The sequence below is a fragment of the Manacus candei genome, unplaced genomic scaffold (genome assembly GCF_025592945.1).
Source record: "Manacus candei isolate 608988 ecotype Guabito, Panama unplaced genomic scaffold, ASM2559294v1 h1tg000061l, whole genome shotgun sequence".
NCBI lineage: Eukaryota > Metazoa > Chordata > Aves > Passeriformes > Pipridae > Manacus > Manacus candei.
The window spans coordinates 4,144,267-4,198,654 of record NW_026138109.1 but is presented as its reverse complement, the minus strand read 5'-3'; the positions used below and the strand labels follow the sequence as shown (position 1 = coordinate 4,198,654).

Below are 54,388 nucleotides of genomic sequence, written 5' to 3'. Positions count from 1 at the left end.
TAAAAGACATCTCACGAATCTCCACTTTTCAGACAGACAACTGCTATAGAGTGAGCCTTTCTAGATTTTCCTGCCAGCATTCCCCAGTGGTGAGCGCTCTAAAACCCAGCTAGGAAAAAGAGGATGCTCTTTCCCTCCCTGTCCACATTTTACCAGCTGTCACTAGCACTGAAAACGATATCAAATGTGCTAAAGATTTTCCCTGTACTCATTCATTCAGTAGAGACATTGCAAAACTCTTGACTTCATACACTTTGCCAAAACTAGTTCAGAGGTCACTAAAGAGCATGACATATAAACTTGAGGGACAAGATTTATCAAGAGATACAAATGCCTCCAGAACACAAAGTAAGACATTCAGGCTATTCCATCCAAGCAGATTTTGCTAGAAATTCATAATCTTAGTAGCAAATATCTGCATATGTATAGTTATTATTAGGAATTGTTAGCTTTTCCTTCCTTTGAAAATTACTATTGCATGAATACATAATATCATCCAGCTCTGCATACCTTACGTATATAAATTAATCCCTAGGGTCTGTTAGAAATAAATAAATAACATTTATCTAGGGAAAAAAAAATAATGATATCTAGTTTCATATGGATTTGGGTCAAATCCCTACACCCCTCTTCAGGTCACAATAATCCCAGGTCCCATCCATCCATGGTTTATTTCTCCTCCTTCCCAGAATATGCTGCAGCTTGTTCAGAAGCAGGAATGCAGCACTCAGCCCCACAAGCATCACAGAAAATACTCTGAAACTTTTTCCTCAAAGAATGCCTTTCTCTGATTTCTGTCACTCAGCAACTCTCAATTTTCATTAAGGAGTTAAATTGTCTTAGAGCTTTCTAGCTCCTGTCCAACTTTTCTGAAACTGAACTATGTGCTCAATGTCGGTCTGACACATGCTTACATCTTGCTTTCTTAGGAAAGCAGGCTAGAGATTCTGCAGCATGGAAGGAACTGTCTGTAGGAAGCTCTAATTGGGCTGTAAATAAGACTACCAGTTACATGGAAATTAAAGCAGTAAGAAAATTGTTTATTTGTCAGGTATAGAAATTGCTCCAGCTGTCACGAAGTGACAAATTTACATTTTTAAAACCAAGTTAATATATTACATAATAGCACACCTTCAGTTTTGAGAAACAATGAATTTTAGTGCAGTGAGACTAAAGAGAATAAATTATTAGGATGTCTAGAGCAAAAATTTGTTCTCTATTAGCACAGTATCCAATCTTTTAAAAATAGTTAAACATCTCTTCCTTCTCATCTTTTAGGAGATGTAGCTTTGTGTTTGAGTGTGTGTGCACATGAGCGTGTGTGTTTGCATGTATGGTTGTGTATATATGGAATGATCTTGGGAAGAGGCAGATCTAAAGAGAGTTTATTTGTAAGTCTTGTTCCTTACCCTGCGGGAGCATATTACAAAGTTTAAGTCCCATGTCTGCAGAAGTTCTATTATGCCTGCCTTGGGCCTCTCCTTCATTTGCCAAGGATTTTACAGCTGTAGTAGAACTTGGATATCATAACATTCACATGCTTAAATCCTGTTTCACAGGCGGCTTTGATTATCAGGACAGACTTTGAAATCAAACTCTGCATTCTGTGCACAGCCAGCTGAACTCCAGGGCAAAGTTATCACTGTGACCTGTTGCTAAATACATAGGACTGCAGTGTTTTACAACTGCATGAGTTTTTATAACACAGAGCTTTGTTCCTGAGGATGAGTTGCAGCAATGAAATATGAAGGTCAGTGATGTAAATATTGTCATGGTGTGGAGTGAGGCTGATAAAAAAGGACACAATGTACAGCTAGTTATGGAAAAAACCGGTTTTGTTATTGGCAGACTGAGCTTCACTATTAGGCACAGTGCTCTGTTGTGAAGCACTCCCCTGTTCCTGAAGGCAAAAATCAAGTTCCATTTAAGTTTACTGTCATCCAGATGCTAAATCAATGTCAAACAAGTGCTAATTTTGGCAGGCCATTTAGGATTCGGTGTAATCCAGATGCTAGTTCGGTTTCATCTGGATGCCAATCTTGACAGGGCACTGAGAATTCAGGAAGAAATTAGTATTGTTCCAACTTCATACATTCATATGTTCAGATGAGAAGACTAAATTGTAATTTGACTCTTCAAGTGTGATGAAGCTTTTTAGATGTAGAAATCCTTGCAATTACCTTAATTAAAAGGACTTGAGATACTTTAGAGCATTGTTTTAGCTCTGAGGATGACAAACGATACAAAAGGCATCAGGGAGCTGCAGCAGAGACATTATAGACATATTTTCTTTATCTTTTAACAGAATGAAAACACAGAGCGTAAGTGTTGTCTCTTACTGTGCACAGGCTTATGAATGATCCTGTAAACCTTAATTCACAGATGACATTAGGGGGAACTGTTTTTATCTAATTCCTCATGTGAATGGTTAGGTAGAAGGCAGTAGTTTGTGGAATCACTTTTACAGAGCAACTGTGTATTGAGCACTGTTGGGATAATTGCACACATTAGGATGTGTAACATACTCATCTGTATCAATGAATGATGATGTTTAGGGATAGCTACAGCTAAGGCAGAAGTAATCTCACATAATCTTACTCGTTTAAGGTAATTTTTTTTTTTTGCAGATACTCAGTTGTACTGTGCATGAATTTATTTGTGTATATCAAATTCACAATTGATAGTGCAAGTGCTTGTTTTGTGCAACTAGAAAGGTGTTCATGAGTGCAAGCACATACACTTACATTTTAAAGTTCACATGCCCCCTAGAACTGGCTTGCAGTTCTTCATGGTGAATTCTTCTGGTGCTTATGGCTGTAAAGGCAGATCTTGGTTTTTGCCCTTAGACAAAATTCTACAGCCAATATATAATTCCAGATATCTTCAAAACACACATTGAAAAAAACCTCTTATATGAAGACTGGTTTCTATAGGCCTTGGTCATGCTAAACTGCCACTCCCAGTTTTGCTTGTATGTGCTTACAAATGGGATACTGAATGCTACCATACAATTTTAAATAAATGTTTTCAGTGAAGCCCAATTTAAAGGTTTCCAAATGTATCTTTTAAATAGCAGATGAAAAGTAACAAGCAGTTCACATCCATCAATATGATGAATAAACATTTATTCCCTATAAAATTCCTTACTCTAATAATGCATCTAAATATATTTAATTCTAAAATCAGAAGTATTTATAACTGTTCTTGACTACTGGAAGCCATTCACATCCCAGTGCAAAGCAGGCTGTTTATAATCCCCAATAGTGCATCTCAAGTTCCTTCTTAATATGTTAACTTAAGCTGTGCCTAAAATTAATCCTTACTTAAAAGCCATAAAGTAGAACACGTCTGAGTTCCTCCCTCCAGGGGCTGATGAGTCAGCTTAGACATCATGGGAAGATGAATTCCCAACTGAGCTGTTGTAACCTCTGGGAGATGTCATGAGCAGACAACGGGCTGCCTGCGGTTCCATCTAGAATGATCTGAAAAAGAATTAAAAAAAAAAATCTTGCTTATTTGAGCATATTCATGTTTTGAAACAATCCAGCATTTCATAATACCAAAGCAGTAGGTTAAAGTTTGGATATGATCAGTTCCTGGTTTAGGTAAACAGCTAACTAGATAACACAGGATTATTCACAAATATTTGACCATGTGAATAGTGAATGAAACCTGTGACCCTCCACGTCAATAAAGACAAGCACATAAGGACTAAGAAATCTGATGTCTAGGTAGGGCAATGTGCCTGGCATGCAAATCATCTCGCTCTGTACAGGGAACACTGTCTTAAGACTTCATTACAGATGCTCAGAAAACTGTGAGAAATACAATATATCTTAAAATAACTCATGGGTTATGACCAAGTGGTATTGGTGCCTAATCTCTATGATTTATCACCAAACTTGTTTTGCATCTGCAGATAGTAGATAGAGCTGACTAATGCAGACACTTAACATCACTATCCCAGTATCTTTTTAAAAATTGCTGCTGCCATCTGGCCACCCCTAAATATTTACTAAGAGTTTTAAACCTCTTACAGGTGAAATGAAAGCCTATGTTTGTCAGAACATTGCATCTGATTTCCTCCCTTCTCTCTCCTGATATGGCAGTATTTAAAACCAATCACAGAGTTGTCTTTTCTTCTCTGCTTTAGGTGTTACTGATACCTGCTGAAAATAAAATAGAAACTCCAACAAAGAAGTTAATTCTTAACTTTTCCTCAGTTTTAATCACTATCAGGTGTGTGTGTGTTAGATTTATGATCTGGAAACCTTAGCAATCAATAAGAATTTAAATTAAATTGACAAGAAATGTCAAAGATAGCAGTTTTCCAGGAGTTACTTAAGAACTCTACAAGTATTTTATTCAAAAATAAAAAGAAAGATCTTGTAACATTTTAAATCTTGTTAAACCCCAGCAGATGACCCAGCAGAGTCCTAATGAAGCTGAGATGGGAAGTGCATGTATAGTGGACTAGAAAATGTCTCTTAAAAAACATTTTGCATTTCTGCAAATGCATTTGCATTTCTATGGTACGATACTGTCTGGCTCTCAGACCAAGACACTACTGGTGTTGAGAGACTACTGGCTCTCAACACTAGTCTCCAAAATCCATGCAGTTCTTTGTGGATGCACTTGGGACATGTTCTATGTCTTTGCACAAGTGAGATTTTCTCTCAAGGTCTCTGGCTACATATGGAGGGACATCTTGGGACTTACCTAGTCCTAGATTCCACAGTCTTTGAATTCAGTCTAATAGTTTCTAAGAGAGGATCCCTCAATCAGGATGAATTTAGGATCCCTCAATCAGAATTAAGTTAGGAGAAGATTTAGGATTGGTGAGGTACAGTATAAGGAGTAATGCATAAAACTTTTGTTTGCCTAGTGACACTGTCATCCTTGTGCCTCACGTGTACTTTCCCTATTTCTTTGTTCCCACTCTGGGATACAATCAAATTTGTACATAATCAGAAAATAAAAAGGACAGAAAACATAGGAACCACTCCTACCTATAGCCCCACGCTATTCTACTGCTGTGAGTGACATTTCATACTCCCCTACAAAAGAAATGCCTTATGTCTCTCAAGTAGTAATTTTTCTTTCTAAATACTAATGTAGTTAGACTTTAAGGGCCTTCTGCTAATTTTGATGAACACCACGGACCTGTTTCTAAATGTAAACAAAGTGCATTCCTTTGTAGCAAGGACAGAATCTCCTCATGTTTGTGAAGAGAACATGGAAAAAATGTGTCAGAGTGTCAGAAGCAATGAGTAAGAGTTTCAGAGACATCTTAGTCACTTATGGATCTAAGTAGTGACTTCTGATCCCTGCTACTTAGGTGTAGCTTCTGATCTCTGGCAAGCTTAGGTGTTGTGGCCCTAACAGATCCTGTTCTGACAGGATGATTTTCGGAGCCTGACATAGGTTCTTTGTTTTTTTGTGCTGCCAGTGGAAAGAGATGAGCACCCTGTGAGGGTTGTGCAGTGTCTGCATTGCAGAGCTGTCTATCCAGTAACTGTATAAGGAATTTACACATGTTAACAGTGCAACTCAGTGGTCCTACAGACTGAATGTGTAGCTAGCTGCCTGAAGTCATGGTGCTTAGAAAACAGGAGTCAGAAGATTTTGTACAGCTCACTGACAGGGGTCTGCCAACGTACAAAGAAGACCCACATTGATGGTTCAGATACAGTAACAAAGCTGGCAGAAGCAGTGACAAGTGTGACATTATGCTCCTCGTTGCAGAACACACCCGGGACACAGAGCTGGTAGGTCCTCTTTATCCACAGGTGTAAGTACCACTGCTTGCCTACGAGGAGAACATGCTCCCTTACTAGGTTATTCCATATGTCTGGCTAAGGGTATTTCTCTATTTTGTTTGTTGAAGTGGATCTTCCAGACAGCAAAGAGTGTCCAAAACCAGGAAAAACTAAAGGGGAGATTTCCTTTCTTGCATTTTCCTCAGAAGGGAAGGAACCACTCTTGGTCCAGTCATTCACACATTGTCATGTCAGCATTTTTCATAGTTTTATTTATTAAATTAAATAGTGAAAAAAAATTCAAACGTGGAATAAAGAATTCTGCTGATTTCTCCTCAGCTAGATATTATGAAGACTACTGGAGGCAAACATAGTTACACTAACTAGCAAAGAAATTAGTTAACAATGAAAGAAATAGAACAAGAAGAGATTTACTTGACTTTGGTCAGCCTAGAAGTTTACTGTCTAGTCTAAATTCATTTCCACACCTCACTTTGTAGTCAGAGGGAAAAGACAAATACTTTCCAGAGTTATTGATCCCATCCACTCTAAAAATCTATTTAAAGATTAATTGTTCTTTTTCTCTCCACTTAGATTTACAGAGCAATTTGTTTGCAAAAACATTCAAGCTGCAACTGAATGTATAAAAATATCAGGCACGGCAACTTATTCTTTATGGACTTCATGAAATTAGTATCTCTACTTGAAAGTAAAGCAATTCAACTAAGAATTTAAAAAATACTGGAATAAATATCTATACTGAATTTGTTAAATCATAGAAATATCTCTACTATCTTACATATTGCCCTAACATTAACATGTTGTAGATGTTAAAGAATTCTGTGTAAAAAAATCTTACAGCAAAGTCTTGCAAACATACAAAATCACTTCAACGTCTACAGTGCTTCACTTATTATGTACATCATATTTGCTTTCTTCTTCACTCTCAAGCGCTAATTATTATAAAGATAATATAATTATCTAATTTTTCATGTCTTTTATAGTGTCTTGAAATACACAGCATCATCTAGGGTACTCTATGAGTTCAGTTTAATAAAAAAGAAATTGCTATATTAAGAAAACTATCATTGGGGATTTTGAGACAAAGATAGAATGGAATGAAATAAAATGCTGACATTCTTTCTAAATTCTTGTATTTGTAAGAAATATGCAAAGAAACAGTCACTGAGGACTTATGCTTCTTACGACTTATATACTGTTAAGGAGAAGTAATCTCTGAAACTGAGTTATATCAATAAAAAAATTACTTATTCGTAACACCCTTCAATGAAAATCAAAGCATGAAAACTAAAGATTTAAGGAAGTGCTCTTAAATATACAGGATCTGATCTCTTGCACATAAATGGACATTTCTATGCTGATATTTAAAACTGACCTCATCCTGTCCAAAACCCATGAGGCTTATTTTCCTTTTTATGTTTCTTTTGGAAATCAGGGACAGGCATATGTAAGATGTGAGTGTCTGAAGGTAAAGTGTCTTGGGTACTAGTAACTGAAATGTATGCAAAATTAAAACCTTGTGGCTCTGAAAATAATAGAAGAGATTAAGATAAGCAGGAAATGCTAGAAGCCATTAAAAAAAGCACTTGAAAGGGATTGCTAGAACTTCTGTCAGTAACAGAACATAAATGAAAGACAGATGCTTAAACTAAAAGGTCAAGATAAACAGTACCCCACACATTTCAGAACCTGTTTGCTGGCTGTGATCTGAATATTCCTATCAGAAGTCTCTGCAAATCAAAATAAATATTTAACTTGTAAATCTGTGTTCCTACACTGCTTTGACATTCCCTTTCCCCTCTTTTTTTTTTTCCCCTAAAAGAACAAAGAGTTCTTATCATCAATAATCCTGGAAAGGAATCAAGCTCACTCCAGAGTTTCCAAGTTACCAGAAACTCTTTGTAAAAAGGCGGTACAGGCTATTTAGAAATTACAGAGGGAATGCTTGATTATCTGGGAGCAATCTAAGGAGTTCTCTAAGCCAACAATTTTCCCATTTCCTAAACAGAGAAAAGGTATTTTTGAGAGAATGGTGTGTGTAAGAGCATCATGCTTTGTTTAGAGCACTGAATGCTACTGAAATGTAGTTAGACAACAATCAATAATGGGAATAAGCACTGTAAGCTGCAGTCTATTTGACGAAATAGATTGCAGAAAGGGACCCAGGGGTCCTGATCGATGGCAAGTTGAATATGAGTGAGCAGTGCCCTGGCAGCCAGGAGGGCCAACCATGTCCAGGGGGGCATCAGGCAAAGCATCACCAGCTGGGCGAGGGAGGGGATTGTCCTGCTCCTGCATCTGGGGACGCCTCATCTGGAATATTGTGTGCAGTTTGGGGCACCACAATATAAAAAACATAAAAATATTAGAGAGTGTATCAGGAGGAGGCCAACCAAGGTGAAGAATGGTCTTGAGGAAAAGCCTTATGAGAAGCAGCTGAGGCCACTTGGTCTGTTCAGCCTGGAGAAGAGGATGCTGAGGGGAGACCTCATTACAGTTACGACTTCCTGGTGAGGGGAAGAGGAGGGGCAGGCACTGATCTCTTCTCTCTGGTGACCAGTGACAGGACCTGAGGGAATGGTGTGAAGTTGTGTCAGGGGAGGTTTAGGTTGGATATCAGGAAAAGGTTCTCCCCCCAGAGGGTGTCTGGGCACTGGAACAGGCTCCCCAGGGCAGTGGTCACAGCACCAAGCGTGACAGAGTTCAAGAAGCGTTTGGACAATGCTCACATGCACATGGTGGGACTCTTTGGTTGTTCTATGCAGGGACAGCAGTTGGACTCAATAATATTTAGGGGGTCCCTTCCAACTCAGGACATTCCATGATTCTATGATAAAGGAAAAAAAATTAATTTCCTTGTGGAAAACAGTACTTATAGCCATTACTGTCCATGACCTGATTGTTGTTGAATAGCTGATGAAAGGAAGGTTTTAAATATAAGGACAATATGTTACCTAGGTGCAGAGGGAAACTAAGCTGTGACCTACAGATGAAACATGCCTGATGTAGCCCATCTGTTAGAAGATAAAACATAATTGGCAACTTCCTGTATCCACTGTAGCAATTTGACACAAGCAAGTGAATTTGCTCCAGAAACGTGACCTGTCTTTTGCTAAAATAGAAGAGCTTTTAAGTCTAACAGCTGTTTCTGCCTTGCTTTCTGCAAGTGTGACCCCAGCTCTGTTGTGAGCTGTATTAACAGAAGGATTAAGTCATTAATATCTTATATCTTATCTTTTATATCTTGTTTTATTGTCATTTTTCCTTTTGAGGAACCTACATTTTTGTCATGTTGAAGAAAGTCAGCAAAACTAGTGTGTAAATCCTGCAAATTTCCTAGGGAGGTGGTTGTTTCAGCTGATCAAGAATCAGTGTTTTAAATGAAGTTAATCACTGCATAATAAATACCTTAAGAAACATATTGTGCTTCAGGTTATTAGTAACAATCTAAGCACTGATGTGAATGGACTCACCCTTCACTTACTCAAGGCAAAACTGATACTCAATATCTCTAGTCATTTCTACTGAAATATACTGAAGAAACATTTTGGTAAAATTTGATAATACTAAATTTCTTGAACTTCAGCCTTTTGTTAAAAGAGTATTCCACTGCTATAAATATGTGGATACTTGAGCTGTCATTTTAATAACAGTAAGTCAAAATACCAAAAGGAATTATCCCATTCTAACTGAAAAAGGGTTATCTGTAACAGATGAAAGTTATAGTCAGCATGAAAAACAAAAGGCCTGATTTTCATTCTTTTAAGGAAATACCCTGAAAGGATTACAGCATCTCCAGGAAAACTTCTGCTTACCAGATCCACTGCTGCTCACTGGATTTATTTTTTCATCATCTTCATCATCACTATCACAATTTAATGGCTGAAAAGCTATTTCTGACTCTGCATCTGCTTGATTAGCATCTGGCTCTTGCTCAGCAAAGCTTCTCAATGCCACAAGGCGATGATGTATTGCTGCATACAGGTCTTCAGTATCTTTTGAGCCTGCCTGCAGAATATAAAACGCATACAGTCCAAACTAACTGAGAAAAATCTCTATTTTCCACAGAAGATCTGACTGAGAAGTTTAAAAAAATAATGAAAGAGTTGTATTTTGTCCTTTTTAATCAAACCATCCATTTCAGATTCACACTAATAATTAATATCCAAATATAAATTTCAATACAGATAATGTCAAGTTTCTGTAAGTAGTCTGAGTTTTATAATATGTAGCTGTTGATTATTTTCTCTACAGTTACAAGAAAAATAAGTTTAAAAATTATTTTCCCTGAAAAATGGCTCAGTTTGCATGGAGTACTTGGTATTCCAAATGATTCCTGAGTATGATTCTAGAAGTAAGAAAGCACTGAAATGTTAATATATGCAGTCACTAGATGGATACTACAGGGGTGGATACCAGCCACTTCAGTGAATGGAGAAGCAGCTTACTGCAACCCCAGCCACCCCAGCTGTCATACATCTTCATCATGTCTATTTTTACTGCCCAGAAGTGCCAGGACAGAATTTGTGGAACATCTCTATAGACTAGAAAAACTGCAGCACCTCTGGAAATCAGGCCATTTACATGCAGACGAGCAGTCCAGCATAGCCGTATTTAAGTCAGTCCTTGTCTGGAAGTGACAGACTTACAGTGCTTTCCATTTACAGTGCATGGTGCTTTGCTTGTGTATGACATGTGACGCTTCCTGGAAATGATGATTTATTTTTCTTGCCTGGGAGGCTGAATCCTTCCTAGAAAGGTCTACTAGGGAAACTGTAAACATCCTCAAAATCTTGTGGATGTTCTCACTTTCCAATCTAGGACATATATGCTATTTATTTGTAAATAAGTCCACCACATTTCCATCCCCAACTTAGCCCTTGCTGAACAAAACCAGGGTTCCCAAGACTATTGTCTTACATAAGGTGACTTGGAAACTCTGTGTTCTTCTCAGTTAAGAAATGGAGGTCCTACACCAGATGGATTATTGCAAGCACTGTGCTGAGAACCATGGCAGAAAACTGTTGCCTTTTACCAGAGTAACTTAGAAACAAGTAACTGCTTGTGTAGAAATTCTTTCAGTATTGCTTTCGTATAAAAGAGTAATTGATGCATATTACTGGAATGACATCCATTACATCAGTTGCTATGTGAGCTAGAGTCTGGACATGTCTGTCCTAAGGCCATATCCCATCAGCACACCTAGTTTTTCGAAATACCAAAGGAGAGCACTTCTAACACATTCCGTAATAAAAGCCATGTAATAGCTAACCTAAGCACAGCATGAAGGCCATTTGTTAAAACCAACCTTCAGCAAGTCTTCAGAATCCTAGATGAACAGTGGATTTGGGTGGAGTTTTTATGTCCTACTTACCTGAGTTAGAAACACTTGAACAGAGTGGTCCTCTTGGTCTGTTGCAGTGAAGCACAGGCTTTTTCTGTTTGCTCTTTTTATAACCATTTGTTCCCAGAGTCGGGTGTTGAGAATCAGCCTCAAGCTGCCTTGATTTCGCATAACTGAAATAAGAAGGTTTATATGATAAGATATTGGAACCATCTTAATTTTTACTGCAGCACTTTTTTCTAACACTTGTATACAAGTAATATTTTCATCAATTATTCTTTTTAATTTGGTCTAAAACCCTGGTGAGATTTATTTTTTTTGTTATTTTTTTAAATACCCAGATATATCAGTTTCTTTCAATACACTGCCACACAAAGGAAACTGTGTAATGACAGCGCAGTAAAAGCAACATTCCAGAAGTGTCTTGAAAAGTGTTCCTGGAAAAGCAGAATCAACAAAGAGCAAACTGTCAGACTGGTGACTGAGCTGAAGACACACTGCAGCAGAAATGCACACAACCTAACAACATATGCGAGTGTGGTTGTGTAAACCAAGTGAAAAATGCCCAGTGCCTCAGTCCGTAACACAGCAAACATTATCAGGTAAAAAGATTCTCAGCAACTTGACTTAAATAAAACTAGCTTCTCGGTTTTAAATGATCTGAAATAAGCATATTCTGGCCAACATTAGTACAAGTTACTTGGTGTTTTGTGTACAGGGTACTTGTTATTTCATTCTTACTTAGCCTTGACTGCAACATTCCATGTTTGCTGCTTGAAGTGTCATTAAGCCTCAGGGATCCCCTGCCTCTTTCAGTCCAGGTTAAAGAAAGCTTATTAAATACAAAGAGTTTGCAGTTGATCTGAAAGAGAAATACTTGATGAAAATTGCCAGCCAATACTGGTTTTATTGGTTCCAAAACTTTATGGTTTTAAACTTTTGATATGGCTTTTGATACATCCATATGCATGTATACAAAGATAAACAAATAGATATATCACGATTGTTACCTAAAATGAAATGGCTCCTAAATCTGTGCTAAATACTTTACTCACCATGGAAAGCAATCAGCATGAATTCCAGTTTACTTTTTCAATTATTTCATCTTCATTAATTTTTCATCTGTAATATCCACCAACACAGCTGAATTTGGTGCAAGTGTTCTACAGTCTGATTCCCTCAATCAATACAAACATTATGCAACCTGGAATACCAGTACCACTACTAGAAGCGTACTGTTCCAAAGAGAGTAAAACTTTCATATTCTGGCAAGACAGAAGAATTATCCAAAGATAAAATGATGCTAAGATTTTTTAAATCATATGCACCATTGCTCTTTTCTGAGAAAATAGCATTTGGAAGAATAGGGAGATATGTCCTGCCAGGTTGGAAAAATAATTGATATTTTAGATGAACTATAAAACAAATTAGTTTAAAAATACATAGCTTTTTTCCCAAAAAAAGTTTTGTTATAAAACTCATCTTTACTCAAATCACTTCCAATTTTGAAGCTTTAGTTACTGTTGGTGTACTCTGTGGATGCTTGTAAAATACCACTATAGAATGAAATTCTGAAGAAGTCACTTACTGAAAGGGACTATAAAATGAAGAAATATAATATGAAAATGAAAATACCAGCCTACAGAAAAATGGATAACCTGAGGCATACCTCAAAAAAGATGAAAAATTAAAATATAAGATGAAGTTATTTTCAGATTGTTTCAATCTGTAATAGATCTAGATGTTCTTTTGAACAACAAAACTGCTCACCATCAAGGCTTTATGTAATACACACCTGCAATACATTGTGTTCTGCTTCTTCTCCAGTTATAACTTCAACTTTATCTAACAGGATTTTCTCCATTGGCTTGGAAATAAAAGCAGCTGCTGATTCAATTAGTGTTGCATTTCTCAACAAAGCTCTTTCTGTAGGGAAAAAAAAAAAGGAAATCCTTTCTGTACAGGGAATATTTTAGGATAACAAAACTAGCACACAGGATGCCCTGTGACCTCCATAATACCTGGGTTGTCAGACATTATTTAGTGTTACTAATAAGTTTTTGGCCAAAGCAATAAACAGAAGAGAAAAAGAAAAAGGCTGGAATACAAAATGCCTCACAAAACAGGCTCATTCTCAATTGAACAGGGCTGTCTGCAATTGCAGAAGTTTGTCCATAGGGAAACAAGCAGAAACAAGACCTAAATAACGAGAAGATGATTTTCCAAAATATTGGAAATATTGTATCTGTTATATTGCTTTGCAGATTAATACAGAAGGAAAGACACGTCCCAATATTCAGAATAGTAACATGTATGCAACAAATATTTGACAGGAACACAGAAGGACAAGATTTGACAGGAACAACACTGTTGAAAAATTTTGTCTGTTTGCATAATCTATACACATTTTCCACAGGATTTTTTTTAACTTGTAAGAATACATGAAACCAGAGGATCCAATGCAACCATTAGTAAAGACGGGTACAAAAATTTGCAAGAGGGCTCAAGATGGGGTATCCTTGGGATTCCCTCACAGCCTAGATTTACATGGCTTCCCTAGTAGAAAATCTCACATCGGAGTCACAAACAACCCCTGAAATCTGTCTGTACAGGACTTTCAGTCCTAAAAGTAGAATCCAACATAATGAGGTAATTTATGTGAGCAGTTGCAAAATACAAGCAGGAGACAGCTTAAAACTGAAGTTCAAAAAGGTGGTCCATAAGGTATTCTTAAAGTTCACTGCATTTTTTTTCAAAAAATAAATAATAATCTGTACTAAATAATGATAATCTGTAAAACTCTATAATTTTCTGCGTAACTTAGATCATGCATTCTGAACTTAGGCCAGTTTGCATGACATAAAATATAGCTGCTTTCTGAACACAGATTTTGGCACATACTGCAAGCTGGAGAATAGATGAACATTATTGACCACCACTCATTTGACATCCTCTAAAATACAGTGAAACATGAGAATAAGAATAACTGTACTTGTTTGCTGAGTATGCTTACTTGTTTGTGGACTAACATAAGAAGATCCTATGTACATGGATGTTATTTCTCCTTTGTATAAATCAGCTTCATTACACAGCTTGGGGTGCTTCCCAGGACTCTGGAAAAACATGGTGGAAATAAGAATTCCTATTTAAATAAAATGGGTATGTTACTTTACACCAAATAGAACATTGAATCATTTAATGCATCCTAAACTGCAATTTTAATATCATCAGAGTAAAAACTGATGGAGATGATACAATTTCAGTCTCTAGAGGAAGTAATTTTATTATCATAAAATCAGTACCTCATTCTTCTACCAAGAAGAATGGCCTTTATCTATGAATCCTGGACTAGGATTTAAATTCACTGAAGAACTAGAATGTTGAAGTACCACCTAATTTCCAGTTCAAGCACTTAAGTCCCAAAAGAGTAGTTTAAAACTCCCAGACAAACTTAACTTTTCCATCACTTTCAGGTTTTGCAGATAAAGGTTCTTAGGCATGTCTAAATAAATACTTCTGTCTCCTGACAATGCTCAGTGGTTCGATTCCTACTATTCCTATCCTTTCAGAAGTCCTGACCCAGACCTATGGTTGCCAACATTTTGCACTGGCAGATATGCATACTGTTTTCATTCTACTTCTATTGGAAACTGAATTTCAATTCCATTTTCAATGGTGCAGTCCTCAGCTTGGGAACCACCTTTTAGTCCTAGTGCCCTTCAGGACTCGATCCATTAAGCTGTCTCACAAGTGTGCCCAATATGCTTTAGCAATGACACTGTCTAGGATGGGCCCAATTTTTCACTCATACTTATTTATCACAGGATCATAGAATGGCCTGAGTTGGAAGGGACCTTAAAGATCATTTCATTCCAACCCCCTGCCATGGACAGGGGCACCTTTTACAAGAACAGGTTGCTCAAAGCCCCATCCAACCTGGCCTTGAACACTTCCAGGGATGGGGAAGCCACAGCTTCTCTGGGCAACCTGTGCCACGGCCTGACCATCCTCAGAGTAAAGAATTTTTTCCTAATATCTAATATAAACCATCCCCCCTTGTCCTGTCACTACAAGCCCTTGTAAATAGTCTCTCTCCATCTCTCTTGCAGGTTCCCTTCAGGTATCCTATCTCTTCAGAGTTATGATGCAAATTAATTATAACAGTGGTAGGGATCACATTCCTTTATTTCATGTTGTGTGTGTTTTACATGGAATATCTAAAAACCTAAATATCTATAAAAATCCTTTTCAGGTCAAAAAACGAGCAAAATAGAAGTGCATATTGGTCCATCTTTAAAAGAACAGGAGCAGCTAAAAATAATCAATATCTGAAAAATTTATCCTCTTAATTACATTAAGCTTGATAAAAAGTCTGCTGGCATTTACAGATCTTACCAAAACTCTTTCGACCATGTTTTCCCCAAACACAAAATCAGAACTGCTGCTGGTTTTTACACTTCTTTCTTCAAGCAACTGACTTCTGTGGGAACAAAATAGCATAAGAATGCTATTTAGGATAATTTAAAGCTTTTTAAAGATTTCCCACACCTAACATTAAAGACAAAAAATGACTGTGTAAGCAATGAGATTCGTTAAGAGAATCTGAGAATATTCTCTATGTAACACTTCACAAAAGGAACAGAGAGTATCCGCTGCATTTCATGAAGATTATTGAGGATGTTCCTTAAAAGCAAAGAACAAAAAGCAAAACAACATGCCTTTTCCTCCTCAGGGAAGTGTCTTACCCCAGAAACTTTAATGAGTTACTTTTGTTTCCAGCTTTCCCTTTGTGGGAAGATTTGGGAAGGTTTGGGAAGGGAAGGTTTGGGAAGGTTAGGGAAGGGAAGGTTTGGGAAGGTTTGGGAAGGTTAGGGAAGGGAAGGTTTGGGAAGGGGAGGGGAGGGTAGGGCAGGGCAGGGCAGGGAAGGGAAGGGAAGGAAAGGGAAGGGAATACTTCCAATCCTTTGGTACTGGACAACTGTAGTTTTGGGATTAAATTCAAGAATATTCTAATATAAATGGAGATGTGATTTGACCTGCTAATTACAAACCCACTTTAACATTAACATGGTCCATTTTTTGTAAAAGTCACTAGAAAAGTCCTTGTAAACTTCTTTAAGTAGAATTTGTCTCTGATGCTGGTTTGCTTTTGCTTTTGCTTTTTTTTTTTTTGGTCACATTCTGTTCCCAGAAGGATGACTTGGCAGGAAGACAATCTGATATTGCGTCACAAACCGCATACTTCAGCACCACTTACTTCTCTTTCACACTGTTTATAATTCTTGGGAGGGTTTAACAGCACATATGTCATTCAGAGGATATTCCTGTTAATAAGCTGGGCTTTGTTGACAGAACTTTGATAATTACCTCTAAAACAGTTTCTGTGTTCACGATTGCAGCGTGCTTAAAATCTCTTCAAGTATAAAGGGCTTACCAAACACTACCTATCTCCATTTTACACTTAATGAAAAAAATGTTCCTTAATACTCTCATGCTTGATGTGTTGCTAAGACTAAGAGCAAAAATTAAAGAGAGAAATCAGAAAATACATCTCTTTTCCTCCTTGAAGTGTCCTATACATGTTTTGGGCCATGAAGAGGGAATCTGAAGTGTACTTAAATTAATGAGTTTCTTATCCTTAAACACACCCCTCTCTAAAATTCAGTGAATTTTGATTGGTTTCCATCCTGAAGTTTCATCTGCTACTTCTGTGCTGCTCCGGTAGCAACTTCTTAAGGACAGCACACCAGAGGAGCCAAAAAACAGGAACTAGAGGCTTGTTTCAAAGAAATAATGTGGGAAATGGATTTTGATTATTTTCAGAAATGTAAGAAAAAATTAATCAGTGCAGAATCTTTATTTTTTTAGACAGTTAACTGGAAGGACCAGCCTTAAAATGTTATTAAAAGCTCAATACCCTTATGCTGCTGAATAGCAAGAACTAAGTGTACCAGGGATGACATTACCATGGAGATGCAAAATAAAGTCACTGAATTCAAGGCATGATCACTAACAAGGAACAATGTACAGTGCTAGCCTTGAACCCTCTCATTTTCCAAGCAAATCCTTGTGCAAAGCTGAATACATGACCAGAAGGCTGTTTTCCCAGCACTGTATTTCTGTCACTTGTGACACAAGATTTCCAAACTTTTAATCAGAATCAAGCAACTGCAAATTTCTCTTTTTCAGCTCATTACTACAGCCAATAAAACTGGTGGTGGTTTCCTGGGACAGGGACAGCTGCAGCAACTGCAGAGGGCTTACAAGCCATTTCTGTCTCTCCACAGAACCATATCATATAGAGAACAAGTGGAAGAGGAGGGAAAGTGAGAAATGTCTGCAGGCAGCAGCAATCCCTGCTGTTATATGTCTCTGCATTTAATTTTGTAAACAAATGTCAGTAGTTATGCCTTGATTGAAAATCAAAAACAAACCTAAAAAGATATTTTCTTAGCAATGATCTGCTTGCAGTGTTCACTACTGTTTAGTGTGTGAAGTGGAGTTTAGCATGTGGAGTTTAATAAAATTGTTTGTTATTTATGAGAAAACAGCTCTGCTAGAAAGATTTTACTTAAGAATTTTAAAGCATCAGTCACTTAATACATATCAGAAGAATGGCACTTACACCCTCCTGCAATCTCAGAAGAGCAGTAAGCACTGGTTGTAATTAAATTAGCTTTCAACTGTCAAATAAACTGACATTTACCCCAATGGCGATATACAGAATTAATGAGGCTCAAACACCACAGATTAGCAATTTCTCTTTTAAAAAAGAGAAAAGCACCTTTAACTTGTCAACACTGAAACACTGCATTGCATTTCTCTATCTACTTCAGAAGAGAAAGTTACTCACCTATCTTTACCTAGGTACTGTGCAGGTGACAGAAGGTAAGTAGATCAAAAGTATCAATACAAACTGATTTAGCTTTTCCAATATGTGCATTAGCATCATTCTGAATCTGCTAAAAATCCAGTGTACTCTGTGGCTCCATGTTGTCCTCACAGGGCATCATCACAGCGTTAATTATAATAAAAAGGAACAGGCTGGCTCTTCCAAAATCACAGTGAGCATCCACCCTCTAATGATGTTCTTTTCATGGATAAGCATTAAGAATGAAAGTTGTTTGTACATCTAAAAATCCCTTTTCTCCTCAGAACCCTGGCATTGTGCATCCCAACCTTTTATCTGTGGCCCATCCAGCCCTGTAGAAGACTGGTAGAGCCTCCTTTGCAATTAACATATTTTCCCCCTTCTTTAGGTGGGAAGGGCAATTAGGCAACATCACAAATCTGTTATCTGTGGCCCTAGGAATTTTAAAAAGTCATTCTGTCATCACAACTGATATGAGAGGGATTCCTGATGCTCACAGCTTCCATGTAACCCTCATCAACCATCAGCAAGCAGTATTAATACCCACAAGATCACCTGCTGACACTAAACTGGCTAACCACAGACCTAATATTCTCACAAGCCAGTCTTCAGAAGGAGGCAATAGCCCACTTTTGCAACAGTATGAGCTTTTTCGTTCCCATACAGTGTCAAGAGGGTAACATCCTAGTCCAAGGAAGTCATCTTCCCCACACAGAAATTATAGTCTGTGCTTCACAGAAACACCAGCCTATCACAGTCATCACAACTTGCTATTTGTGCCAGAAGCACAATATTCTGTGAACAGAAGTAGAGCGTCAATTGAATTTGGTCTTCCAAATCAATCTTATATGTTTTTCTCTATGCCTCTTGGGTCCAATATGCTGACATGTTTTAGTAGTTTCTCAAAAGACTGAAACTTCCTGAGTTTCTTTACACCTTTTTATGAGGTGTAGCAGATATGCAATCAGAAGAGAGATGGCAAACCGAATAGTCTCTGGCTTGGTGGTTGCTAGTGAGAAGCAAACTGTCCCACAGAGATTAATTCCAGTCTGGAGTCCATTTTTATGGCATGTGAAGTTCACGTTAGCACATGCAAACATTGGCACCACACACAAACACCACTGAACTCTGTGTGTGTGTGGATAACATTGGTTTAGTACTATGTTAGACATGAAGGATGAAAGGGCATGCCATCAGCCAAGTGATAAAATTATGTAGAATTATAATAAATAAAAACTTACTGTGCTGTTTGAGAGTTAGAAAGATTTCTGGTAGTAGATGACCTCGCTGCTGTTTTGGAACTTGCTGAATACTCAGCTGAGGAATAAGAGCTGTCTTCAGATAGCTAGGAATAATAAAACCAGATGGAGTAATTAGACCTTGTGTATTTTCTGCTTAAACAGATTTTCTAGAATCCAGGCACTGATATATAGATAGACAGATAAGTATAGATACAGGTAGTTACAGGTAGATATGTGGTAGTTGGCAGAGCTTCCTCCAGCCAGTGCCCTGAATTAAAACGTTAAAATCTCACTTTCTAAACAAACAAAATCCAGAAGACCCAAAGCTTATTTGCCCACTGAACCCTCACATCAGAAAGGTGGGACAGCCTGCAGAGAAGACATGTTTTTTCAAAGACATTCATCATGTCTTTGGGAAGGGCTCTACCCACGTTTGTTACAAGCGCACTGGTGGCTAAAAAGCCCAATACGAGATAGACACGTCTGGTTGCAAAAGGCACAGCAGAAAGACTCCTTAGGTGGTATATTCTGCAATACACGATTCTTTCTGCGTTGTCTGTTCACCTCAAAAGTGATCCTGCGTGCGTTCTCAAAAGCATCCGCAGCGTTATAGATGGTGTGTCTCCAGACCTCCCAACTGGAGGCCAGAGTAGACCAGTTATGTTGATCAATATGGCCAAGGCTGAGATGTTGTTTCAGGGAGTCCTTGTATCTTTTCTTTGGGGCTCCTCTCTTGCGGTAGCCAGTGGCAAGTTCACCATAGAGCAGTATCTTAGGGAGGCGGTGGTCCTTCATCCTTGAGACGTGCCCTGCTCAACACAGCTGTGTTCTCATCAACATGGCCTCAATACTTGTGACAGCTGCTTGTTCTAGAACAGATGTATTGGTCACATAATCTGACCAGTGGATGTTTAGGATTGTACGGAGGCAGCGTTGATGGAAGCGTTCTAGGAGACGCAGGTGGTGGCGGTAGATGACCCATGATTCGGATCCATATAAGAGAGTAGACAGCACTATGGCTTCGTAAACATTGATCTTTGTACTTTTTTTCAGGTGTTTATTTCGCCAAACTCTTTTATGAAGCTTTCTGAAGGCACTGTATGCCTTTGCTAACCTGTTGTCTGTCTCTCCATCAATCTTACCGTCCGAGGAGATGAGGCTGCCTAGGTAATTAAACTGCTGGACTGACTTGAGCTCTGATTGGCCAATGGTGATATGGGGATCAAAGACATTCAGCATGAGCTTAACACCATATCAAGTCAGTAATCCAACAATTCCACTGAGACTTGTATGGGAACTTTCTTGAAAATCATAAAGTGAAATAACTTGTTTTAAAACAGCACTGTTTTGTTTGGTGGGAGTTTTTTATTTGTTTGGTGTGTGTGTGTGTGTGTGTGTGTTTATAATTTGAGCTCCAAACATACATTAGCCAGGAAAATTATTTTTCTTTTTACCTGAACACATGCTTCTTTCTTAGTCACTAGAGATACTACAGGATTTTCAGGACAGGTCATGGCTTGTGGGGGTTGTAAAATGGCAGGTCTAATGACATTCCGCAATTGACTTGGTGACAAGGATCCTTGCAAAATACAAACACAAAATATTTAAACAGAAACTTTTTCTTCACACCTAATCCATACCTGTATGCCTTGCCTCTTTAACTGAAAGTTTCAAAACATTTCAAAATAATATTTATTGTTGTTTACTTGCTACATATTGTGAAAAATTGTAATGCTTTCTGAAAATATGACTCTGCAGTGAAACCAACCCCTGTTACCCTATCAGGATAAAAAAGTAATGTGTTATATACATAAACATACATATTTGTGTTTATAAAATATATTTCTATTTATATATTTAAATATATATTTATATTCATACTTGTATTTACTGCTTTGTTTTAGATCTGTCTTCTGGCATTTCAGATTTAATCCCTCCTCTGCAGATGCCAGTAGGGTTTTTCATTGCCTTCTCTGGGAGTAGAAGTACTCAGAAACATGGAATTTCACTATTCAAGGCTATATTCAGTTCTATTCAGTTCTATTCAGTCCACTCAGGAAATAAGTAGTCAGAGCGATACTCAGACCAGAGTTCATAGGACATTTGCACTGTCAAATGAATAACCTATAAATTGCATAAAGACACTTAGCCTATCACTCATTATGGAAAATAGCTGATATTTTTATGTCTTCTAGATCTGTTAAGAATGTCTTTGTGCAACTACAAGGAGAAACTCTTACAATGACAGTTACCTTCTTTTGTACTTTTTATGAAGTCAGGGTTTCTTCGAAGAAGAGCTGCAGTCATGAATATGTTATTCTTCTTTACTACAGAAAAGGAAATTAAACTTCAATAATTAATAATAACAAATTTTAATCATTAATTCATGTTTCTGTAACCCCTCCCTATTTTGGAGGTATCTGAACAATATTCTAACCTATCCATCTAATGAAGTTTTCCGAGATAGCTGTTTACTATCTCAGTTTTACAAGTGGGTAGACTTAGGCACAGAAAGCACCAGAGCTTTCCTGGCTATGTCAGAGACAGAAGTGTTTTGGATATTATTGAATGTTTTAAACTCAAAATTTTTTTTCAGCTTTGGAGACTGGGTGCTGCTGTTTTGTATAAGTCGTTGAAATGGCAATGCCATCTAGTTGAGTTTGGGGCATTATTAAGATGAATAAACAAGGCCCAAGCATATGGGCATAAATAAATGTACCCTGTCCTATTCTGCTAAAAAGAGCTTTAGAATTACTGTAATAATGGTGGCAATGCACTATTGATGCTTTCACTGTTTTAATAAAGATATCAAATGCCAGTAAAAAAGTGATGACAACTATGTTGTCAAAGCCTAGAAGATGAGCAGGTTATTGTGTCTGCCACCAACATGTGGATAGCTGTGGAGCCAGCCAAGGATTGTTGGTAATAACATGCTGTGTGAAAGTACAGGATATGGCTGGAGAAGGGGCCATATGGAGGTAGGGCAGCATTTTTGGGGGACGAAAGTCCTTGTTATGGCTCCTGGAGATAAGCACAAGACAGCACAGTGCAATCACAGGAATGAGGCTGAGAAGTGGGGATGGACTGTAGGGGGGATCAAGACCACCCAAGACACCCAAAGCCTCCAACTCATTTCCAGAAAGACTTGAAGAACAGACTGCTAATGGTAAATGATTTGCATAGAAAGTGAGAAACTTATAACAGGGTGGGAAAAACTTCTCTATAAAAAGGTACCCTCATGAACCCCAGGTGCATGTGCACACCAGGGCCCTGGACACCCCATCAGCTGAAGCTAGGACTAGTGATCTCTTTTTCTCTCTTTCTTTATCTCTCTCTCTCACTGTCTAGTTCATCTCTCTCTTTCCTTTCACCCTACCCCTTTATCCAAAACCCACTGCTCATACTAGGAGATCACGGACTAACTTGTACCAATTTCCATGCCAAGTACGTTATTTACTAATAAAACTTGTAACCTTTTTTGGACCGTCTTTCTTTTCCACCACAAGCATCTCTGAATCTTAGGTACTCCCTTCCCCTTAAGGACATCATACTTGTCCTCAAATGGCACAACTGATGCACTACATACAATCACTACTTTTTCACTGCAGAAACAGTGTGGTTTGTTGCTTTTGCAGTGCTGTGTCCTTTTATAATTGTTTAGAAATCCTTTATGCCACTGTCTGTCAAGGACCTGACTCTGGTAAGAGACATAAACTAGGATTCAAGACCACTTGTTCCTGTTAGTGCTAAGTGGGAGAATACTCCATGGGTCACTGGTTAGATGGAAGACTGGACAGAAAATTATATTCGTATATTCCTATATTCCATCACCATTAAATTGCAAGCAAACTATTGATGTAATTACTGTAAGTACATTCTAGTTTTTTTCAAATATAATTTGTACCACAGTCTGAAATTGCCTATTTGCAAATTATTCAAAGATTCCACCCCAACCCTGCAGGATGCAAAAAACATGTCTTCTATTGAAGTACCAGTCCTCCTCCTAAAACATTCCTTTTTTCTGTCTAAATACCAGACTAGTCCAATGCACTTCAGCTATGTCCTGCTGAAAAAGCATTTCTGTACACCTCTTTATTGTAGCTAATACCTGCTTTTCTACATAAATGTTTATTTTTAATTACCTGTCTGGGAGGGAGGGAAGGCAGGAGGGATGGTAAAGGAAGATGATCTCCCTCTTTTCTGTGTGAGAGCTGTATCTGAAAGAATAAGAGACTGAAATTATCATCTGTTTGGAGAATAGGAAAGATCAGAAAGATCAATTTTAGGGTTAGCCAGGTTGATGTCATGCCTTCAGTGGCAGTAGAGTAAATTATTATCTGCTATCTACAAGCTTCATGAAGTAAAACTGTTAGGTAATGTCTATACTGCTTATTCGGGGAGGTCTCTGAGGCTGAGGGCACAGCCTGGCTCAAGCACAGAGCTAATCCCCTCTGTAACTGGAATTCTGTCCTGGAGACCTCCAGCTGGAGAGATCCAAAACAGAACCAAGGAGTGAGCTATCACTTTAACAGTGTGGGCAATCAAGAGGTCAAATACTCAAGTTTCCTTCTGCACCCCATGTTATCGTAGGTATACCCTACAATTTCTACCATATATATGAATTTTTTTTTGTATTATCTTGGTATAATTTTCAGAGTAAACCAAGCTTAGCATATCTTAAATCCTCTGAGCTACATTCGGGTGTGTCACAGAACTATATAAAACAAAAAATAGTGTACACTATAATGTATTAATACATATAGTGTACACTATGTGTATTAATGAATTATTAATTTATATTAATAATTAGAATATATTAATGCCTAAATTCAGAAGTACCTTTTTGGTCCTATCAATATGTTACACAAACATTGTAAAAAACAGATCAGTCCTTCTGCACTCAGTGATTTGTTTGCATTTCCCATGGAAGCAACATACAGTCCTTAAAGGGCCTTGCCAGTTAGCTGTTTGCTGGACAGAAGGAGGAGCCCTTTTGGAAATTGCTTTACATTTTTAAGGATTGCCCAGGGAAAAAATGCTGATCTCTTCCAGAAGCCAAGGAATATCGCTCCTTTCCAGCTTTCCTCCTCCCTTGACTGTGTGAGCAACTCTAGAAAATTATATGAATATATAGATTTTTCAACTTTGTGTAATATTATATAAGTATGGAAAAAGATTATATTTTTACTTAAAAAGGTATTTATTGGAAATTACCAATGAGTATACCAGTGTTTAATTTTCATGACTTTCAGTATGCCTATAGTGCAAAAACATTTCTTAGACAGGAAAATTTATTCTCTTCTTCATCAGCTAAGAATACGGAACTTACAGGAATTAGAACATGACAGGAGCTAAATGTCATACCAATGTTAGGCTGAGTGCCAGACTTTTGGAAAGTAAAAGATGATGATCTTGCACGTTTTCTGGAACAACTAGTGAAATCTAGAGAACAGGAAATATAATGTTATGCAGAGACAGGTTGGCAGGAGATTTCAGCACAATCTTATGATATAGAATTAAAACGTGAACACAATAAATTCTAGGACTGACTTACAGAACAGCTTTAAGGCAATACCTAAGAGCAAGAGGTCTTTGGAATCACAGTCAACACCTGCCACAAAGCCCTAGGGAGTCTTCTTTATTTCTACTAAGTTCAGGGAACTCAAAGCAAGCCCTCAGAATCAGTTCATAGCCCAGAAGACATTAAGAATGAGAAGTTATACTAAAATGCTGCCTAAACAAATAGAAAAGGCAGTGAGAAGCTCATGAATATGTTTGGTCAATTTCCAGGGCTTCTGGAGTTGGTCTTTCTGGTAAATATGAGAGTTAGGATGGAAGAATTCTTGAGGTAAGACAGGGACATGTATATAAGGACATAGTAGGTTGCTTTACAACCCACAAGGTCTTGGTCTACTGATAGGCATTTGCCCCTGCTCCTACAAAGTAAGGGTGCAAACACTGTTTTCCCAGGCAACAGTCAGACCTATGAATAACCCATTGTGTATTATACATGAAGTGCATAAAGAGGTTATTACCATTTTCAGCTTTGCAAACTGGGTCTTCTGCAGGACGCTGGGGGAAAAAAAAGGCATGGAAAGGTCAAGGAAAAAAGAACAGTCATTTTCTAGACCAAGACACAAAGTATACCAATTCAGCATATATGCATTAAAAGCAGCCTTGTTTGTACTTTCTACTCTTCCCTGTTCTATTTTGAGATCACTTATTACAAGTCTTAGCCTGGGCTAAAATCTTTTACTACTACTAGGATAATTTCTATAGAAACCCCATTTCTCAGCAATTTTTATCAATAAAGTAAAAAAAAAGCTTTTCACCTTCAAAAGACGATCCTTCTTTTCAAAAACAAATGTTGGCTGGGCAAGCACTGATTTCTCTGGAAAAGAGATCATTTTTAATAATAGTTCTGTAATAGTACTTCTCAACCACAGTTTTGAAAATGCTGTGCAATAACAAACAGCAGTTTATCCTTTTGAGACAAAGGAAGAAAATACAGAGCTGCAGTGATGTACAGCACAGTACATCAATTTTTTTAAAAAAGCTATAGTCCTCAAATCTGAGTGTGAGTTTTGCCTAACCAGATGCCATGGGATTTGACCTCATATAATTTAACAATTCTTTTAATGAAAAAGAAAAAAAATGTGCTTGTAGCCTTTACAAACAACATCTGCCATCCTTTAAGAACTAGAGTGAACTGCATCTTTGGGTGTCAGAAAAGTGCAAAGATGTGACATGTAAAATATCCCTAAAGGAAAGAAAACAAGGAAATGTGTTACACTTGGCCTCTCAGCTATATTCACACATCCCACTCTTTAGGCTTCAGGGAGGTGAATGCTTGGTGTTAGTTTTAATGTGTGAGTATGATATATAAACACAGGAAGCTCTGTAAAGCAAATTCTACTCTCAGCATACCTCTGCATTTCTTAGTCATGACTGAAAAAAACTTTGGACCCATGTTCTTTTTTCCTATGAAACATTTTTCACCACACATTTGCCTCACATCAGATTTTTGGTTGATTCAGGGTTCACCTGAATCTTACATCTTATACAACTTCTTGAGGCTACTTACTTTTCTAAGCTTGTGATCTGCACAGCCTGTGCAACCCTAATGGACTAAATTTGGTTGTCAGGTTAAAAGAAGAAGGGGTTTTCACCAGCACCACTGATTAGTGGCACATTTATTATTCAAATAAATTGAATAATTAATGAGCAAAGAAGCAGACACAAATAGATTTTTTAGACTACCACATTGAGGATTTATCTCATGCTAGCCTGAGGTATCTGTAATGTGCAGTCAATAGCATGTTTTAGCTGTGTACTTCAGATGTTTAATTGGAACCTAAGTGCGTGCATTTCTCTCCATGGCTGATAAAGACAGACTTGTATGACCAACGGAACTATTTGACTGACTTCTGGCCAGAGAAATTCCACACTTGTTACCTTTTTAAGTGATATTTGACAGAATATTTATCATGTACAACACATATTTATAACACTAGCTTCCTCTGTTACCTCTTCATCAAAAATGTCCAAGTGAAAACATATTTTTATCTTGGCTTGCACACCCATCTGTGACAAAACCACTCTAGCATTGATATCAATTACTTAAGGGTTTAATAAAGCAAACACCAACCTATCATGGAGGAGTTAATATTACTACATAAAAATATTTTCAATAATCAAGAAAAAAGTAAACATTGTTAAAACAAATGCTTCATTTATGTAAACAGGGGCAAGAAGCATGAAACTATTACTCTAAACCAAAGATATACAGACACAGGAGTAATAACTAATAAAGTTTTGCTGTTGTTAAAGTTCATTTTATATTTACTGGGGCATTATGTGTGTGTAAAAGACAGATTTTAGCAAACTTGACATGCTTAGCAATGCAGGTCTAGTTGGTCCTTAAAGAAAAAGCAAGAAAAAAGTTCACATTGTTCCTCTGAAAAAAAGATAACTCTCTGTCACTCAAAGTTGAAGAAAAATTCCATAATCCAGTTGTATCTGGGGTCCGCGGCACGGCATGAGATGGAGCAATTCCACTTTTATTCACTAGAGGGGAGTGGCATACATAAACAACAGTATTTCACTGAAATATGATTTTTTTAAAAGAAAATAGGCTTTTTCCTCTCCCCTTAAAAAAGAAACAAGCAAACAAACAAGCAACACTGGTATTCTTACTGAATTAAGGAAAAATACAAAAATTAAAGCTTGACTATAGAAACTTTCATATTCTCCACTTTACTTCTCAAAGCTCAAAAGCTTGCAATATTTTTAAAGGTACATTTTCTACTCCAAATAACAGAGTTAGCAAAGAGTGAATTACTGTGAAAAAGGAATTGACTTTCTATCACAGAGTGAACTTTTGATGGAGCTAAAAGGCTGTAGGGAGTTTGAAGGAATTAGGAAAGTTCATTACGTTTTAAACAACAACATTCCAATAGTAGTTTAAAACCCAGAAGTTCCTGAAGAGAAAATTATAACTGGTTGATTACCAACAAAATCACGTGAAGCTACCAAATAATGGTATCTCATAAGATAAATAGACATATTTTAATATTGAAGTAAATATAAAGGATATGTCCCATCAACTGCTCTTGAGCCAAAGGGTTGCCTGTAGATTTAGTCAGAGGATGCTGGGGTTGCCACAGTTATTTATAGTTGTTACAGTTCTATATTGCTTCTACACAAATCAAGAAAACCTTTTCATAATTCCTGAAGAGTACTCCACAAGAAGAGTACTCTACTGATTTTACTCATCAGTAAGACCTTCACTCTTCAATCAGGCTATTCATAACAGGGTTTTAAACATACATTTGTGTTAACCATGTATGCCTACAAAGCATAAATTTCCAATTACATTTTCAACTTCTTAGATATTCAAGCATGAAATATTTGCAGCTGAGCCCCACAGAAAAAGAGAGGCAGAATTTCTTGTGGATGTAACACGAGGGCATCAAGGAGTTACCAGAATTGTGTCCACGTGATAATTTTAACACTGGTGAGTACATCTGCACTTCTCCCCTTCATTTTCTGCACTAAGTCTGATGCTGCCAAGGTGGATGGCTGTGCCAGGAGGAAGAAAAGTCTTTCTGCACCCTCTGCTCTTGGCAGCACTGGGGGCACCCAGCCAGACAGTGCCAGACTCTGCCCCAGGGAATAGGCAGCAGCAGCCAAGGCTGGGTACAAGCAGATGCAGAGGAACAGTGATGGTGTGGGCTGGAGCCATCCCACTCATCATCACCAACAAGACACAGACAGACACAGGCTGGCTAGTGCCATGTTAGGACTGGGCCACTCTGGTCCTCAGCAGCTCGGCACTTGCGCATAGAAGAGCCTGATGGAAAAGTTACCAGAAGAACATGCCAAATGAGCTGCCTCTGGCTGCAGGGACTGGAATAATCCACCAGCCTCAGCCAACAGTCCAGACACAGAACCTATCTGTTTGCCCATGCATAATCACCACAGACTGGGCTCTCTTTCCCTTGCTACAGGTCCCCTGAAACTGTTGAATTAGAAAGGTCTTGGCCTAACGTTTCCTGTATTCAAAGTTCAACATAGGCCCTTGCCTGTAAGATGCATTAAAGTGTCCAATCCCTCTGCTTAAAATCTCACCTGGATGGCCTCCTGGCTCAAGCCTCCTGTCCTGCACAGAAGCACTGTCAAGTGTGCTCCAACCTGAGCTACTGGTGACATGGAAGTCACCCAGGCCACAGGATGGAGCCTGCATTTACAAAGTTCCATTTGAAAGAGTCATTTTGGGAAAAGTTGTTGGCTGCTGCCTAAGAAGCACTGCCAGAATGACATACAAGATATAATGTAAAATTGCTTTTACCAGCTTTGCTTGTATCCCAAAAGCCAGCATTGTCCATGAGATGTAAGGGTCTCTCCGTTTTAGCTGTGACATTCCACTCTTCACTTCCACTGCTATTGCTTTTTCTAAAGCTCTTGAGACTTCACAAAATATATACATTAAAGTAGGTAGGACACTGATGGGTTTAAAATTTTTAGAGTTATTATTATTGTTCCATCGTACCCTAAACACAGATAAATGATCCTTAATTTTTGAGGGCTAAGGACATAGTGGAGAGAATATAAGGCCATATCTGTTTAATTTTCAGACAGTCCTATGCCTGAAATCATATGTGAAAAGTGGTGAGAATTCTATTCCTCCCAAAGAAATGCAAAAAAACCCTAAAATCTTTAAGAAGGTAAGATGGCAATTGTGATCTCAATAAAGGTTTTTAATTTCTGACTTTGAAACCATTAATTTTTATGTTTTTACATTTTCAGATTAAAGGAAAAAATTTTTAAAAATCAGTTGCATCTTCACCATTACCAAACTTGACAGAAGTCAGAAAATATTTTAATTCATATTCATACCACATACTTTCACATTTTTATGTCTAAAGATGGACCTGCTGCTGGCCAAGGCTAAGCCCACCAGCCAACAGCGACAGCGCCTCTGGAATAATGGATTTAAGAAGGGGGAAAAATTACTACACAAGAGCAAATGCAGCTGAGACAGAGGAGTGGGAATGCACGAGAGGAGCAGACACAAGGTCAGTGAAGGAGGAAGGCAAGGAAGTGCTCCAGGCACTGGAGCAGAGATTCCCCTGCAGGCCACGGTGCAGAGCATGGTGAGGCAGCTGTGCCCCTGCAGCCCATAGGGATCCATGGGGGAGCAGAGATCCACCTGCAGCCCATGGAGGACCTCACACAGGGGCAGGTGGATGTCCAGAGGAGGTTGTGACCACATGGGAAGCCCATGCTTGAGCAGCCTCCTGCCAGAACACATGGTCCCATGGAGAGAGGAGCCTACTGGAGCAGGTTGCTGACAGGACCCCCAGGAGCCCATGGGGGAGTCACACTGGAACAGCCTGTTCCTAAGGACTGCACCCTGTGGGAGGGACACACACACACTGGAGCAGTTAGTGAAGAACCACAACCTTTTGGAGGGACTCCTGTTGGAGAAGTTCTTGGAAGACTGTCTCCTTTGGGCAGGGCCCCACGCTGGAACAGGGGAAGAGTGTGAGAAGCCCTCCTCATGATGAAGAAGGAGAGGCAGAGACGACATGTGATGAACTGAACGAAACCCCCATTCCCCATCCCCCTGCTCCACTCAGTGAGAGCAGATAGAGAAATCAGGAGTGAAGTTAGTGCTGTGAAGAAGGGAAGAGTGTGTGGGAATGTTTGGGTTTTTTAAGATTCGGGTTTATTTCTCATTACCCTACTCTGATTTGATTGGTAATAAACTAAATTAATTTCCCAAAGTCTAGTCTGTTTCACCCGTGACAGTAAATGCTGAGTGATCTCTCCTATCTTGACCCACAAACCTTCTGTTATGTTCTTCCCCCTGTCCAGCTGAGAAGGGGAGTGACAGAGTGGCTTTGGCGAGGATCTGGCATCCAGCCAGCATCAACATACCACAACAGTAAATAACAAAACAAATCAAAACAAAAAATCCACCCCTCTTGATGAAAAATCATTTTTCTCAAATGGAATATGACACTGGAAAATTGTAAAATCTTTAAATAATGGCACTGACCTACAAAACCTTTACCTGCATTCAGCTTTCCTTCACAACATCCTAGTAAGCATTACACAACACGCAAAAACTACGAACGAAAATTTATAATCAGATTATAATTTTATCCTATCAAATGATGACTCTGACGTAGTATTAACAAGTTTCTGTGCTCTGATATGCTATTTCATGAATTTCAATAGCTTTGCACATTACTGCGATAATTCGCAAAATTAAAAGCAGAAACACTACTGTGTTTTGATGTTATAGCTTAGGCTGCTGGTACCCAAGTCACAGAACTCAAACCAAGAAAAGTTAATCAATAATAACAAATTCTTGCACATAACATTGCCACTTTCCTGGTTGCACATATAAATTAGATCACTGGGATCATGTAATTTGGGAAGATGTTGGGAAGACAAGTCGATTTACTGTGACTTTAGTTTCTACAACCCCAGAGATAGTTTTGTATTACTAAAATACTAAAAAAAACAACAAGGAAAAGCTCTGACTCTGTCACTTATGAATATATGTTGTTTAAAACTGTTAGTTGAAAAAACAGACAAAATTTGTGGTATTTTGTGGCAATATACATGAAGAAAAAGCAACAATCTACTAGCATTTAAGGGGGAGACATGGATCCAGAAATTTATATAGTTCCACTCAAAAAAAGAAATTATTTTATCTATTCTAGACAATCATCTGTCCATTAACACTTGGCCTCAAGAGTATCAGAGTTAAACTGTGTACTTATACAACTAATTTTTGTTCAATATGCTGCAAAAATATAGAAAACTACACCTATATTTTGGGCAATAAAACTGCAATGACAAGGAGGAGAGAAATACATATAGTGAAAATAAGCAATAGGATAAACTAACAAAATACTTTGCCCTCTAAGCTCAGACTCATGTTTAAATACTGTTTCTGGCTTTTGATACAAAAAGATATCTGTTGGTATTTCCAGAGACGGATCATTTTCGTTTGAAAAGAGGTGAAAAATAGGAACAACCTTCTGGCTGAGGACTTCCCAAACCTGCAATAAAACCATGGTTTCTCTTTTGAAAATACTCACTGGAATTGGTAACTTAAAGTAAGAGTCAGTTCACAGCCAAACAAAAGTGCCACAACGCTGCCAGCCAACATCTCAGGTCCCTCAGTGACCTCACTACATAAGCCAGGCTTTCCTCTGCCAAAACTTAGGAAAGGAAGATTACATGAGGCAAAATTGGGGTGTCCTAGAACAGTATTTTATGCATCCAACTTAATAAAAGTTAAAGAAGTATAGAAAAAGGTTTATAAAATTTCACATTGCTGATCCCAAGGAACAGGTGTGTTTCTGGAAGCACTGGAGAGTTGTGCGCTCTGGTGGAACTCACATGCGCAGCTGGCTGGTCAGTACCTTTGAAAAACCAGGTCAGTAATTTAAGACCCTAAATATGGACCTATAAAGCTTCTTTCAGATTCTCGTTTATTACCCTTCACGCTTTTAGTTTTTGCTTATGGAGTATATTCAGTACTTTCTAAGACAACTCTCTTGAAAATTAAGATCAGTTTTAATGCCAAGACTGCAAGACTTTCCAAGCAAATTTACTTTTTTTTTTTTACTAAGACATCATAAGATTGATTATGTCTTTTGCATCTATCTATTATATTTATCCATTCCATGTATATAATGGGCTTTATTTAATCTGTAAACACTAAAACCAAAATGGGAAAATAAAATCAAATGAAATTCTAATCTGGTCAAATCTCCAATGCTAACCAGAAGAATTTTCCATACACAAAGGTACCAGAGATTGCATGTTGCTATAGAGTAACATCCAGGTTCAGTATCTTACTCATAATTCCAGACTTGTATGCTAATGGAATTTTTTTCTTCTATAATACCCTTCTGAGTGTCAGTGAAGTAATAAATTTGGAACAATTTCTCATGAATCCCGATTTTCCAAAAATATTCAATAGAAATAGTTCTAACTAATCGGTCCAAAACCATGTTGAAATGTTTTATGTGAAAAAGTAGTCTCAGTATTGTTAAAATAAAGTACTTCAAACATATTGGGATGAAATTTTGGACAAAGTCTTTTACTATTTCAAAAAGAACGTTGCTGAGAATTTTATTTCTAGAGAACTTAAACATATACCAGAGATAATTGGCCTTGCTACAGAAGTGACTGTACTGCAGTGGCCCACAAAGAGACTGTTGAATACAGCACTGCGTGCTGTTCACTCAGTGTTAAATATGAAGTGCACATTGCTTATCTTGGGTTCAGACATCATCCTCAAAATACAGTTTGGGGAACTGATAAATAACTTCACACATCCCTGTTTGGATCAACAGAGGGTACATCATCAAAGAAGTCAGTTTCTGTTTCCACCACTCAGAAAGAAGAAAGGGAAAGTTCATCCAACTGACTATTGCAAAATAAAATTTCTGAAAGAATTTTTCCTGGGACAACTTTACTGCATTGTTAGGACTCCAATCTTGCACACTCTTTGTTGTAGAAATAGTTCATAACCCACATAAATAATTTCCCTGTCATCAGTGACACCAGTTATGAGAGCAAGGATTCTTCACACAGGCACAGCTGTGCATAGTCAGACTCAACTTTTTAGGACATATTAATCCTCTCTTAAGTCACTCTTCTCAATGCTACAGATTCTAAACATAGATATGGATCAGGGTGGAAAGGGTTCTTTTATTCAAACAATTCCACCTAATACTCCTAGCTCCCAATGTGTTTTATAACATACCATATGAGATTTAAAATTAACATAGTTCTCTTCAGCCATGAAAACTCAGATGACAGCTTGCAAAAGTGTTTATAAATACAGCATATGTCACACCCACTCATCTCTGTAGAGCACAGTCCTCATCTTTATATGGGCAAAACATAAACAGGCATTAAAAAACCAATAAAATTCACCCTATTTCAGCAATACTTTAATGTAATTTCTGAGAGAAATGAAATCCAGTTGGCTTTATTTCAAAACATTAGAGTGAAGAAAACATTTTTGGGAGTCTCACCACTACGGAGAAATTCTAGCAGTGACGCAATGCCAGAAGTAACTGTGTCACTAGACCAGCGAGACTGAGCCAAAGCATGTAACCAAAAATTGTTTTAGAAACACTGAAATTTCTCACATAAAGCACTCAGCATTTTTAATCTATCATAAAAGCCTGTAAAATACTCAATGCAAGGGCAATAAAATTCATAGGCATATAAAGTGTTACCAATTTCAGGGTATTGTACCAACATTAAATTTTGTAAATCCCTACGAAGTAGCATAGAAGTAACACTCAGGGGTTTAGTGCAGAAATTGAACTATACAGGTAATAAGGCCATGACTGAACAACACTCACACATCCTTAAATTTCAGTTAGTAAATTGGACCGTGTGCTCAACATTAAGCAAAAACTGAAAGGCTGATCAACTGATAAATTAGCTCAAGCGCTCTAAACTATGTCAGTTGTAGCACCAGGTTTAGACTTTGAAAGTGTCCACTTCCTCTTGCTAATTTGGGTTCATTCATCAACCTGTATGGTAAAAAATGTTTGGTGGCATCATCTGCAAAAAATCCTTAATATTAGCGCCTGTTTCTTTATGCATCCTCTTAAAAACTGATACTATTAAAATTTCAGGTAAACCATTCTCAATTCATGGCCTTCCTCACTACCTCAATGACAAAAGATTTTGCTGCCTACCTCTGTAGTCAGACATCTGTCTGAGGAACTAGAACAGGAGAGTTTTGTTCTCGCTGTGCATGGCAGGTCAGGGCAGGAATGGCCAGGAAAACAAGCACTGCTCTCAGGTATGGTCGGGAATGCAAGTGCTGTTCCCACCCATTGCCAGGCCCAGTATTTTGGAAAGCTGCAGAAAGCTTAAATGGCAGGGGAGCCAACACTGTCAGAAGCATGGAAAGGCCACACACACTATCTAGTAGTGTCCTTTCCTCAATTAAAATACAAATTGGAGATTTCTGACAGATTAGGACTAGAAACTTGCAATAAAGAAAGCACAGCCAGCCAAGCTCTTGTTTTCCGTTATGCACAACACTGTTACCAACCAGGCACATTCTTTGTGTTTATCCCATTCCCCAGAAAACTCTGGAGGAAAACGAGAGACGTGCAAACGACGTTAGTTGACAAAACCTACCTGTACAACATTCCTCCTGGGGATCCAACGTGCTGCTGCAGGAGCCACGGCAGGGCCTGGGGACGGTCTCTTCTTTCAAGTGAGCAGCTTGGTGCAGAGCCCGGGGACCACCGGGCCGGTCTGTTCTTTCGGGTGGGTCAGGCTTAGCCTTCTCACTCTGCCCAGGTCTGACCGAGAAGTCACAGCTAGCACAGGAATGTCGCTTGCCTTTGCAAGCAGGAACGGGCTCATTTCTCATTGTGAGGTCAGCATAAATATCCTTTTACGGATACACGTAATCATGTATGTTTTATATATATATCTGTATATAAGCCGTAGTTGGGTCTAGAAATCTGTATTTGCCCTCATCAGCTGTTCCCCAGGCCCGCCACCCTTCAAACTAGTCAGCGAAGCCCCGGACGCGCATTCCGGGCAAGCACTTCCCGGGAGGGAAGGAGGGATGGAAGGAGCGGCGGCGGCGGCCGGCGGGGACTGCGGGCGCTGCGGCCGGAGAGCGGTGACAGCTCGGGCTCGGGGCCGGCTCCTCGCCCACGGGGCGGGCCCTGGGAGGGGACATGTAAAGCCAGGCACATGGACGCGGGGAGGGAGAGAGGGCGGGATGGGGAGCGGCGCGAACGGCGTTTCCCGGGAGCTGCTGAGAGCGCCGGGGTTCAGCCGCGGAGCGGGGCGTGAGGAGGCTCCCAACGGGTGCCTGGTATTGATTTTACTGGGCTCTTTGTTTTCCAAAAGGAGATGAAATATCAAGCAAGGCAGCCGAGCGCTGTGATTGTTCCCGTGCTGACGTGAACCAAGTGCAGCGTCAGCAGAAATAGGTGTTGCGGTCCCCTCCTTCCAGATGTCCTGCGAGTTCAAAGCCTCGCCCGTGCCTCCTGCTGCTCTCTTAAATGACAACAGCCCCAAATTCTTCATGTGGGAGCAATTTCAGGCCATTTTATTTTGCAGGCCTGGCGTCAAACTTTCTGTAATCATAACAGTTAAAGAAAAAAAGGTAGGCATTTGCTAAAAGTTCATCAGAATCATATGTACAGTCAAATCTAGGTTCTCCACACAGCCACTATCAGATGTTTCACAGAAAAAGATGTAAGAAGTCCTAGAACAGGTAGATGCTCAGTGATTTTCCATAATTATGACACCCAGTGTGTGTCATAACTTCTGAAGTTTTAATGTTTTATACTTATATCACATATTCTAGTCACCTTCTAGGATAAACTCTTTAAAATTTTTTGATCATTATTGCTCTGAAGTGTGCCATTTTACCCCCGCTGCAATAGGATCACGTAAAAACTTTTACGTGAAAAAGACCTCTAAGATCATCGAGTCCAACCCTTAACCCATCACTGACAAGTCCACCACTAAACCATGTCCCCAAGTATCACAACTACACATCTTTCAAATACCCCCAGGAATGGTGACTCCACCACTTTCCTCAGCAGCCTGTGATGACGACCCTTTTGGTGAAGCAATTTTTCCTAATATCCAATCTCCTAGATCAACTTGAAGCCACTTTCTCTTGTCCTATTGCTTGTTACCTGATAGAAGAGGCTGACCCCCAGCTGGCTACAACTTCCTTTCAGGTAGTTGCGGAGAGTGATAAGGTCTCCTCTGATCTTTTTTTTCTTCAGGTTAAACATCCCCACTCATCAAACTTGTGCTTTAGACCCTTCCCCAGCTTCATTGCCCTTGTATGGACACACTCCAGACCCTCAATGTCTTTCTTGTAGGAAGGGACTCAAAATATAGCATTTGAGGTGCAGAACCATCAGCCTTAAATGTTAGTATTGGGTGTTTTTGGGAACTTCAATTATATGTGCAGCCTCTATCTAAACCCTACTAAGCCTTTGACTTGATGTGTGCATTATGTCAGAACATTCCACAGTCATCGTACTGCATGAAGTTTGCCAGTTTTTATTTTCCAAATTTCCAACTTAAGTTGAATGCTGCCTGATAAGCATTATCTTCAACAGATTAGTATTATCTGCAACAGATTAGTATTATCTACAGCAGTCCTATTCTAGCTTCTGAACAACGTTTTAATGTTTTATACTTATATCACATATTCTAGTCACCTTCTAGGATAAACTCTTTAAAATTTTTTGATCATTATTGCTCTGAGAATTGCTTCTGCTTCTGTTACAGTTTTCAAGCCTCAAATTCAAGAACACTCTTCTTTAGACTTAAGAAGTGTCTAAATAATTGACATATATCCTTACTTTTAGCATTTCATTTATGAAAATGGAAATTAACCAAGAGTTAGCTTCTCCAAGAGTAGTTTTTCATCACATCATGGTGAAATTAATTTTGGATTAAGAGAGAGAACAGTAAAAAGCAGAGGAGTTGGCTGGGTCTATTCTTGATTAGTCACGAGATAAATTCTTTATTTCTTCAGGCCTCCAAATGGTGCAAGGTTCTTTTGTAGGCAAAGTAACAATGAACCCTAGACCAAAGTCATTATAATCTAATTATGAGTCTAGCAGTTTTGTGAACACTCAATTGTAAAAAACAAAAGCAAGTGTTTGCAATCAGCATTCAGTAAAAGTTCTGAAAATGCCTGCACGTGTCCTGCTGTCATTTTAACCCCTTCCCACACTTCTTTTCTCAGACCATTTCAAATGCTGTCTGTGTGACAGACTTTCTGGTCTGCCTGTCTGTTCAGTTGTTTGGTACAGCTGAACAGAGGGGAGCTCAGTGAGGTAGCTGAGTACATCCCTATTAATGCTCACAGCACGTTCTCCTTTCACCTGTTCCAAAGGCACGGCCAAGAGCTGGCGTTGCAATACGTTTGGTCTCTAAATAGGAAGGACATTCAAAAAAGTCTCCTTTTCTCCAAACTGGACAAACCCAAAGTACTCAGATGCTCCGTCAGATTTGTTGGCCTCTGTGAGACCTTCACATCCTGCTCCACCTGCAGGGCCCAGCACTGCACACGGTGAGGCCGCACAAGGCTGAGCACGGCGGGATCATCCCCTCTCTGGGCCGGGTGGTTGTGCTGTGTTCGAAGGATCCTGGGATGTGTTTTCCCCCTGGGCTGCCGGGCCACACTCTGCTGACCCACACTGAGCTCAGCACCAGCCAGGCCCCCACATCCCTCTCTGCAGGTGTCCAGCCACTCCTCTCCCACTTTATACCTGTGCCTGGTGTTACTCAGTTGCAGGTGCAGAATCCAGCATTTGGATTTGTTAAATTCCATCCTATTAATGATCGTCCAATGCTTCAATCTATCTAGATAGTTCTGCAAGGCCTCTTGTGCCTCAAGAGAGTCCATGGCACCTTCCAGTTTGGATCATTAGCAAATTTTCTAACAGTGCATTCACCTCCTGCATCCAGATTGTTACTACATGGAACAGAATTGACCCTAGAATTGAGCCCTAAGGAACACTGCTGGTATATGATCACGAGTCAGATGTAGCCCCATTTGATCCAGTTCTTCACCCAGTGCACCGTGAACCTGCTCATCCCACAGCTGGACAACTTGCCCAGGAGGATGCTGTGAGGGACAGTATCAAAAGTACTACTAAAGCCCAGAAAAAATGCCTTCCCTTCACCCACCTCATAGGTGACCTTATCATAGAAAGATATCAAATTAGTTGAACATGACTTTCACTTCTTGAACTCATGTTGACTGTGCCTGATTGTTTTAAATGCCTTTCTTCCCACTCTCTCCCCCCTATATGCTCTGTTTTCATACCAGGAAAATCTAAGCAGACACAGACCTGTAGCTCCCTCCAGGACATCCTCTGAATGCAGGGCAGGAGGGCAGGGCTGCTTTAATACCACACACAAGTGCAGACCCAGACCTCCCAGAGACAGAGCTGTTCCCAGTATGTTTTTCTCCTCTGTGCAGATGCACACATCCCCGCTGCTAGAGTTCTAACTTCATATTTTGCAATACTAAAGCATTTGTTCTTTAAATAAGCCCAAGTTACAAAGCCAACTAGACAATCCACTTCAAAATCATGAAGCCATCCATACAGTGTTGATGTAAATGTAGAACAGCTGCACGCTTCCAATCTTTAGAAAAACCCAAACATTTCAATGGTCATTCCACAAAGACAGCTACTTTTTGAGCAACACCAGTTAATTTTTAATTCATTCTATGTGAATGAATTAAAGTAAAGCTTTCTAATAAGGACAGTACTAAATCAAGTCTTGCAAAACTTTATTTGAAAATATATAAGGGCAATATCATTAATCCAGGCACAGATGTATGGAACAACTTTTACTCCTGAGCCTATTTTTATGAATAAAGTTGAAATATTTGGACCTTTACTTTAAATCACTCATGATAACTTTCAAGACAACAATAATTACTTTGATCTAACATTTTAGAGTGTGTCATGAGTAAGTATCCAACAAATGACTCAGTACAGTAGAAAACCTAGCAAAATACTTCAGGCATTTCTGGGTTTCAAGTGGGAATCAAGAAAAGAATTGTTGACTAATACTGTAAGATATGTTAATGCCTTGAGGAAAGCACATTCCAGTTCTCTGTATCCAAATCCCTATTGCCTGAAGTTACACCTATCTAATAGTAGGAACTTAAGTAAGGCATCTAAACTAAGAGCCACATTACTCTACATCTACACTGTACCTCACAGAAGGTGATTATTGGGACCCACCCCTGAGGCAGGGCAAGCATGTTCATTGTTAACAGATATCTAGGGGTGGATTAAAGAGAAATGACACTAAATAACTGATATAACTGATATCTAATAAACTGATTTTATTAGAATAACTGCTTTGAAACTGTAAGTGGAAAAACCCATAACACATTAGAAAAGGAGTGTATAGCCATTCTGGAGTATATGATCACCCTAAGAGAGGAAAATTTGAAAGAGAAAAATAGAGAAAGATAGACAGGAGAAGAGATAGAAAGATAACACCACCCATGGCTCCAGCAATGCCTGGGTGACCATGGTCCGTGGTTGGGATGCGCAGTCCTGACCTGTTGGGGGTGGGGCCCATGTACACATTGAAATTGAGGGTTTATAACCCTTGTTCTTCCAGTAAACGCCCCAATACCTCCTCCAGGAGTTCTGAGCATGTGCAGTCTTCTTTCTGGAGGATTCCAGAAGTTTGGCAGCATCAAGCTGGGGAGGGATGAGTGTGTGTGTGTGTCCGGGTGTGCCTGGAGAAAGTTTCTGAACAAAGTTTCTGAGTAAACTTAACTGCAAGGTCCAAATGTTTCGCTACAGTGATTTATTCCAGTGATCTGAACTGCTTCTGGACAGACACTGTCAATCCACTAACTGTGGAAGAAGCATAGACTCTCAAGGTTTTCCTTCAGACAGGTTCAAAGGGAGATGAAGAGTTTCTTGATTAGTCCACACTGAAGCAACTGTCCCTCTGAACTCTGTGGAACATTTTACTATAGCTTATGCATAAACATAAAGACAACATAAACAAAAAGCCAAGAGTTTTAAATATGTGTAGAATCATACATCCTTTTTATATGCATTACCATACTTACTATCATTTGCTATAAAATAAGGTAGATGATAATAGATAGGCTTTCTTTTTAGAGTTTTATTTTATTTGTTAGTCATTTACCACTGGAATAGCTTTGTGTGCAAAGATAAGTTATAAAAAATAATTTCTCACTATTCTTCGGCTACCTACCTCATCCAACTGACATATTTCACATTATATTAACAGCATTATGGCATTACCAAATGTAAAATCAGACTGTCTGATACTGTGCTGAATTATTGCTCTTTCAATACTGCTTGTTCTGCTCTAAGGGACACAGAAAATTAACTTGATTCAGTATCCTGGCGAATTTCCAGTCTTTCTGTAATGAATATTATGGGACATTGTTAACATTACTTAATGCTATGTACAACAGGTTTGGTTTTAATCAACATACCTCCAGCAATTATTGAAAGAAAAGTCAAGGAGAACTAGGAGATAAAACTCCTGCTGTGCTCAGCAGGACAGGATCAGACCATAGCCTGTCTTGTTTGCTCTTCCAGGGAAGAACAGGACTGGAAAAAGTCCTCCCTCTGCTCTGTCAGCTGACTCCAAGACATGTTAACAGCCACCTCAAAGATTTCTGTATAAGCTAGTCCAGAGATGGAACTGAAAGAATCAAAAGGAATGAAGAAGAAACATCTAGGAATCCAAGACAATACTGATTAAAAATTATTAAATCTAAATAAATATGCCATTAAGTCTAGTAGTGCACAGAAGCTTAAGTCCTTCCAACTTACTGTAAAAGACTGTGCTTTTAGTCAGGAATATCTGGGGTTTGCCTTGCTGTTAACAAGTACTGTATTGGTGTCTGAGTCTGCTTAATACAACCCTCTTTCACTGAGTTTCCATTCCGTTCTGTTTGCATTGCACTCTCTTTCCTCCTGGGATAGGATATGGGCTCATTACCATCATCTCTCATCAAATACAGAAGCCCAATGAACTACAAGACTTACATATAAATCTCATTTTTATGCCGTAATTTATATAATATTTGAAATTTCTCTAAAATTTTGAATGTAATGTAAAGTTGCTTTTGAATGGCAGAAAATTGACAACTTTAATGGGCCCCTTACTTTTAATAATGAATATAATGAAGAACGTGTCTTAAACTGAAACCATTACACTGTTTCCAGTAGGTTCGCATCTTTTCTACCTGTGGTTTGTGTCTTCCCTTCTTCTACCAGCACTGTTTAACATCTTTGCTGGCAACATGAACAGTGACATTGAGTGCACCCTCAGCAGGTCTGCTGATGACACTAAGACGTTGACACAACAGAGGGAAGAAAGCCAATTGTGTCCTGGGCTGCACTCACAGCAGGGTGGGCAGCAGGTCAAGGGAGGTGATTCTGCCCCTCTGCTCTGCTCTGGTGAGACCCCTCCTGGAGCACTGCATCCAGCTCTGGGGTCCCCAACATAAGAAGGAAGTGGACCTATTGGAACAAGTCCATAGAGGAAACTGCAAAGAAACTCAGGGGGCTGGAGCACCTCTTCTGTGGGAACAGGCTGAGAGCTGGGGCTGTTCAGCCTGGAGAAGAGAAGGCTCATGGGAGACATTATAGCACTTTCCAGTAGCTAAAGGAGGTCTACAGGAATGCTGGAGAGGGACTTTTTGCAAGGATGTGTAATGATAGGACAAAGGGGAATGGCTGAGGTCTCACCAGAGCAGAGCAAAGGGGCAGAATCACCACCCTTGCTCCTTTGGATGCAGCCCAGGACACAATTGGCTTTCTGGTCTGCAAGCACACATTACTGGGTTATGTCCAGCTTTTCATTCACCAGTAACCCTAAGTCCTTCCCCATAGGGCTGCCCCCAATTCCTTCATCTCCTCTCTTGATACTGTGAGTTGTCCCCAACCCAGGTGCAGCACCTTGCACTTGTTGAACCTCATGAGGTTCCCACAGTCCCACTTCTTGAGCTTGTCTGGGTTCCTCTGGATGACATCCTGACCCTCAGGTGTGTTAACTGTATCACTTGGCTTGGTGTCATCTACAAAGTTGTTGAGGGTGCACTTGATCCCGCTGTCTGTGTCATTGATGAAGATACTAAACAGTGCTAGGTCACATATGAATCCCCAAGGGACAATCACCACCTGGAAATTGAGGCATCTCTGGATATGACCATCCATCCAATTCCTTGTACACTGAATAGCCCATTCATCAAATCCATATCTCTCCATGTTTTGGAGGGTTGTATAAGATGTGTTTGTTACTCATTTCTCTGCAAATGGAAAGTTTCACAGATAATCCATATCTAACTGTTACTGCTTCTGAAAATCAGTTATAAATGGAAAGTTTAATTTTTAATGAAATGCAATGCCTGTGCTACAGTTTACTGATGTAAAGAGCACATCGGATCATGTGTACTTCAGGGGTGTTACTACTGAACAATAATAATTGCATGCATTGTATTCTGTAGTATGATGCAAATAAACAGAACTAGTTCTTAATAGTTCAGCTGTAGGGAAGTATTTCAGTTCCAAGAATACATATTTCTGTATAGGCAAATATATACTACTCCTCTAAAGGTTAAAGCTTCCTTGAGTATTTTTGTACACTTCACTCAGCTGGGAGATTTTTCTTTCAAGCTCAGTGAGTGGTTGTATTGCTATTTGTATAACCTAGAAAAAAATTATTTCCAGAGCTGATTGAAAGAATTCAGGGTTAAAGTGAAAGGCACCTGGATGCCTGGCTTCCATGAATGTCTTTAAAGTATGGATGTCCATTTGAGTAAATGCTAAATGGCAACTTAGCATTTACTAATTTTAAACTTAGTTTAGCATTACATAAAACAATGCTGGTTAATAACTGATGAAGATTTGCTACTAATAAAATTATACCTTGAAATGTAGATATTTTATGTAAAAGAATGTGGACAGTAGGATCCCTATTGCCTCCATTATCTGTCAGGACATGAGCAATGGATGAATTTGATTAAAATATTGTTTTCCACTCCACTGTCTTGTTATGTCAGAAGAGCATTTTCCCCAAAGAATCCCATCCATGAACTGGAAGACAAGTACACTCTTCGTGTTTGTTGGAAAAAAAAGTGGGCTGGAGCCCTTTGTAGGCCTGGAAGGGTTTCTACATGTCGATTCAGCTACCAAGAACCATCAGCAGGTTATCATGCAATGGAACAGGCACTTCTGATGATTCCTTCAGACTTCAGGCAATGCTAGGCTTTATTACCAGTTGTTTTGGTTTTTTTCTTTTGAAAAATTGCAAATTAAATGACTGAAATGCAAGAATAATTTCATTCCTTTGTGGTCCCATAGTACTGCATTTTTATGTGTTTTCTTTTGGTTACTTGCACGTACAAAGTGACTTCCTGGAGCACTGGGCAAGAATAACTGAAATTTTTGCCTGCACTGTGCAGAAGGTCATGAAATGTTCAGAATGATCCCTTTTAGCAGTATCACATATTAATCTGTAAATCAATGAGCAGCAAAAGCTGCTTCAGGTTTTAGGATTCATTAGTACATGCAGAACAATCTCTTCTCACTTCTTTTGCTTCTGGAGACATGCAGAGGAAATCCCTTAGTCGTTTTCTGAGTGCAAAAGTTTATTACTTTAACTATTCAAATAGCTAAAAGTAGTGTTTTTCCCCTGGTGGGAAGGAAATCACATTCTTCAACTGAATTCTCATTTACCTTAGAATGGGAAGAGGAATAAAACTATAAGGTACCTTTCTTCTGGAAGAAGTCAAACTTGGATATGATCAAACCAAAAGTATACAGTGTTCTTGACCAAATGTGATGCTTTGTTACAAAACCTGGCTATAAACAGAACCTGAGTTCTACAATTCAATGAAACAGACAAATAAACGAAACAGTATTTCTCTTAGAGTGTTGGCAAAACACATCCCCACTTCCAAGGTGATTCCTTAGTAATTTTTTTAAAGCATAGGAATTGTCTGTCAGTAACACAGTATATGAAATCAGGTAGCTGGCCATGGTCAACAGCTGATGTTTCACAGAAATTTTGGCTCAAACCTGAGGCCCCCAAGAGCCAGAACCATATAAGTTGTATGAAAGTCAGGGAAATACTTTTGATTTCAGCAAGAGTCAGTTCAAACCTTTATTAAATCCTATTAAACTTACTAAACTCTACTTCCTTGCAGCAGGTAACCATGTGATATGAAACATGAGGTTTTATTTATATCAGTCTTTCACCTTGCTTAAATAGAGATTAATTGTCTAGTCCTTTTAAAGTAAAACATATATACATAATCCAGACACTGATTTTTGGTGAGTTTCTTTGGCATTAAATTCCCTAGGCTTATCCTGTGAACTAGATTTCCATATATGGAATTCATATTTTAATGCTTTTGGAGTCTGAACCCTTCGGAGTTCAAGCCCGGCTCCTCTGCCTGTCTGTGAATGATTTCTCAATGTTCAGCACAAAGGAGAGAAAGAAGGGCACTTCCCACATCCTGCAATGGCTGGTGGACTTGCTGGCATGGATCTGGCAAAGCTGCGTTTTGTTGCTCTGAACTTCCTCTTGATAAACTAACTTTAACTGGGCAGGGAAAATTCATCAAGCCCCACAAAAGCTACTGTGCTGATATAATCTCCCCATCCATGAGTGATTTGTTTTGGTTTTTAGTGTCAGCATCTTTATGTTACTTTACCTTTGTGTGTACATATGCATAGTTGATCAAGTAGCTAACTGTGATAGCTTATTATACAGTAAATTAAAGTTACTATAATTAACATTGCTACAGTGGAAAGTATCAACTTATTATCAGATCAGTTTCTCATAATTAGAAAAACATAAACAGGAACTACACTACAAATGCTGGCTTTTTATTATACTTTATTCCAAGAAAATCAGAAAGCCAAGCAGGCTAATACAAAAAGGAAGGGCTGGAACTGAAAACCGCTCTTCAAGGTTAAAGTTGAAAGCCTGATATGAGTTACTGGGACTGTGGCAAATGTAAAGATTGAGAGATTGTGATTTTGTGTAATAGATCAGCGAGTGAAAAGAAAATCAGAGAGAAAGAGAAGCATTTATGTTCTTTTGGGAGGAAACCAGACAGAACAAATCCAGCATGTAAACTCAAGCAGTTTTGTCACAGATGCTTTGTCAGTTTCCTCCTTTGTTACCTGGAGGTAATAATAACAAGAATAATGGATAATGATAGATTTCACTATAGTCCAGAAAGGTTTCATCCTTTAATAGTGATTGCAGAGCTCCTCAATGTGACTGGACACAAATTTCCAGGGAAATGAAAATTAGAGAACCCCTAGCAATTGAGGATAAATAATAAAAGGTAAAAGACAGCATTGTAAAGTATATTATTGTGGGGGTTTTCCCTCAGGAAATGTAATGAATTCTAAGAAAAACAGGGATTTGGTATCTCACAATCTGTCACAGCGCTAGTCAAAAGCTGGCCAACACCTAAGGCAGTCCAAGGGAATGCTAACCAAAGGCAACATGTGCAAAGTCACAGGTGTTGAAGCAGAACCAGCTGTATAATGGAAAGCAAAATGGCTTATAGTACTTACAGACATGGAATCATTCAAGCCACCTCCTTTAGGATATTAAAAACCTGTATTCCAAGAGGTATCTTTTGTAATATTCTTTATGCCACATTGTTGACTGTCTTTTCAACATCATAATTTGTGTTTAGGATTTTTTAATAGAAAAAAAGTAACTGCTGTTACTGTAGGAATCTTCATCAAGATTCATCTTCTTCAAGGGTAACAGCCAACCACTGGCTTTGTGAACCTTCTGTGAGAGTCTCTACATGGAAATTTGGAGTATATTGCCATATATTCCAGTGAGAGGGCCATAAGAGCAAGGATCTATAATACGGCTGAACTGCTTTTATTACAGAGATGTCCTAGCTTAGAATTTGCTTTGGTATCTCTAGAGTGTCTTACTTCATTCATTCTATCAATGTTAATGATACAAAACATTTCCATAGCAAGAGAAGCATTTTCATTCAAATGCATTTTCATTCAAAATTACCAAATTCTTCCATGCTGTAATCTAATCAACTGCATTCTTATTTCCATTGAAAATTAATTGCCTATAAATAGAAATTATACAGTTTTTGTCCTAGCACAAATAACTGGACAGTCAGGAACACAAGAAAAGACAAGAAGAACTGGCAATTTCCCAGACAGGCAATAAACTAGCATTCCTTGTATCTTTCTTCCAATTGCTGTGAGCTGGGGAAGTCAAATTAGTATTGCCAACTTCACTGCCAAAACCAAAAGGAACTCTTAAAATAATCTGAGATTTTTAAAAGTGCCCTCAGCATCCTTTCTCTTTTAGCTTTTTCTGGTCTTAGCTTTAAAATAATTTGTACACCTCTGTGAATCAAAAGGGGAAGTAGAAGAGTAAATCTGGAAAGGTGGTCTTGGTTTATGGTATGACAGAAGTGTATTGCAGCCTCACAGAAGTGCATAGTCTTTCCATGAGAAAATTCAACACTGCACAAAAGCAGAATGCTGCCAAAGAAGACCAGAAACTCTGCTACATAACCCAGGCAAAACAGAATTTCAGCAGAAGAAACAAAAGGCTTACACTCTATTGAATCTTTGGTTTAAAATTGTGCAGTTTTTTCTGAATTAATTTATTTTAGTTCAGGTTAAGAATTTCTGATAAGCAGAGAAACAAATATTTATTCAGTTCTGTTCTGTATTTTATAATCTCTGTTGTCCTTTTCTCTGAAAGGTCAGGAAAGATCTAATTTAATTTTCTGGAGTGTTGTGCATTTTGTTTTGTTTATTTATTGAGTTAAAAGATTTCAAACTGTTTTCACATGGATGTTTTTAAGGATGGATAGACAGCTCTTTGTTGCCTGCAAGCAACTTCCTAGCTCCCCAGTAAAATATCAAAAGAATCAGATTCATTACTCTTACAGTTTTAGCAGAAAACCTGCCAGTGGTGACTAGTAAATATTTTGTGTTTGTAAATCTGCCTGGAATAAGACTCTTCTTGTTTCTACTGTATCAAAAAAACCTACTGTTCCTACTTTGCTTCAGGAATTCTTAAGGGATTTAGGACCCTTTGACATCCATTGGGTGATGAGTACTTAAGTAGGTTAGGCTCCTTTGAAATCCTAGCCTTACATTCCGAAAGGCTGACTAAAACTGCTCTTTGCAGAAATACTTAACCATCTAGTGCTCAGTCTTGGAGTTTGTAGTAAGCTGATACACAAAAGTCTAAGGAGACTCAAGGTGAAAAGATATTTATTGGTAACTAAAGCTAATAATAATTGGTAATTAAAGCTAATTGGTAATTAAATCTTCATGAGTTTTATTCTTTTCAGGAGTTCCCTAGTCTTGAATTCAGACATAGTTACTTGATTTGGAACAACTTGGCTTATAATGGGCATGTATTTTACTTCTGGGAATTGGAAATGAGATTATGCTTATGCCAGTGAAGAATATACAAGCATGAGACATCTTTCCTCTAGTGTTCTTAAAGTAACTGATAGTTTGTTCATCTTAATGTAAACTTCATTAAATAAAATCTAAAAAATATATTTCTTGAAGCTTTGGTCCTGAATCAAAATCTATTAGCTAATCAAAGGACATGATCTTCTGCTGGACGTCCAACAAATTTGTTTTGGGATTTTACCTCAGAAAAGACAAAAGATGAGTTAAAACTGGGTAGAAACTTCAGAGACTTGCTGAAGGAGTTTTTGTCCTGGAAACAGACTGGAAACAGTTTAAAAAAAAAAAGAAGAAACAAAAACCAGCTCTGTAGAAATGCATTTTTAATCACTGAGAAATCTCAGTGATCCAGAGCTGAATGTGCTAATATCCTCCAAAATTGAAGAACTATTCCGATTATTTTCTGATTATTTACATAAATGTATAAATATTAAATATTTACCTTTATACATAAAGAAATACTAAATATGAAATATGAAAATCTATACACATTCACAGTAATGCAATATCTATATTCATACAATTTATAATTATGCACTGTAATAAATGGCAATTATTTGTATTTGACAGACCAACCATATTCATACCAAAGGTAGATAGAATGGAGGAAAAATATTAGGGAGGGCAGCTGAAGAGTTAAAGGAGAAATAAAAGAAGACAGTATAAAAGGAGTAAAAGTAATAAAGGGAAGAGGTAATGAGAAGGTGACAGTGAGCAGGAATGTTAAAACATCTGACATGTTTATTCAAACACCTTTCATCCAGGAGTCCCTTAACTTCAGTTTGCTCTGAGAACAGCCACATCCATTGAGACAGTGAAGCCAGAGGAGAGATAATAAACTTGGGCAGAAGATGCTCTGTGAGTACCCTTTCATGGTCCTGTTCATATTGCAGGCCAGGTCACTGCTCTACTTTGGGTGCTCTCAAAAGTAACACTTCATTCTTACAAACAGTGGTTTCATGATCTCTGGATTCTCTACAGATGCCTCCCTCCATGGGTTCTTACAAGACTGAGCAAACCTCCACCTCTCTTCATGACTCAGACTCTCCTATCTACCTATTGTCTTTTGTTCATAAACAGTCTTTCAGCCCATATGTTCGTGGACTCTATTAATTCTTTGAGAAACTCTTGCCTGTGCCTGCCTTTCTTTCTTTTTGTTTCTTTTTTTCTTTCTTTTTATTTCTTTCTTTTCTTTCTTTCTTTCTTCCTTCATTCCTTCCTTCCTTCCTTTCTCCCTTTCTTTCTCCCTTTCTTTCTCCCTTCCTTCTCTCTTTCTCTTTCTCTTTCTCTTTCTCTTTCTCTTTCTCTTTCTCTTTCTCTTTCTCTTTCTCTTTCTTTCTTTCTTTCTTTCTTTCTCTCTTTCTCCCTCTCTGTCTTTCTCTCTTTCTCTTTTTCTCTCTTTCTTTCTCTCTCTCTTTCTCTTTCTTTCTAGTAGAACATCCGTGTTTTGATAACATAAGCCTGTGGTAGAGCTGGAGGCAGCCTATCAAACATGCTCAAGAATTCTACCCTACTATGTGAAAGAGCCAAGCTGAGTGGTAAACTACATCTGCATGAATCCCTGAAATACAGGTGAAAACAGCCTCTGTCCCAGCTTGTGTGCCTCTGCCCAGGGGCTGTGTTGGAGATACCCTCATTGGTGAAGTAACAAAATTAAATTTACTCTTTGCGTTTCATCTGTAGGTTTGTGGTTGTTCCTGAGTGTTTATAGCAGTCAAGTTATAAACATTACCAGTCCATTTAGGTTCTTCAGTAGCAGCTCTCACAGATATACCAAGTCACCTTAGGATACATTCTCCTTCTCTTTATGCTTTCTTTCTAAAAGGCATCAATGTCACCTGTCAGTATTGCTCAAGTTTAATTATAAGGCCGAATATAAATTATCAATCAGAAATTTACCAAGAATATCTCACTTTTTTGACCAAAGAGATTTCAGTCCTGGACTGCTTAATAAATGTGAATTGAAAAAATCTAATATTAATTCTGTAACAATTTTATTTTTTATATATTCATGCTTCTCATGTGCAATCTTCTATTGTTCAACTTGCCTTAGACATGTTTCCCATACCAACACAGTCTTTACTAGAGTAACAGGGATTCCAGGGGGCATACATAATTCAAATGCATGCTATTCTACTGTGTACTGCTAAACTGACAAAACATTCCTAAAGCTTCTCTTTTTCTGTATGATTTCTGTATGCCTTTTTTTTTTTATTACAGGACCACTCTGTTGGTTGTGCCTGAGAAACTTGGGAAATTTTTGCTGTCTTCAGCATTGTAATCAAGTCTGCAAATTCATGCAGCTAATAGGGGCCATATTTTTAGAAGGTCAATTACAGACACAATCACTATGTCTGTCTTACTAAGGGTGATTAAAAGAATGAGATTATCTTCTCATGTTAACTCATCTACCTTGGGTCCCAAATCAATAAACAAGGACAGCTGACAAAGTTATCTCCATCTTCAGTTTGGCCCATTCCTGATACAGTGGTGGCTGAAGGGTTCATGAAACAGCTGTTCCATAAAACAGCTGACTTACATATCAGAACAGTGCTCTACAACAAATTAAAATCAATGACAGATTTACCTCAGGTGTGCTGCAGGAAACTGCAGATGGATTTAGCAGGCATGGTTAACACTCGCTTCTAGCAACCCAGTTCTTGTGCAGGAAGCCACCAACAGGTATGTGAACATGGCAACCCCAGCCTAGAGCTCTCACATTAATGCAGAATTGTCACTGATAGTTGGTTTTAATGCAGTGGCCTATGGAGTGGTGTAGCTAAGAAACAAATGAAACAGTTCCAATCCCAATCACTTCAGCTGCCAGATCCAAGTGTGACTCTTGTTGGAAGCCTTGAGCTGCTCTGTCTGGGCTGGTACTAATGTTTGTTGTATAGAAATTACCCTTCTAGAAACAAGTCCCCATAAGTCACCACAGCTAACCAAATCACTCATCACAATCCTTCCTGGAGAGCCACGGTAGATCTCACGTGTTCTAGCAATGGTCAATGGAATGAGCCAGTGGCTCTTCCTCAGAATGGCCGTGTTAGCTGCTGCTGAGTTGTGCTGGTTTGAGCTACAGGCCAGTTCACTCCACAGTAAAAAGCCAATCTGAGTTAAAGAAGAGTTGGGATTTCTGGGTGAACGATTTTAGGGCAGGAATGACGCACGTTATGAGTCAAATGAACTCTTCAGTGAAGATAAACCCACAGAGGCAAAATGTCGCTCAAAAAATACACGTCGGGATTTAGCTTCTGGAAATAATGAAGACCACGATGATATGAAAGAGTTTCCCTCAAGGATCCCTTTTTGTTGTCTATTATCATTTTTTAGTAGAGCATAGAGACTAATTGACCTGAGGTATATCACCAGGTGGAAACTACATATTTGGGAACATGGGGTGGCTATCTGTACGACATATGTGTCTTTAAAGTATTGAGAGTACAAAGTCACAGTAATGCACCACAGAGATCTGCCCTGACTGTACCCTATGATATTTGTCTGAAAGTTTTTTCTCTCTGTCTCAACTGCTTCAGAGGGCCCAAAGGCTCCATTAGAGAGGAGAATGAAAGGAAAACACGCAGTAACATCATCATTCCCTGCTTGCACAAAAATTAACAAATCTTGTTTATTGAGGGTGCTTTTATGAAAAAACATTCTCATTTCTAATCTATTTCAGGTATTTCTGATCCTTTTCCATGCTTGAGTCCTGTAACAGGGGACTGGAATACCTGGAAAGCTGGTCCTGCTTACAGGCACACATAGTGACAGGTAAATGATTACATTTTCTCTATCCCCACCTCCGAGCTGGGGATTTTCCACTACACTATCTTTGCTAAGGGAAAGTTTTAAAATGGTAGCAGTCTCAAGCTGTCTGATTTTAGTGCTGATAGAATGGTACTTGATTTGCTTGACTAAGGAAGCTGCTGGCAAAAAATGTTACAATTGGCAATTTACTTGTCTCCATGCATATTTTGGCTCCATATCAAGTTTCTGAAGTTTTTTTCCAGACAGGTGCATAATACTCAGCATATCTGCCATGCAGGCAAATGCAAATTTGATGAAAACATTTTATTTATACAGACTAATGCAAAAATTTAGTCTGATGTGTTACAAATATCAGTTTTAATATTACCAATCAGAGCTCTAATGTCATTGTGGAATGAAAAGAGGTTTCTCATTTATTGGGACTGTATTCTCTTCTTAAAATCCAGCTTCAGGGTATACAGAATCAGAAACCTTTCTTACACAAATAATACTAAACACAGGAAATCTTATATCTGTAAATATTTGATGCTTACTCCCCTTCTCAACCTCAAATATGTAAGTTTACACGATCTGTTAATATCAGCAAAAGCCATAGACCTAAACAAGAAATGCCCATGCCCTCATGAAATGCCTTCTGAACACAGATGGAAGCAGTCTGCATTACTAAATTACTGAAGATTAATTGCCATGTATTTCCACTCTTACAAGCACTCGTATTTTTTTCCTAACAAAATGGAAAATATGTATTCTTATTCTGCATGTAATAGGTTAACATGACATATCATTTTGCATAGGCTGTACAGGGTTTTTTTGAAAGACAATCATACAGTTAATTTGGATATATATACACAGCATCCTTAAACCATACAAAAGTATTTCTAATCTAGCCAGACTTTCAATTTTTCATCTTAAATATGTAAAATAAACAACACAGGAAAGATACTATTCAGTGCAAGTAAAGACATCAGATTCTAACTCTTATTGCTAGCAGAATGTCCGTCATAAAAATAATTTGTACAATGTAAGTCAGAAAAAAAATGTAGTTTAAATGAAAACTTGGAAAACATGAGATAAAGAATGCTGATTTAGTTCTAGTTCAGCAAATCATCTCTATGTGACAAAGCTTTTCAATGCATGTGTATCTATATACGTAGCATAAACTCATGCTTAAATCACATTTATTTGAATAAGACCTAAACATATGCTTAAGTTCTTTACTGAATTGCAGCCCCAGGATAGCTGATGTGTAAGGCCAAAAACTAGGATGATATAAAGTAATTGACATTATAATTTCAGCTTTCCTCATCAGCTTGATTTCCAAAGTTCATCCTTAAAGGTAGTAGTCACATAATTTCATGCTGACACTTGTGACTAAGTTGTGAGAGGGTTTGTTGCTAACAGCAATATAAAGAATAATGACATAAGGAAAAAAGTTAACAATTCTAACTGATCAAAAAACTTTATAAAATTACAAACCATGAGGTCCTGAGTGACTGGATAGAAATCTAATTTCTTTCTGTTAAATCCCCAGTATTAGTTGAGAATTTTCAACCGAAGTTTCTTTGGTACAAAGTTTCAAAGTACTCTTCGTACTCTGCTATAATGTGCAAGATAGACAGTAATGGTGTAAGTTTTTTTGATCAGCTGTATTTTCTAATACTCATACCTCACATGTTATGTATGTTGCCAGGGGAATTCTCCTGTAAATTAATAAAGTCACATCCATTAATCCATCTAAAAACTGAGCTTCTTGTTTATTATATACCCAGTGCAAATCATGTAAGTAGAAAGTTCAAAGCTCAGAGTACACATGTGTACTTATTTTCTACATCTTCCCTATGTGTTACTGATAAGTGCATTTTTTTCTACTTTAATCGTTCAGAATTGTGATTTTTATTCCATTGCTTCAATTCACCTAAGTTCTTTCGGGTGGGGATCTGAAAATAAAGGACACAAAGAAGCAAGAACCCAATATTACATCCCCTTAAACAGGGAAGAATTTGAAATACAGGGAAATTGACCTCATCACATTCACATAGAAACTTTAAAAAATATTTTCCAAAAATATACTTGCTAATCTAATCTAATGCTACAATGGGGTCAAGTTGTTTATTTTGATCTTCTACAGCCTGTTGTATTTGATATTTAAAATTCAAAAGTGAATTTGTATTTATCAGCTTGGATATTTCCTGTCTGCCCTTTAATTAGATTCATTTTAAATGGAATTTAAAAAAATCAGACTTCCAATAAATCTCCACTTTCAATAAAGTCAGAACTTTCAACTTCAGCTTATGACTGACACCACCAGCTGTCAGAAATATGCACGGTTGGTTTTCTTTTTGTACATTTTGTCCTTTCCACAAATTTCAAAACACACTATGTGCTCCAACAAGATTTGTGAAATAATTTGTCTAAACAATTTAAAACAATAGCTCTATGTACCTCCCAGTAACTGGAGCAGAGTGGGATCAAGGGTTGGACTTAATGATCTTGGAGGTCTTTTCCAACCTGGTTGATTCTATGACTCTGTGATTCTATTATATAGATGATTGTTAATTAATATTTGACTAAAAATTCCACTCAGACCAGAAGAACATTTAAAAAGTTTGATCTCTGCTTAGATGAAAGCCAGATTCTTCTTTCCAAGCCCTGCATGGAGAATACACAGCTTAACTGCTTGGATTGATACCATTCATACTTATTCAAATACACAAATGAGCAGAAAGTCAACTTTGAGCCTAAAATAAAGCTTAAATCAGCTAAAGCAGTTTGGAAAACAAACCATACATTGGCATCAGGAAAAGAGAAGG

At 38.3% G+C, this 54,388-nt stretch overlaps 1 protein-coding gene across 2 annotated transcripts; it reads right to left on the bottom strand.

The window, feature by feature from the left end:
* Window positions 1–921: 921 nt before the first annotated feature.
* RANBP3L (RAN binding protein 3 like) lies at window positions 922–35,391 on the bottom strand. 2 transcript variants are annotated; one of them, XM_051804783.1, is made up of 15 exons: window positions 34,936–35,391; window positions 25,569–25,627; window positions 25,272–25,308; window positions 24,601–24,678; window positions 23,379–23,453; window positions 21,489–21,563; window positions 20,691–20,815; window positions 19,237–19,340; window positions 15,520–15,604; window positions 14,138–14,237; window positions 12,920–13,050; window positions 11,866–11,986; window positions 11,155–11,297; window positions 9,596–9,788; window positions 922–3,482 (listed from the first exon to the last, which is right to left on the bottom strand). In XM_051804783.1, the coding sequence occupies exons 1-15, from the start codon at window positions 35,171–35,173 to the stop codon at window positions 3,439–3,441; spliced, it is 1,608 nt and encodes a 535-aa protein (XP_051660743.1). In that variant the 5' UTR covers window positions 35,174–35,391; the 3' UTR covers window positions 922–3,438. The 2 variants fall into 2 exon arrangements, with proteins under 2 accessions (XP_051660743.1, XP_051660744.1); XM_051804784.1 differs by lacking the exon at window positions 922–3,482 and having other exon boundaries at window positions 9,612–9,784.
* Window positions 35,392–54,388: the final 18,997 nt, after the last annotated feature.

What these genes read in the sequence shown, in the direction of transcription:
- RANBP3L (XM_051804783.1), bottom strand. Translation starts at nt 35,173, where the DNA reads ATGAGAAATGAGCCCGTTCCTGCTTGCAAAGGCAAGCGACATTCCTGT. An exon ending in CTTCCCTCCCTCCCAGACAG is followed by an intron (nt 21,564 to 23,378) that starts GTAATTAAAAAT and finishes CCTTTTCTGTAG; the next exon opens with TAAAGAAGAATAACATATTC. An exon ending in TCTAACTCTCAAACAGCACA is followed by an intron (nt 15,605 to 19,236) that starts GTAAGTTTTTAT and finishes TTGTTCCCACAG; the next exon opens with AAGTCAGTTGCTTGAAGAAA.